Source organism: Protopterus annectens, chromosome 1.part2 (genome assembly GCF_019279795.1).
Source record: "Protopterus annectens isolate FY-2018-M chromosome 1.part2, PAN1.0, whole genome shotgun sequence".
Lineage (NCBI taxonomy): Eukaryota > Metazoa > Chordata > Ceratodontiformes > Protopteridae > Protopterus > Protopterus annectens.
In genome coordinates, this window is record NC_056727.1 from 847,526,203 (window position 1) to 847,598,291 (window position 72,089).

Below are 72,089 nucleotides of genomic sequence, written 5' to 3' on the forward strand. Positions count from 1 at the left end.
ATGGTGGCATTCAGCATGTCAAGGTGTACATAGTTTTACATGGGTGTCAAGTGTTTTATGGGGAAAGAGGTTAGCTGCAGTTTTAAGCTCATGTACAGATTGAGACCCACATACGTGTTAATTTAGCAACTACTATAAATATGAGATATTTGGACATATTACTTCTGTTACATGCACTGCTGTTTACATTATCTCTCCCCATAAACTTTTACACGACCGTCAGAATAAGAAGAGGCCATACTCCTGCTGCTGGTAAGCACAAAACTGTTTTGTCAGAGATGCAGATTTAGTTCGATGTATTCCCTAAAGTGTCATCCCAGGACAGTTGGCTGGATTGATTTACTGTCTGCATGACTGCCAACTTTACAGATATTCCCTGACTGCACACAATTTAGACTCATGCCTATGCCTTGTAAGTGTGACCACATTGAGTGATTTGACAGTATTGTCAGGACATCACAGATTTCCATAATTGTCAACTGTGCAGAGTTTTGCAGAATGTCAATAGTGTACATCATTTACCTTTTGCTCACGAGATTCTTGTTTAAAGAACTTTTATAACTTTTATTTCCAAACAATTACAGATGCGGGCTAGAAAATAATGTCCTACTATATGAACTTGTGGGTTATACAGCTGTGTAATAGGGATAGCAGTGTACACAGCTTAACATATATTGCAGTACTATGTTGCAATGGATCTAGGACGATTGAATGAAAGTTCAGTAGTCCAAATCCACAATCACCGAACACACTTTAACAAAAGCGCTTTCACCAAAAAAGTGCTCTTGTTAAAGTGTGTTTAAAAAAAAAGAATAAAACATTACTTTTACATTTTTGCAGGGGGGAAGCCCCCCTGCACCCCCCACACCTCCCTACTTAAATATTCTCACTCCGAGGTCGCACTACAGTGGGGAAAAGGGAACTTTCCATTATCCCCACTGTAGGAAAAGGGAACGTTCCCTTATCCCCAGTGTAGTGTGATCTCCGCAACAGGCATACTTCCGCAAAAGTGCCTTTTGGTGAAAAGCACTTTCACGCAAGTATGCCCGGCCGAATCTGTTTCGGTCATGTTGCCGTTTAGTGATCCATTGCAATATATGTTAAGCTGTGTAATTGTGACAGCAGTGTACAAAGCTTAACATACATTGCAACATAGTACTGCAGAACATACTAGTGCAGGTATTAATGTAATGCTTTCCCCTTATTGTTACAGGTGACCAGGGAGGTTGGTCTTTGTTCCCTTCACAACCTGATGTCAGTGTCTCTTCAGATTAATGATGATGGTGGCCAAAGTAAGGCATAGCTGGGGGCTGCAGGGGCTGAATTTGACATAGAGGTTGACATCCCTCATCCGTCCTCATTATCAATGTACACATTCAGTATGCCTATGCATACCCAGCCCCCTGTGGCCACAGATATTGGACAGTCAGAGGGTGGGGACATTGAACAGGGAAGTGTGGCTACTGTGGCGGCAGTGACTGTCGACACTGGCTATAGCCAAACATTTGGTAAGGTCCCACACAGGCGGATTGATAGGGGTGCTTGTAGGAGGCCTGCTGCCCCTCCACAACCTGTTGCAGGTGTCTCATCATGTGTTATTCAGTGTATGTTTAGGGCAATCATGGAGGCACAGGCACATTCAGAAAGGAACTACGATAAATTCTCAAGTTTATGGATGCATCACAGTCTGACATCTGTGACTGTCTCCACCATGTTGCTGATATCCTGGAATGGTTGATGGATGCAGCAGAAAGACATTGCCTGAAACAGATCACACACACTATCTGCCTTGGAATGCACTTTGTCTATGATGGAACATCTGGTTGGAGCTAAGTGTTGGCCTCATGGACATATATCAGCAAATAAATTTGCTGTGAATAACGTGGCTTTGCACAATCACGGTCCCGTAGTGGCAATACATCCAGCACTGCAGATGGGAGTACATCACCCACACTAAGATGTAGCAGACCATGGGCTCATTGTCTTGGGTGTTCCAGTGGAGGACACATTCCTAGAGACAGCAGTCACCCTCAGATAGTAGCACAGCATCTGACCTTGGGAGAGGAGGTGCTAGTGCAACTCTTGGGAGAGCCAATTCACATGTTTGGAGGTGGAGACAATGAACTGTCAGCTCTACCATGCATGGCTCACAGCTGTTCAACATGCAGACACATAGGTCGAGCACTGAGCTTGGTTCTCACACAGCTCTGTCACATTTAGGTCGCCTCCAGATACCCATGCCACATTTCCATAGTCCATCTTGCCTGCTTCCCTTACTGACTCACATACCTGTGCCACATCCCTATCATCTTTCTCATGGATCCAGGGGAAATAAATCTATGTGTGTGATGCACAGGGTGACTATCTATATTAATATGAATTTGTTTTATCTATTCCTGCTTTTGACATGCTACTTTTACTGGTCATTTACAGATATTGTACATTACCACTTATAATGAGTATACCATAATAACGTGGTTAGGTTATGCTGGATGCTATTGTAATGGCTGTGTAGTCGCACAATGACAGGTGTCTCATGGAAATGTTTATGTCTCATTTTCAGGACGGTGTAGGACACATCTATGGGTAAGCATCAACAATCAACCATCAATGTCAGTCCACAGGACTGAATGCCAGCAGAGAAGAAAAATGTCATCAGAAAGGTAAAACAGTATAGGTTCATGGGTTCATAGGTTCATACGTGTTTAAAAGGCTAATGAACACAAGGGCTTATTTAAGCCTAACCATGCATCCCTAAAGTCTGTCAAAATCTGATACCCTTGATAAGTGTAAGCAGGGTTCTGAGAGATGAAACATTTACAAGCCGAGGCATGGGAGATGAACCATCAACAGTTTCCCTGTGTCCATTAGAGACACTGGTCCTAAACTACGTATGGTTGTCCTGTTACCCATCCAATTGTGTAACTTGCACATGATTTGCATTGGGGTGGAACTCTGCTTCACATGGATGGGGAGCCTGTTCCATATAGGGTGTAGTCTCCGTTTACATACCTGTCTGTCCAGCATGTACTATTTACACCACATGCAAGATGTAGGCCTGTAGAACAGGTAATTCTGGTGTTAGTTGTTTTGTAGATATGTGGGAGGTCCACAGTGGGATCTGATACTGCCCTGTATGGCATGCATGCACCTCCCCTCCAAAGCATGTAGGAGACAGAATACATGGATAGGGCCTTGACACAGTCTGCATAGGACATGTTGTGTACACCATGCAGTGGCTTAGGGAGGAACCTCTGTGGATGTTACAGCTGTCAGATAGGTCTGGTTAGTTACATACCAAAAGTGCCATTGCACTCAATAATAGGTCTGATGAATGCCGAATACAGTGGAAGAATGGCTTCCTTGGATTTACATGCCATGCTTTTGTTTATAGGTTGCACAAAAATGAATGATTTCTCCAATATTACAGACATGTGACAGTCAAAGACTAGATCACTATCTATGTATCCATAAGTCCCTGACTACTGGGTCAACTGTTGGAAGTATGCAGTCAATACAATAGTTACCATGGGTGGATGACTTCACAAAGGATAGTATTGTACATTTCTTGGCAATTACTGTTAGTCCATAGTTCTTACAGCAACTGCACACGTGTGTCATCCCCTCCAGGATAACATTTATGTCAGTCTGGGATGCAATGGCAGCTCCTAATTTGTAATAATCAACAAATTTAGTCAGCCAGAGACCAGTGACAGTGGCCATGACTACAGAGAAGTAAATGCATAAAAGAAGTAGTCTGAAGAATGATTTGTGAGGGAGTCCACTGGGAACTGGCCTCATTGTACAGGTAGACTCCCCACTGATAGCTTCATGGATCTTGTCTGTCAGCCACTTGGCTATCCCCCAACTGACATACTAGTTTGTTTCTAACCTCTTGAATTTGCCAGTAATGCCTGATGGGGTTATAGTGTCAAATGCCTGACCATGGTAGGTGGAGTGAATCATTTTCCATCTTTCATTGCTTTGGTTACCTTTTAAATAGGTCCATTAAGTAGGGTAGGCATGATCTACCCTTAACAAAACCAAACTGTGTTTGGTCCCATGTCTGTAGGTGTACTTCATATCTATTGATCATTACCAAGATAATTTTGTTAATGCTTTACATATCAGACTGCTGAGACATCTGTATCTGTTGTCTCCAGGGTCTGTAGACGGTCCACCTTTGCGTAGAGGCATGACTGTTACTCTTCCTAATTCATGAAGCACAATGTCTGTTATGATGATACAGTGAAATACTAATTGCAGAGGTCATGAAAGGTTATGTTTCATGCTATATAGAAGGCATGCTGGGATATTCTGTGGGCTCATTGATACAGTGTACTTGGACTTAGAGCATTAAGGACCTGATCCCAAGTGATAGTAGGGGGTAATTATATTTGATGGTCTTTATTGAGGGAAGATGGAGGGGGAGAGAGGGGCAATGCTGGGGCCCAATTTAAGAGCTAGGTGGTTTGCTATATCATGTCCCTCATTATAGGTGGTTCCAATTACAATGAGATATGCACACAATTGTGTTTTACCTTTGTGGTTGTGGACACAGCTAAAGTATGCTTTGTGGTTGTCCTTGGCCTTGGATCCTGAACTGTGGTAGCCTTCATTTTTCCTCTGATTTATTTATTTACTTTGAGAATGTTTTTATCCAGCTGTGTGCTGCACCCCTATGTTTTGACATGAAATTCTTCCTTCTGTATACAGCCTATTGAATCTGTGATCCAATTAGGGAGGCTTAATTTTGAGTTAGGTCTGTACTTCTCCCTGGTGGGAATGGCTGCCTCTATGCAGCTAGTAACATGCTTGTACAGGGTTTCTTTGAACATGTATGCATAAGCCACAGTGTTCTCAGTGTTTATGGGGGTTTGAGATTTGGACAATGTATCACCTATTAGCAGTAGGTCAGCCCTACAGTACTTCCTGAATATTCCATGTGTAGATGGGAGTCCATGTTTTATTTCTACTTCAAAGGAGACCATTTGTGGTTGGACCTTACCTGAGAAGACATTACAGTATGGGGTCTGCATACTCTGCCATACTGCCGAGGTTCACACCCAGTAAGGTTGCTCCCCTGGTTGATGTACTGGCTGTCTGGTCCAGGGAGTTACTGTAGTTACTGTTTACAAAATCAAGTAATTTATGCACCTGTATGTTTGTGTTATATAGGATTCCCATTTAATAGTGGGGTACTGCAAGTCACCCATGCATAAGGTATTGAGTGGGAGAACTAGTGTTTCCAATAAGTTTAAATATATGATATGGGTTCCCTCAATCATTGGGGGGAGGGGGGGGGGGCTACAGCCTGCATGGATGTAGAAATAAAAACATGGACTCCCATCTACACATTTTAGGATTTTGCCTATTGTGCATTGAACCAGGCACAGATGAAGTGCATTGTCCTCTTTGACCAGCCACGAGATATCTTTAGTTTTGATGTACATAGAGACACCTCCATCTTTAGTCCTTGCCTGTGAAGTAGCTGGCCTAACTGTGTGGAAGGCATAATAAACTTGCACTGTTGTTGTGCTCTCTGTGGCTTTAAGTCATGTGTCAGTGACTGCAAAGATGTCTTCTGAGAGTTCAAATAGTATCTGTAATTATAGTCTAGGGAGGTATGTCATAGGTCATGTACTCCCACATGGACTATGGGTCATATCATGGGATCACAGGAACTTAGTAAGCTAATGCCCCTAGGCCCCTTACAAGCCTAGACAAGTTCTGCCTTCACTTTCCCGATCAGCAGCAATTGCCCCTCTCCAAGAGGGACACAGGTGAAACCCTCCAGGGTGAATTTATAGTTGCACAATCAGTCATCCAGGTTGCGTTTAAAGAGGACCAATATGGTGTTCTGTTTGACATGAAGTGTGAGTGAATTCCAAAGTTGTGGTAACCTCTGAGAGTCAAATCTGATCCTCCAGCATGTTTTGTTAGTACCACATACCAGGTTAACATGTATAGAGTGAGTAACCCGTGTACCATTTGATTTATGGATATGCAGCATTTCCAATAAAGCTTGTTCACATATTGCCTTATATGAAAGGCATAGATCTCCTCTGGGTAATATGCATGAAACAGAATACAGTGACAGTAATTTCAAATGATCCACATAGGACAGATGCTGAACACCTTGAATTATCCTTGTGAGGAAACTTTGTGATTTCTCCAATTGCTGCAGATGCTTGCAAAGGTACATACCAAAAGGGACATTCAATTCCACTATTGGCCTGATGATGGGAGAGTACAGAGAGGTTATAACTACTTTTACTCTTCAGGGTACAGTTGCCTTATTTATGAGATGAGCAATATAGAATACTCTTTTTACCACTGTGCATACATGGTGATAAAAGGTAAGGTTACTGTCTACCTGTGTGATCAGGTGTCTCACCAGTGAGTTCATACATAGGGTTGTTTTATAGATAAGTGAGTTAGCAGGAACATCACACTTACTGAGAGGGATGTTAATAGAGTTTTGTTGCACTGAGGTTAAGGCCATGGGTTTGGCATCAATCATTTGTTTGTGTAAGACCATCTTGTAGGATGTTGTCATCATCTGGAGCTTCAATGACCACTCCCAGTTTGCAGTCTTCAGCAAACTTTGTCAGCCACAGACCTTTAATTTTAGCTTGTAGTTTAGAAAACTACATTCCAAACAGCAGAGATGCCAGGAGAGATCCCTGTGGAACAACACTGGTTGCAGGTCTGTTGTTGGAGGTGGTTTCCACTACTGTCACTCTATGGGTTCTATCAGTGAGCCAGTTAGCGACGCATCTAATAATATAATGGTTGATACCTAGCTGGGGGAGTTTGTCTTTGATGCCTCAGTGGGAGATAGTGTCAAACACTTTGACTACATCTAGGTAGGCTGTATGCACAGATTTCCCTTTGTCCAGGTCCTTGATGTCTGTCTCGAAGAAGTCGACAATGTTTCACAGGCATTATTTCCCTTTGATAAATCAAAATTGACTGGGGGCAGCTGTTTTGAGCTTACCTATAACTTTGTTGATAAGGTCTCTCCCTTTTCTAATTTCTCCATATTTTTTGGGTTTCTAATACCATAGGTTCATAGGTATATACTAGGCTATTGACCCTAGGGCCTATATAAGCCTAGCCAAATGAGGCTCCCTGGCCTTCACCACCCAAGAAAATTATTCTCCTGTGCCTCAGTCAAGCAGTGCCACAGCAGTGATACCCAGGGTGAATTTCCTGTTTCCCATCCAATTGTCATGATTTCTCTTAAAGAGTGCTAATGAGGAGCTCTGCTTGACATGATTGAGTAGCCTCTTCCAGAACATGGGAAGTCTCTGGGATAGGAATCTATCCCTCCAGCATGTTCTGTTTATTGTGGTAACAAGGTTCAGGTCCCTGGAGCATGTGGCTCGTTGAGATTGGGATTTCTTTATGTGTAGCATGTCCATCAGATCTGGATTACACATGGCTTTGTATGTCAGACAGAGGTCACCTCTAAGTAGGCAATATGTGACAGAGTAGAGCTGGAGTTTTTTGAGACGGTCTGCGTATGGCATCTGTTTGAGGCCAGTAATCTTCCTAGTGAGGTATTTCGGTGGCCTTTCTAGTTGTTGCAGATGTCTTGCCAGGTACATGCCAAACAGAGCGTTGTACTCTGTAATGGGTCTGATGAGGGATGAGTAGGGAGGAACGATGACCTCTCTTTTTCTGGAAGAGAACCCCTCTGTTTTGAGGTGTGCCACTAGAAGGATTTCCTGACCACTGTGGCGACATGATTATCAAAAGAGAGACTACTGTCCACCTGAGTCCAAAGGTCTCTTATCACACTTTCAGTATTTAGTAGGCTGCTGCATATGTGGTAGTTCATGGGTATGGTGTTTTTCACAAAGGGGGTGACAATGCACTTCTTGGCATTGAGCTTTAGGCCATGACTTTGACACCAACCATCAGTCTCAATGAGGCCTCTTTGTAGAATGTCCACAACCTTAGGTGAATCTATTATGGCTCATAGCTTGCAGTTGTCTGTGAATTTCATTAGCCAGAGATCAACTGTATTAGCATGGACTTCAGAGAAGTAGATACTGAACAGGAGAGGACCCAGGACCGAACCCTGTGGTAGTCCGCTTGTCACTGGTCTGAAGTCAGATTTGGAGTCGCCTACTTTCACTGTGTGGGTTCTGTCAGTGAGTCAGTTGGCCACCCATCTTGTGAAATATGGATTTATGCCTAGTCCAGTGAGTTTATCAATAATACCAGAGTGGGGGATGATGTTGAAAGCCTTGGCGAGGTCAAGATGGGCTGTGTGCACCACCTTATCCTCATCTATGGCTCTCGTGACTGCTTTGAAGAAGTCAATCAGGTTTAGGAGGCATAATCTACCTTTTACAAACCCAAACTGAGTGGGGTCCAGAGTTTGGAGGTTACCTATGTCTTTGTTTATAAGCTCCAGGATGATGTTTTCCATGGCCTTGCAGACCAGGCTTATCAGAGTAATGGGACGGTAGTTCCCGGGGTCAGTGGTGGCACCCCCTTTGTGGAGTGGGATAACTGTCACTGTGCACCATTCCATAGACACAAAGCCTGAAGTGAGGCTATGATTGAACATGGTACTTAGGTGGGGTGCCAGTTCATTCTGTAGTTCATGCAGAATGCAGCTTGAGATGTTGTCCGGTCCCATGGATGCTGTGTTCTTGGCTTTGCAGAGTGCATTCTTTACCTGTGCATCCGTGATTACAGAGGCTTTGCAATCCCCCGGTATGGAGATGGGCCATTTGGGTGGGACAGGATGAAAAGTTTGCACTGAACCTATCTGCCAAGATGTTGGCAATATCAGTTGGTTCAGTAAATGTAGTGCCATTGTGCTGCAGTTCCAAGCAGTTCTGAGTGTTGCCATTGAGATTCTTGACATAGCTGTAGAAAGCTTTGTGGTTGTCTTTAGAATCCATGGTGATTTTATTTTTGTAACTAGCTTTGGAGGATTTTATGAGGGATCTCAGCTTCTTGCTGAGGCTGACCAGGGAGTTCCTGCAATCATGGGATTTTACTTTTTTGCAATAGTTTCTTCCTTCTGCTGTAGAGTTTGTTTATGGCAGGAGACCACAAGATTGGCTTCCTTTTTTTGGAGGATAGCATCTTGGTTCTGTTGGGGATGGCACGGTCCATGCACTCATGTATGTGCTTATACAGTGCTTTTGTATATGATTCAGCAGTTGTGCCTCTATCTTCCTTCTGTGTGGGTGATGTGAAGTTGGCCACTTCTGACTTAAGAAGCATGAAGTTGGATTTGGAGAAATTGTTTTACAGTGGTTTCCTTAATGGGGGGTGGGGGCAGGATATGGATGTCTAGGGTGATTATCTTGTGGTCAGACCTGACCAGCAAGGAGTTGACCTCTGGCATGGAGCATCTGTTACCTATATTGGTAATGACCAGGTCCAGGATGTTGCTGCCCCTGGTAGGGGTATGGACAAGCTGATCCAGGGCGTTGGAATTGATGAATTCCAGAAAATGTTGGGCAGACGAGTTAGTACATGAGTAATTTTCCCATTTGATGGTGGGGTAGTTGAAATCTCCCAATATTAGGGTATTGGGCTGTACCTTAATATTATCCAGTATATTGAGTAACATAGAGTGGGTGCCCTGGGGCTTGGTGGGGTATCTGTAACAAAATGAAACCTGAATTGCAGTCTTGCCCAGTGTTAATTGTACTTAGATAATTTCAGATGCATTATGTTGGGCAACTAGCCTGGAGGTGTGGATATCCTTTATGAATATGGACACACCTCCTCATTTAGTGTTTCTGTCAAGGTTAGGTGGCATAAAGGTGTGGTAAGAATCATAGCCTGGTAATGTAGGTGTGCATTCTGGAGCTTTAAACCAGGTCTCTGTCACTGTACAGATGTCAATGTCCTCCATCTTAAAGTGTGCCTCTAGTGAGTGCATTTTGAGGTTTAGACTTCTAGCATTGAGTAGCATTACCCTTAGATTTCACTTGTTTGTATCTACTACGGTGGTGCATTTGATGTTTGAGCCTTGCCTAAAAAAGGCACTATAGGGGTGGCAAGAGCCTTAGCCAGTATCCAGAATCCCAAAGGCGACAGGTGCAGGCCAAATCTGGCAATGCATTGTGGTCTGTCGATCATGTTGTCCCAGTCAGACAGATACTGGATCCCCTGGGAATAACACCAGAAGCTTAGCCAATTGTTGAAGTCAATCATTTTGTCCTTGTACTGTGGTATCATTCTGGGTGATAGCAGGATGTTACTCAAGGCTAGTGTCATACCTGCCTGGGCCACATAGTCAGAGATCTCCTCCATGTCTCTTTTCATGTAGTCTAGGGAGGTACAACTCAGGTCATTCACTTCAACATGGACAATGACAAAGTCATATTTGTACTTGTGGAGTGACCTGAGTGTGTGTATTATATGGTGGATCCAGGGACCTGACAGGCAGCTGATAGCAACATTCTCCTTGTTTAACCTGCTGAGAGGGACGTCAGTGCGCCTGACTATAGAGTCGCCAATGACTAGTGTGTTGGGTTCATTATTTTGCTTTATGGGCTGAGGTTGAGAGGCACACTGATTTTGTGGGCTATGTGTCATTCAGGTAGTATTGGAGGGTGGTGGTTGCTTTCATTTCAGCTTTGGAGGTCTCTGTTCTTTGTCCAGATTTTATTGAGAGCTTCCACAAATGTAGGTGTGTGTTTTGTGTTACTACGTGTGTGTTTGGGTGATGCAGGTTTTGATGGACTATGTATAGAGTGTGGTGTGATGTTTACCTTCTCCTCTTGACTGTATGGTTCAGTCTTGGCTGGAGAGAGCTTGGCTTCCGGTTTGGCTATATAAGTGCATCTCTCGCAGGTTGTAGTGTTGGGTGGTAGGAGGAGAGGGTTGTCAGTGTACATGAGGCAATTGCTACATTGTCCCAAGATGCCCAGATTCATCAGGTGGACAGGAAAAAACAGTGGGAGCTGACCTTTAGACATGTCTGGTTAGTGCTTATTAATTTAAGTACTAAGAACTGATTTCCTCTTGATAAGTGAAGAAAGTTGAGTACTGCAATACATTTTAGAATATTTAGTACTTGCAACAAGATCTGGACACAGTTTTCAGTGCTAAAACTAGAAAAACTGGGTAGTTCTAAGGGAACATAAACAGTTTTGAATGCTAAAACTAGAAAACTGGCTAGTTTTAAGGGAAAATCTGAAGAGTAGACTTTCTGGCACCAGGAATAGTTTGACAGTAGTTAAACACAGATGTGTGATGCACAAAACCGCACAAACACGAGTTTCTAAACAGAAAGATGAAAGGGAAAGAAATAGCCCAAAATAGCCAATAAAACTACAGATTCTGAGCTAAAACCACTCCTCCACTGACAGATAGGCTGTTCAAAGCTCACCACTCTCACTGATGAACAGAGAAGCTTGCCTCTATCTTAGAAAGGTCTGTCAACACAGAAACTTACAAACAGCCCAGAATTCAGCAAAATCTGAAAACTGAACTCTACTTGTTCTAGAAAGGTGGGAAACCAATACAGAGATAGGATTTTTTTGTATTTTTTTTTTTTTTTTTTTTTTTTTTAAGTTAAAGCAGATACAGGAATACAAGCACTTTTAAAGCAGAAAAATGGCTATCACACTTGAGTGTGTAGCCCTTAACAGTTAAACAGTTAAAAAACACTTAAAAACAATCAATTAAAGTGCAAACAGTATAAGAATTCAAAAAACAGTTGAAATAAGTAGCAAAGTTAATAAAAAATGGTCAGAATAATGTGGCTAGCAACAATAAGCAATAAAATGCAAAACAGAGTTACTTATTCCACTCAAAGTCTCCCTTTTCCCTCTCTCTGCTGCTGTAGGACTCTGAAGGAGATCCAGGCAGGCTGTTGGTGAGGTAATACAAGCGCAAACAATGTGCAAATGTGTTTTTAAACAGCAAGATGAAAAGGATAGAAATAGCCCAAAATAGCCAATAAAACTACAGATTCTAAGCTGAAACCACTCCTCCAGTGACAGGCTGTTCAAAGCTCACCACTCTCACTGATGAACAGAGAAGCTTTCCTCTATCTTAGAAAGGTATGGACAACAGAGAAACTTACAAACAGCCCAGAATTCAGCAAAATCTGAAAACCAGATTCTACTGATTCTAGAAAGGTGGGAAACGAATACATAGAATTAGGATTTTTTTTTTGTTTTTCCAAAGTTAAAGCAGATACAGAAATACAAATACTTTTAAAGCAGAAAATGGCTATCACACTAGAGTGTGTAGCCCTTAGCAGTTAAACAGTTGAAAAGCACTTAAAACGATCAATTAAAGTGCAAACGGTATAAGAATTCAAACAACAGTTCAAATAAGCAGCAAAGTTAATAAAAACACTCAGAATAATGTGGCTAGCAACTTCTTCTTTTGGCTTTTCCTGGTTAGAGGTCACCACAGTGGATTACCTGTCTGTTCATGATTGGCAGTGAAGATTTTACAGTGTCAAGTTACCAGCCTGGTGCCCAACCTCCCATGGAAGGCACACACACACACACACACACACACACACACACACACACACACACACACACACACACACACACACCTAGAGCCAATTTAGAGTATCCAATCCACCTACAGCATGTCTTTGGGATGTGGGAGGAAACCAGAGCACCCAGAGAAAACCCATGTGACCACAGGGAGGACATACAGACTCAGTACAGAAGGCACCCCAACCGAGGATCAAACCGGAGAACCTCTTGCTTTGAGGTGGCAACGCTAACCATTGCACCACCACAGCTGCCCAATAATACAGCTAGCAACAATAAGCAATAAAAAGCAAAATAGAGGTATTTGAGGTATTTAATCCACTCAAAGTCTCCCTTTTCCCTCTCTCTCTGCTGCTGTAGGACTCTGCAGGACACCCAGGCAGGCTCTTGCTGAGGTAATATAATCAGAAATAAAAAACAATTCCAGCAAATATATAAAATAATTCAGTCTGGAAATATATAAAATAATTCAGTCAGGCAAAAATTAAGACAATGCAGAACTCTGAAAAGTTAAAGTGCCAAGAATTATGCTTATCAGTGATATATTTCCAGATTGTTTGAGAGCACTCTTCATTCAGAACACAAGGAGTTTCTAACAGTGTGTGCAGGAATTTACAAACAGGGGCTATTTTAAATCAGCAAACCTTGAAATAAACAGATAACAAAAAATCTGTTAGACCAGTTTTATAAACTTTAACACCACCACAGGAATTGGGGGGAACCAGTTTCAGAAGAGATCAGAAACAAAAAACAATGCCAACAAATATATAAAATCATTCAGTCAGCAAATATATAAAATAATGCAGTCAGGCAAAAATTAAGACACTGCAGAACTCTGAAAAGTTAAAGTGCCAAGAATTATACTTATCAGCAATATATTTCCAGATTGTTTGAGAACACTGTTCAGTCAGAACACAAGGAGTTTCTAACAGTGTATGCAGGAATTTACAAATGGGGCAATTTTAAATCAGCAAACTTTAAAGCAATCAGATAACAAAAAAGCTGTTAGACCAGTTTTATAAACTTTAACACCACCACAGGATTGGGGAGGAACCAGTTTCAGAAGAGATCAGAAACAAAAAGCAATGCCAGCAAATATATAAAATAATTCAGTCAGCAAATATATAAAATAATTCAGTCAGGCAAAAATTAAGACAATGCAGAACTCTGAAAAGTTAAAGTTCAAGAATTATACTTATTTCCAATATATTTCCAGATTGTTTGAGAACACTCTTCAGTCAGAACACAAGGAGTTTCAACAGTGTATGCCCATGACAGGAATGGACCCCATTCCTAAGTCAAAGTATGATTAAAGTTCATAAAATTAATATTGTTTCAATCTTTGATGCCAGGCAAAAGTGTTCTTTGCAGCACCTGCAATGTGCTCAGTAATGTCTCCTTTTGGAATTTGTTTGGAACTGTCTGGGCATCTTTCTTCCACATTGTTCTGGTTTCTGCCTGTAAATCCTGGTATTTTATGACTTTGTTTCTCTCTGTATGCAAGACACTCTAGTCACTGGGTGTGGTGATTTCAATGATCAGTACTTTGTGTCTTTCTGTATGCAAGACACTCTAGTTACTGGGTGTGGTGATTTCAATGATCAATGCTACTTTTGTCTTCTTTTCTTGGACCACTATATCCGGTTTTCTAGCATCTATCTTTTGAACTGTTGGTAATGGGCAATCCCATGTGATAAAAACTTCATCCATTTCTGTGATGCTTTGTGGCTCATGTTTGCAGTGTTTTTTAGCCACTTTGATGCCATAATGTTTGCACAATCCCCAGTGCAACAGTCTCACTGCATTATTATGCCTTTCAGTATACAGTTCTTCTGCAATTAGTGTGTCGCAACCAGCAACAAGGTGTGTGACTGTTTCCAGATTGGTTTTACAAAACCTACATTTGTCTGTGTTTCCCACATGTTCAATGGACTTTGTAAACCAGCGTGTACATAGCCCACTAGCTTGGGCTGCCAATATTAACCTTTCATTTCTTGGTTTGAATTCACCTCTCCTTAACCATTCCTACGTTCATTCCTAATCAAGATGAGGTTCTTCCAAAAGTTTTCTGTACTTGCAACTATATTTATGTTTTTTTCACATTCACATTTCTTGCTTTCTCATCTGGTCCTTCAACTTATATTCTTTTTTGTTGTTTTTTGGCACATGCAGTGGCTACCTGGCTCTTATGTACTTCTGGTGTGAGTTCCATTACTGTCTGACGTCGATATGCTTCTGGTAAATTAAGCAGAGAAGTCATCTTAGATTTATTCTCCTCATGTTTCAAAACTTTCACTACATTTGCATCTTGTGAGGTCAGTAGATATGTGTGGAGTTCCACAGTTGCACATCTATACATGTAATCAATTTCAAGGAGGTCCATCCCTACTTTGGAATGAGGATATATAATCTTGATGTACACTGATTTTTTATAAATTATTTAGTGAGCATGACGCATCCTTCTTGTTTTAAAATCTAATCTATCCAACACTTCTTGAGGCCAGTCAATCACTCCAAAACTATAAGGACAGGAAGAGCAAATTGATTTATAGCTTGAATCTTGTTCATAGATTCATAGGTTCATTGGTGTTTACTAGGCTAATGGCCCTTGAGCCTTTACAAGGCTAGCCCACAGGATTACCCTGGCATCGTGGCACCCAACCTTAGTTCCTAGTGCCTCTGTCGAGTAGAATCACTGGAATGATCCCCGGCATGAATTTTCTATTTCCCATCCACTCATCAAGATTTCTCTTGAAGAGGGCCAGTGAGGTGCTCAGCTTGATATGTATGGGAAGTCTATTCCATAGCATGGGTAGTCTCTGGGTCATGAACCTGTCCCTCCAGCATGTTCTGTTGATTGTGGTAATGAACTTGAGGTCTCTGGAGCATGTGATGGGGAGCGATTGGGATTTTTTTAGATGCAGCATTTCTAACAGAGCTGGGTCAGACATGGCTTTGTAAGTCAAGCTGAGATCGCCTCTAAGTAGGTGATATGAGACAGGATAGTTAGAGTTTTTTGAGTCTGTCCATATAGGACAAGTGTTTAAGGCCTAGGATCCTCAGTGTAAGGTACTTCTGTGGCCTCTCCAGTTGTTGCAGGTGTCTAGTGAGTTACATGCCAAATGGGGCATTGTACTCGATGATTGGCCTAATGAGAGAAGAGTAGAGGGAGGCCATGACTTCTTTTTTCCTGGATGCAAAACCCTTTGTAATGAGATGTGCCACATAGAAGGACTTTCTGACCACAGTGTCAACATGGTGGTCAAAAGAGAGGCTGCTGTCAGCCTGTTTTCCCAGATCTCCTATAATGCCTTCTGTGTTCAGTGGACTACCATCAATGTGGTAATTCAAGGGAACCAGGTTTTTCCCAAAGGGGATGAAGACACATTTTTTGGCACTGAGCTTAAGGCCATGTTTCTGACACCAGTCATTGGTCTCATTGAGGCCTTTCTGCAGGATGTCAACATCACTTGGGGAGTTAATAATAGCTCCCAACTTGCAATCATCTACGAACTTTGTCAGCCAGAGTCCCTTCATGTTGGCCTGAACTTCAGAGAAGTAGATATCAAACAGGAGAGGACCCAGGACCAAACCCTGTGGGACTCCACTCATGATAGGTCAGCAGTCTGATTTGGAGTCAGCTACTTTCACACTGTGGGTTCTCTCTGTGAGCCGGTTTGCAACCCACCTAGTGATATAGGGATTGATGCCTAGCTTAGTAAGTTTTTCTATGATTCCTGAGTGGGGAATGGTATCAAAGGCCTTGGCCAGATCAAGGTAGTCTGTATGAACTACCTTACCTTCGTCCACAGCTCTGGTGACTGACTCAAAGAAGTCAACCAAGTTGAGCAGGCATGATCTACCCTTCACAAAATCAAACTGTGTAGGATCCAGAGTTTAGAAATTCCCTATATCCTTGTTTATTAGGTCCATGATGATGCGTTCCATAGCTTTGCATATCAGACTCATCAGGCTAATGCGGTGATAGTTCCCGGGGTCTGTAGTTGCTCCTCTTTTGTGGAGAGGGATGACTGTAACAGTGTGCCATTTGGTAGGGACAAAGCCTGAGGTGAGGCTGTGATTGAACAGGGCACACAGGTGAGGTCCCAGTTCACTCTGTAGTTCATGTAGAACACAGCCAGGGCTACTGTCAGGTTCCACAGAAGCTGTATTCTTGGCCTTGGACAGTGCTGTTTTAACCTGTGCAGCAGTAATACTGGGTGACTGGAAATCTACTGGTATTGTGATTGGTCCTGGGGGGGGGTAAAGTTAGCACTGAATATGTCTGCCAGTATATTTGCAATATCTGTTGGCTCGGTATAGGAGGTACTATTGTGCAGTAGCTCAGAGCAAATCTGGGTATTGCCAAGGAGAATCTTTACATAACTATAGAAGGCCTTGTGGTTGTCTTTACTATCTGCTACAATTCTGTTTTCATAGCTAGCTTTAGAGGATTTGATGAGGGATCTCAACCTTTTGGTGAGGCTGATAAGGGAGTTTTTCCAGTCTTGGGACTTCACCTTATTATGCATCAGTTTCCTCTTTCTGTTATAGAGTATGTTTGTGGCAGGGGACCACTAGATTGGCTTACATTTTTTTTTTTGAGGAGAGCGTCTTAGTTCTGTTGGGTATGGTGAGATCCATGCATTTGTGTACGTGTTCGTACAGTGCATTGGTGTATGATTTGGTGGTCATGCAACTATTCTCCATTTGCATGTATGCCATGGAGTTAGTCACCTCTGTTTTTAGGAGCCCAAAGTTAGCTTTGGAGAAGTTTTTCATGGTGGTTACCTTTGTTGTGGGGGTGGGAAGGATGTCGATTTCCAAGGTGATTAGCTTGTGATTGGATCTAACCAGGGAGGAGTTGACTATTGGTGTAGAGCAATGGTCGCCCATGTTAGTAATGACCAGGTCAAGCATGTTGCTACCTCTAGTGGGGGTAAAAATGAGCTGGTTCAGGGCATTGTAATTAATGAATTCCAGAAAGCGTTGGGCAAGTGTACTGGTACATGAATAGTCTTCCCAGTTAATGGAGGAGTAGTTGAAGTTGCCCAGTATGGGAGTGTTAGGTTGGACCCTAATATTCTCCAGGGTGCTTTGGAATGTGGAGGGTGAATCTTGGGACATGGTTGGGGACCTATAGCAGGCTACAACCTGAATTGCTGTCTTACCCAATGTTTGTTGCACCTGAAGTATCTCAGATGCATTATGTTGGGCTGCCAATCTGGAGGTGTGCGCATCCTTTATGAATATGGAAACACCACTGCCTTTGGAGCTTCGGTCCAAGTTCTTGGGCCAAAAGGTGTTGAATGAGTTGTAGCCTGGCAGTGCAGGGGTGCCTTCTGCTGCCTTGAACCAGGTCTCTGTTACAGAACAAATGTCGATGTTCTTCATTTTAAGGAGTACTTTGAGAGAGTGCATTTTGAGATTTAGACTTCTAGCATTGAGCAGCATGACCCTCAAATTGCATTTGTTTGTAGTTGTTATGGTGGCAATTTGGTCTTTGGAACACCACTTAAAAAGGCACTATAGGGGTGGCAAGAGCCTTGGCCAGTATCCGGAAGCCCAGGGGTGACAGATGCAGGCCATCTCTGGCAAAGCATCGAGGTCTGTCAATCATGTCATCCTAGGCAGACAGATACTGGATCCCCTTAGAATGACACCAGAAACTTAGCCAATTGTTAAAATCATTCATTTTCTGCTTGTACTGTGGTATCATTCTGGGTGATGGTAGGATGCTGTTCAGGGCTAGTGTCATACCCGCCTGGGCTACATAATCCGAGAGCTCCTCCATGTATCTTTTCATGTAGTCCACGGAGGTACGTCTCAGGTCATTTACACCCATATATACAATTTTAGAGTCATATTTGTACCTGTTGTTGAGGGAACTGAATGCGTGCATTAGGTGGCAGATCCTGGTGGCTGACAGGCAGATGAGTGTTACTTTCTTCTTATTCAACCTAGTGAGTGGGACATCAGTGTGCCTCACTATTGAGTCACCTATGACTAGTGTGTTGGGCATGCTGTTTTTACTCAGGGGCTTTGGTTGAGTGGCACACATTTTAGGAGAGTTATGTGTCTTGTGATTAGTGTTGTGCTGTGGTGGTCAAGTGCGTTTCTGCCTTGGAGGTCTCTGCTGTTTGGTTAGATTTTTATTGAGAGCTTCCGTGAAGGTTGGTGTGTGGTTTGTGTTTTTATGTGAAGGTAATGCTGATGTGTGTTCTGGAGGGCTATGTGTTCCATGTGGTGTGGTGCAAGTGTTGACTTTCTCCTCTTGACCAGCTTTTCTGGTCTTGGCTGGAGAGTGTGTGGCTTCCAGTTTGGATATATAAGTGCATCTCTCACAAGTCTGAGTGTTGGGGGGGGAGAGGAGAGGGTTGTCAGTGTACATGAGGCAGTTGCTACATTGCCTCAGGATGCCCACGTTCACCAGGTTAATAGAAGAAAGCACAGGGAAATTACCTTTAGACATGCCTGGAGGGGTGGGCATTAATAAGTACTGGAGCTGTTTCCTTGTAGAACGTTTAGTGCTGGCAGCACTTTTGTGTACTACAGTAATTGCTTCAAGAAGTCTGGTAAAGTGCTAAACTAACAAGCTAGTAAAAGTACAAGAGAGGAGAGAACTAGCAGATCTAAGGGAAAAATTGAAGAGCAGACTTGCACTGCTCAGAAGCTGACAAACAGCTCCTGGGTACAGCAAATCTGTATATGGACTAGATTAGTTACACAAAAGGTGGGAAACGCAGATGTGGGCTTTCAAACCAGAAAGTTGAAAGCAATTGAAAAAAACTGTTCAAATGGTCAATAAACTACAATCTCTGGGCCAAAAAACACTCCTTTTGTAGATAGGCTACCTAGTACTTACCACTCCCACTGATAAGCTAGAAGGCTTCCCTCCAACATAGACAGGCTAGGGGCGGGGGGGGGCTCAGAAGCTTGCAAACAGTACTGGATACAGCAAATCTGTACCTGGACTAGACTAGTTACAGGAAAGGTGGGAAACAAATGCAAATGCAGTCTTTTGAACCAGAAAGTTGAAAGAGATGTACCCAAATGGCCAATAAACTACAATTTCTCGGCCAGAAACCACTCCTCTTGTGGTAAATAGGCTACCTATTGCTCACCCCTCCCACTGATAAGCTAGCAGGCTTCCCTCTAACATACAAAGACTTGGGGGACTCAGAAGCTTACCAACAGTCCTGGATACAGCAAATCTGTATTTGGGTAGACTAGTTACAGGAAAGGCAGGAAACAAGTGCAAACGTGGGCTTTTAAACCAGAAAGTTGAAAGAGGTGGAAAAACTGCCCAGATGGTCAATAAACTACAATTTCTGGGCCAAAAACCACTCCTGTTGTGGTAGATAGGCTACCTATTACTTACCATGCCCACTGATAAGCTAGAAGGCTTCTCTCCAACACAGAAAGGCTTCAGGGTTTCAGATGCTTACAAAGAGTCCTGGATACAGCAAATCTGTACCTGGACTAGACTAGTTACAGGAAAGGCAGGGAACACATGCAAATGCTAGCTTTTAAACCAGAAAGTTGAAAGAGATGGAAAAATTGCCCAAACAGCCAATAAACTACAATTGCTGGGCCAAAACCCACTCCTCTTGTGGCAGATAGGCTACCTGGTGCTTACTACTTCCACTAATAAGCTAGAAGGCTTCCCTCCAACACAGAAAGGCTTGGGGGCTCAGAAGCTTACCAACAGTCCTGGATACAGCAAGTCTGTATCTGGACTAGACTAGTTACAGGAAAGGCAGGAAACAAGGTTAGAACATTTGTTTATGGAAAAGGAGCTAAAACAGCAGTAAATACAGTTCAAATGCAGTGCAGGCTAGCACACTTGAGTGTGTAGCAATATTACGGCAAATACAGTTTAAATAAATTCAATTAAATTAACAAATGACTAAAAACGTGCAGAAGGCAGTAAATTAGAAGGTGACTAAAAGGCAGTAATAAGTGCAGAGTAAGAGCAACTGAATGGATAACAGCACAGAGAACCACAACCTAAGACAGTTACAGTAAGAACAGCTGAATAAAGTATATATATATATATATATATATATATATATATATATATATATTTTTTTTTTTTTGAGGGAGGGAACAGCAGGATTGAGGCTACAGGGGTTGTCCTTCCCAAATACTCTCTTTGTATACAATGGATACAGCTGAAGAGATGGGACTAGTAGGAGTGCCTGGAATCAGAATATGATCTCACTTCACTCAGCTGAGTGAGCAAATGAGATGGGTGCAGAAGGAGTATCCAAATACAAATTTGCAAGAGGGGCAGGCAGTTACAAAGCCACCAAGATTAACATCAAAACAAGAATAGGAAGGGAGGGTGAGGAACTAACTGTAGAGACACAAAGCCCACAATATTCAATTCAATTAATATTCAGTGAAAAAAATAAATAAAATGCAGTACTATATGAAAAAGTGCAGATAAAAGTGTACTTAAATACACTTATACGCCCAGTTGACTGCAGGTAGATTTTAGCCAGCCAAAGCTCAGATATTTTAGCAAAAATAACACAAGATGTAACGCTTATATGGCAAGACCAACCCCTAGGCTAGGAGGTAGACAGAATATCATTGAAATGAAACTACTCCCCACTGCTACCAATGGCTACACTTCTAACAAGCTCTCTGTAGAGACACAGAGCCCACAATATTAAATTCAACTAATATTTAGTAAAAAAAAAATAAAATGCAGTACTATATGAAAAAGTGCAGATAAAAGTGTACTTAAATTAATTTATACATCAAATTGATTACATGTAGATCTTAACCAGCCAAAGCTCAGATATTTTAGCAAAATAATACAAGATGCAACACTTATATGGCAAGACCAACCCCCTAGGTTAGGAGTTAAAGACAGAATATCAATGAAATGAAACTACACCCCACTGCTACCAATGGCTACACTTCTAACAAGCTCTCTGTAGAGACAGAGAGCCCAGAATATTCAATTCAATTAATGTTTGTTTGTGTCTTTCGGGTTTTCCTGGTTAGGGGTCACCACAGCGGAACTCCAGTCCACTAATGACTGGCAGTAGATTTTTACGTACTGGCTTGCCGGGCCTAATGCACAACCTTCAGCGAAGGAACTCCAATTCAGTGAAAAAATAAAATGCAGTACTATATTAAAAAGTGCAGATAAAAGTGTACTTACATTTGCTTATACATCCAGCTGATTGCAGGGAGATCTTAGCCAGCCAAAGCTCAGATATTTTAGCAAAAATAACACAAGATGCAACACTTATATGGCAAGACCAACCCCCTAGGCTAGGAGTTAAAGACAGAATATCAATGAAATGAAACCACCCCCCCACTGCTACCAATGGCTACACTTCTAACAAGCTCTCTGAAGAGACAAAGAGCCCACAATATTCAATTCAATTAATATTCAGTGAAAACAATAAATAAAATGCAGTACTATATGAAAAAGTGCAAATAAAAGTGTCCTTAAATTCACTTATACATCCAGTTGATTGCGGGTAGATCTTAGCCAGCCAAAGCTCAGATATTTTAGCAAAAATAACACAAGATGCAACACTTATATGGCAAGACCAACCCCCTAGGCTAGGAGTTAAAGACAGAATATCAGTGAAATGAAACTACACCCCACTGCTACAAATGGCTACACTTCTAACAAGCTCTTTGTAGAGACAGAGAGCCCACAATATTCAATTCAATTAATACTCAGTGAAAAAAATAAAATGCAGTACTATATGAAAAACTGCAGATAACATTGTACTTAAATTTGCTTATATGTTTAGTTGATTGCAGGTAGATCTTAGCCAGCCCCAGCTCAGATATTAGATGTCAATGGCTTTCTCAGGATTAATTTAAGTCCTCTAAAGTATTCCTTACTGAGTTTTATTTGCATTTGTTCATGTTTTATTGCTGATCCTTCATCAATTCCCAAGTATTTATACATTCCCTCTTGTTCAAGTTCTTTTATATCACATTCTTGTCCCAAACTGATGTTTTCCTGGTGCTGCAGTTTTCCTACTTTAAAGGTTGCTTTTGCACATTTATCAAGACCAAATAACTTTCTAATATCATCTGAAAAAGTTTTGACAACCTGCAGCTGTGCTTTCAATTCCTCATCTGATGAGCTATACAGTTTTAAATAATCAACAATGATAAGATGGGAAGTCATTAGACTTTGTTGTTTTCTAGGAGCCAAATTGTAACCATGGCTTAAGCTGTTAAGAAAACAGCTTAATGGGTTAATGGCAAGGCAGAATAGCAATGGTGACAGGGCGTCACCTTGGAATATCCCCCTTTAAATTTTTATCCCTGGGATAATAATCTGTCCTTTATCATGGCTTACTTGCAAAGTGGTCTGCCATTGTTTCATGGTTACTGTAATGTAGTCAATCCATGTAGGGTGTATCTTAATCATTTTAAGCACTCTTTTATCAATGAATGTGGGATACTATCAAATGCTTTTTTGTAGTCCATCCATGGCATACTTAGATTCTTCCCCTTTTTACAGTTCTCCACTATAACTTTAATTAACAACACATGATCCTCTATTCCATATGACTTTGTTTTATTACCCTTTTGTTCTACTGCCATAATTGAGTTTTCTTCTGAATGACTATAAACTCAGTCGTTGTCAATTTCAGTGTATAGTTTATACGTTGTCAGAAGGCAAGTTATTGCTCTAAAATTTTTAGGGTTCACTCTTAAATAAGAGCATTGTTTTGCCTGTTGTTAGCCAGTGTGGTGTCTGTACCTGGCAATTACTTGAATAAGTGTCCAACCAACAGTTAATTGCACCTGAAGTATTCCCAGGGAATCCTACTGTGGAACCAGTCTGGAAGTGTATTCATCTGTGATGATTAAGGAAACACCTCCTCCTTAAATTTTTATGCCTTCTGTTTGTCGTCTGAATGTGTGGAAGGAGGTGTTGTCCAATATGGTTGGGGTGCTCCCCACAGCTGTGAACCAGGTCACTGTGACTGCACAAATGTGTAAGTCTTCCAAGTTGAGTACTGCTTCCAGTGAGTGCAGTGTCATGTTAAGACACCTAGCAATAACAGGGTTTACAATTAGAGGAAGAAATTGCTTTGTATGAGTAGGAGGGAGGGAGCTACCCTAAACTGGAAGCACTCCCCCCTCAGCTTAAATAAGCAAATAAGAGTTGTTTTGAAGTCCTCCAAAACAAAGTATGGGTCCAAAATAGCTTCCTTCATAAAGGGCAAACTCAAGGCATTCTATAGTTACATCTGTAACCTAAAAGGGAAGGCCCAGATTTGTGCCGAACTTATAGTTAATGATAACAGATGTACTGAGCCTGTGAACATAACTAACCTGTTGACTGACAGGTGCTGTGAAAACTCCCCTGTCCTCACCACAAGTACCCATTGAAAACCCTATCACCTGTCCCCTACCTTGTATTTCTAAAGAACAGGTGAAAATTGTCCACACTAAGGACAAAGACACAGCATCTATGGGACCTGATAACATCCCAGGCTGTATCCTACATGGGTTCCAACATGGATTAGTAACACCAGTGGGAACTCTTTGCAATCATAGTGTAACAACTGGCTTCATCCCAGCTGATTGGAAAACAGCCAACATTATTCGTTTTCACAGAGGTGGTACATTCCCTGGAATTATAGACCTATTAACCTGACTAGACATATCTGCAATGCCATGGGACAAATCATCATGGGCCTTATCAACACAGATATTGGTAATCTCCAAACAGTGTGGATTTGTCAAAGGGAAATGATGCCTGTTAAACCTGGTGGACTTCTTTAAGACAGTCACAAAGGCTCTGTATGATGGGAAATCCATGCAGAAAGCCTACCTGGACTTAGCCAAGGCATTTGACACTATCCCCTACTTAGGCATCATTGACAAACTCACCCAACTAGGCATCAACTCTCATATCATAAGAGGGACGTTTCACTGGCTAACTGATAGAAGTCATATAGTCCAAATAGGGGAATCCACCTCCAATAGCTGATCTGTAACCAGTGGTGTTCCACAGGGTTTAGTCTTAGGTACTCTACTGTTTGGAATTCATTTCTCTGAAGTACAAGCACAAAGTAAATGTATGTGACTGACAAGGTTTGCTGATGGCTGCAAACTGCGAGCTGGCATAGAATCTCCAAATTATGTCAACATCCTACAACAGGGTGTTACATTAACAAATGATTGTTGTCAACGTCATGGCCTTAAACTCAATGCAGATATATGGATTACCATTCATTTCATTAACACTGTAGTTAATGCACTCATATTAGAGCCCAGTAGAGTGCCCTTGGTAATCCGTGTCCCCTGGGGTACACATAAGAACTTAGACAAATGTTTGAAACCTAGAGCTAAAATCCCAATAGTGTTGAATATCAGGTCGTAACTTTGTCTGTCTCGATGATCAATTAGTCAGATAACTAGACTCTATACTAACAAATAATAATAGAATAAATCAACTGATTAAAATAAAATAAATTAAATTAAAAATAAAATAAAAATGGAAATAAAATCAGGCAAAAATCCAATGACTGGAGGATGTGGAAGTCGTTAGGCAGATGAGCGTTTTATTGAAAATAAAAAGAGAAACAATTACACTTTATATGACGCTGTTGCTTGAAAACTGGAATGAGCTGGTGCATGACTATTTATGTGACATCATTACTTTCACCAGTTTATTAGATATCTTTCGTGTGGGAAACATCCCTTTATACATTTTTGTAATTTTGTTTTATACCCTGATTTCAACATCAAAAATTTTTTGAATACTAGCCAGTAGAAATATTGTCAGAACGTGAAGAAATCAATCTTTTTATGATTTCATCTGATAAACATAGTATAAAGTAGTATAAAACATTTAAAAATAAAATATAACAAATTATACAATGACCTAAGGTGAGACAAAAGCATAATACACATGACACAGCCAGCCAATAGAATCATGTGTATTATGCTTTTGAAAGTATAAAATGTGGTGTATTTTAAAGTTGTTACTGATAAGTGAGGAAGGGTGTAAAGCTTTTATCTTATTAATAAATTAAGCATTTCTACTGTTGTGGACTTTGTTTCTCAAGTACGTTTTTCTGTGTTCCTGGTGGTTCACTGCAGTCAACTCATTTATCTGGCTCATTGTACACAAATTGGCAGTTGATGTAGTGGCACTCCTTGTGGTTGATAGAGATTCTACCCTCCTCACCAGGTGGTGCCTTGATGTGTATATGAGTGCAATCTATAGCACCCAGTACCTCAGGGCAGTGTGCTACATGGTAGAAGTGTTACAGATTGCTGGCCTTCACCTCAGGGGAAAAGGGAAAAGATATGTACTCACAGGCATGTAGAAGCATAGCATCCAGAAATTGGTGAAGTTTCCTGGATGCAGATGTCTGTGACACCCCCATCATGTCCCTAGTTGGCCTTTGCAAAGTACCTGTAGCTAGTATCCTAAGGGCTACACATACCTTTCTTTCCTCTCGGATGGGTTCCCCCCATTAGCTCTGGCTCTGAGTTGAGGGCAGCAGAGCTCACCGAGCTGTTGTAATATGTCCCTGCAACCTTGTAGTTTTCTACAATCTCCAGATCATGTAGCTCCCGGAAGGATACCCTGGGCCTGTACACTCTTCTCCTTTTTGGACCAGGCTTATTGTCAGTAGCAGCAGTAGCATTGCCTTCAGCCTCTAGCACATACAGATGTAGAATAGCTGCAGCAGCCCCTAGCATTATCTCCATACCTCTCAACCTCTTAGAGCAAGAAATCTGGACAAAGCCATTAATAAAAGTGGGACAAAGGCCCAAGAATAGTGACAGTTTTTAAATATTGCTCTTACAAACTTAGAAAGTTGACAGAATAACAGGTTTTGTATTAGCATGAAATTTCTGAAGGATATGAAGTCTGAAACTCAAATGTCTGTCATTATATTCAAACTTCAGTTTTTAATGATGTCCCACTAATTTGCCAGAAAACCACAATTTTATGAAAAACAGATAAAAAATATGAGGTGAAAATATGGGCATTCTATGAAAATCTGTGCAGTTGACAGGTATGATACATCAGTTAAAATTTCCAGGTTTCTACTGCAATGGTTCAAAGTATAGAGGGAAAATCGGAAGGTAGGGTATTTATATATACTTTATACAGTTCTGCTGTAGGTCCACCATGTGGGGTTGGCTAATTATGATGCAGTTCACCTGCCTAGGATGTAAAGGCCCTATTTTATTTCATGACATGGCACTCTGCACCTCATCGCACAGCATAACCTATACAAAAGTATATATTATTAACTGAATATATCTGGATTTAATTGACAGATACCTACGTCATCACTGTCCCATGAGTAGTCTATCCGCGCGAACATGCTAAGCTATGGGGCATGCCATGCAAACATGCAAGCTGAGTACTAAAAAATCCTAAAAGCAACAGGACACAACCGCTGATGTCATCCACATCCAGTGGAATATCAAAAACATGTGGGAACCTATATGAACTAGATATGTGGACACGGTTGTTCCTTTGAGTGATTTAACAAAATAACCTCATTTGCATACATATTCGTGCTGACAGACTGGAAACTACACAGTTCTTAGCTTTGTAAGCTGGGTAACACCATAAATGCACCATTGTACAGACCTGATGCAAGGGCCTACAGTACATTTGTGAAAACTACATTATAGATGTTATTTTACAATTTATTTTCTCTTAAGCATGTGTGTGCAATATCACAAAAGTGAAAATTATTAAAAAAATTATTATTAATTTTACAGATTCTGTTTTTTTTTCAGACATCCACAATGTCTGTTTAGCACATGTATGTGTGTGATCTAACATTTTATGGGGGGTTATGTCCATATTTGTGGAGTTTTGCATCCCCTTCTGTCTGTGTAGACTCCTATGCATGGAAATTTTCCATGTACACTACAAATACGGGCATGGAATCTACATGGATGCCTTTCAGCTTGTTGGATCACTCCACCTGGCTAATTTCCATAAGATTCACATGCTTATGCAGAAATTTGCATTGTATGGAAAATTCCCTGTTTGTACATGCTTGAGCACCACTAAGCGATATTTACTGAATCTAAAAATGTTCGCGCTAATCGTTAGGCTTTACTGAATTCCCCCGATAGTCTCTGTTGGCAAATTTATGTGTAGTCTTGCAAATTTTCAATCAGCCCCTCACCCATCATGCTTCCTTGATCTCTTACAGAGATGTTATCAAAAGTGTGAGAAATTTAATAATTTTCATAATAGCAAATATTAACTTTTATAGCACTCGGTTTGTGTTATATATATTTGAACTCCTGTGATCAGGTTGTATTTTTTGCTAGCTTCATATTTACACTTATCCATTATCTTGCCATACATCCTCATGGAGCTGCTATGGAAAATATTAAAATATCTTAGTTGTTATCCTCTACTTGGTAAAGGAACTGTTACACCTTTGCAGCTATGCTACATACACATACCTTCATCTGGTTTTGTATCTGTAGCAATGTATGCTTTCAAATGTTACCTTACCTAGCATGTTTCTATGCTCCATTACAGAGATGATGAAGGAAATATGACATTGTTATTGATTTGCTAATTTGAGAGATAAAGGACATGTTGTTTCTTCCTCTGTGTGTATACTACCGACACTGCCCATTGTGGGATTAATTTGCAAGTATTGATGTATGCTTCATAATGAGGCCTTAGGCATCATCTTGCCAAACTGTCTTACACAAATGCCCACAAAAATAAGAAACATTTTATCATTCCCATAATGTCAATAATAAACGAATCTGGAACTTATAGAAAAAAAAATTCATTGCTGTCTTACTGTGATAAACAGACAAAATGCTCAGTAATGAAAATGTACTGTTTATTGCCACCCCAGCTGTGCTCAAAATGACATGCAGATCTACCAGTGTTTCATGTCACTGGGTATCAGGTGCACTTTGTCAGGATATCTTGTCTTATTACGCTCACACAATTACAAATTCACTCAAGAAGATCTAAATTTTGTTGTCACTGAACTGAACCACATCCCTTGCAAACAGGTGCAGATGTTCTGCAGTGATGCAGTCCTGTGTCATCACTGATACTCCATACATGTGCATCAATCCTTGTATAATTATTTGGCCTAGGGAACTGCCTACTGATTATTCCTCTGTCTCCAGTGCTCACGGAATATAATGTCTGGTAACATAAAATGGTATTTACCCCAACATGACTGCACTGTGTCCAAAATTGCCTCTGTGCAGAACCTCAGTTCTCCAAGTGGATCTCTGAAGATGTCATTCCATCCAATGTGCAGCACAAGGACACTTGAGTGCATGCCATACTTGTCATACAAACACAGCAGTTGCCTAATCCATCACAGACCTATCCTGATTATCCATTGCACCTGTATGTTGAATCTTGAGAAGCTGAGGTTGTGGAGGCTGGCAACCCAGTGTATGTAAGAATGACCACAAACCAACACTCTCACTCTATCTCAGCGAGCCCTGTTCTGTATGCCATGTTGATCTCACAATCTTATTTGAAGTACCTGCACAGCTAACAAAATGCAAACAGATCAGTGCTAGTACTAAAGTTCAGTAGCTGTGTAGATATAGCACAGAGGCAGTTGCATTTACACTGTACTTCCGTCTTTGTGAGTGCTTCATTTTTGCAGCTCGGCTGGATCACCTTCTGTGTGGAGTCTGTATGTCCTACCCACGGTTGAGTGACACTAAAGACATGCAGGTAGGTGCGAGCATGAATGGGCGTGCCTTTCTTGAAGGTTGGGCATCAGGCTGGCAACTCGGCACCGTAAAAATCCACTGCCAATCATGAGCGGAATGGAGTTCCACTGTAGCGATCCCTAACCGGGAAAAGCTGAAAGACTTTTAGACCACAATGTCATTTTTACTCAGAATGGGATGTTAGTTTGCAGTTCTTAGTGGTGGAGTTGCACATGTGCCTAACTAACTAACGACCTATGTACTGTACACACACACACACACACACACACACACACACACACACACACACACACACACACACACACACACACACACACACACACAGTCAATGATAGGCATAGTAAGTTGAATGCAGCTTGTATAGTAAACAGCATGGTTCATGGGCAGACAAGAGCACAGCCCATATGGTACACCTGGATATCTGCAATGTGAAGGCAAAGCTGCATCAAGACATCTTTGATGGTGGTCACACATAAAGAGAAAAAGTTAGCCAATACAGGCATGGGACTTTCATGACAATCATGGTCATCAAGAAGTGTCCCATACCTATGTTGTCTGCCCACTCACACTGCTCAGAGTTGTATTGACGGAAACCCTCCACCACTGCTCATGGTTTCTCTCTGTACATACTGGTTGTCAGAAAAGGAAGTAGCAACATGCTAATCATGTCTGTCTGCTGCCACTGGGCAAGCAAGACAAGTACTGAATAACATAAGTATATGTTATAACATACACATCCAGGCAGTATACTCAGACTGTTGAGACTGGTCTCCAGCCTTCAGCTACCATCTTCAATCTGCTCTGTCTCTTCTTTCTCCATTTATATGTTCCTTTTCAGAACAGCAAACGGAACTAGGGAAAACATGTTTCACAATGGCAGATGAACATACCCATTGTTGCCCTGCAGTACACAGTCTTTATCTGTAGTGTGCCATTGAGAAGTCAAAAGTGCAGCATGTGTAATAAAGATAAGTAGCTACACTGTGAAGGCAAAGTGACAACAATACCTTTCCAACTATGTTCACATGTAAGGAGATAAAGAGAGCCACTACACTATGTTGTTTAGGACAGGTAGGAGAATTGCGTGTCAGTTATTGGCATAAATAAATGCTCTATACGTGTGCTGACTGCCACTTAGACTGCTCAGAGTGATAAAGACTGAAGCCATCCTCCATTGTAAGCAATCTACCTAACTTTTGATTTTCCATATACATGTGGCCTAATACAAAGGGAAGTGGCACTTTGTTCTCTGCTGGTACTGGGCAAGCAAGACAAACAGTAGATAATGTAGGGGTGCCTTATGGCATACAGAGCAATAGTACTAACTGAATGAGCTGAAAAGTTTCCAAGTAATCAATAACAATCTGGACACACATTTCTTTGAAATGCAAATTTTCTTGGCCAAGTTTTCTCTGCACACAAAAATAAGACACGTACATATATTTTCAGATGACAAGACTTCTGTGCTTATGGTACACAACAAACCACTCAACACAGTGGGTGATCTAGTACATTCACATTCAACACCCCCAGGTAGTTTCAAAATGCTTTCTTTACAGGAAACAGTTTCCGCATGTAGATTTTCTCCATTTCAATAGGAAATGGGAGGTAGGCTCAAAGCCACTCACAAAAGATGCTCACTCACTCCTGGTCAGTAGCCAAAGTGCATTTATTCCTCTTCTTATAACTGGCAAGAACGTACATTCCTATCACTATGTAAAGGTGCAAATGTGTAGGAAAAACAATGTGCCTAGTATGGGAAAACACTGTTTTGTATTCTAACACAAAGGAATGTAGGCATTCACTAGGGCCATGTGTCACAAGAACTAGAACACATACTGCTACAGTCTGTGGCCTTTTAGCATGGTAGGCTGCTGCATCATAAACTGAATGGATTTGCCATCATATGTTTGGCCTCTGACCTTTTCTTTGAGGACAGCCAGTGGAAGGTCATCATCTTTGTTGTAATTCTCACCATTATTCATATATAGGTCAGGTCTCTTGAGATCCAGTTTCTGTATCCAGCATGCTTTATATGTTTATTCCACAAACATCTTGCATACCACTTGCTTGATCTAAACAACTGGATGCATTTCAGTCACATGCTCAACTGCAAAAAGACAATTGAAGGGGAAGAAAAGTACTTTTACAGTCTACACTATTTGTAGATATTATGCCTATGTAGTTGCATGCCAAAGCGGGAAGATACAGCTCATTCAAACTGCTATACAATGATTCAGCTGAAATCAATATACCTGTTCTTAGAGATGATCTAAACACAGGCTGCAACCTATTTCTTTCAGACACTTCTACAAGTAAAAAGTTTACGATATCAAATGTCTTCTACATATCCTGTCATACAGACACCCATTACAACTCACCTATCACAGTCAACAGACCTATTTCCCAGTAACACAGCTGCAATTTTACATACAATGACATGTGTGTACTACTAGATCAACATGAACACTTGACAAATCAAAATCCAGCAGTGCAAATGAATTGCAGCCTTGGTTTCTTTGTATGTGTGCTCAGAAATCCAGCATTGCAACAATGCATAATATATATGTATGCATACAAAGACACACACTTTGCAAAGATATATATCACACATACACACACACACACACACACACACATACACACACACACATATATATATATATATATATATATATATATATGTATATATATGGATCTACATTGTTACAGCGAAAGTATGGTTCAGCGAACTGTACTTAATAAAAATAAAAACTAAATAAAAAAATAAAACACACTAAACATGATTATGCAGGGGGGCAAGCCCCCCTGCACCCTCCCCATGTGGGGGGCTGCACCCCCCACACCCGCCACTTTTTATCCTCACTCAGAGATCACACTACAGTGGACAAAACAGAATATTCCCTTATCCCCACTGTACCATGATCTCAACAAGAGTTTGCTTAGTTGTACAGCAACACTATACGTTGATGTACAATTAACGTTACATTCAAACTGCATGGTTTTTTTTTTTGGTTTCCTTTAGCAAAGGTGCATTTTTGATAAAATGCACTTTCGCTAAAGTGAGTCCGAGAAAGTACGGTTCGATGAACCGTACTTTTGATATAACAACTAGAACCCATATATGGTTTACCATTAAAATGTTACTGTGAAATTGCACAGCTATGAAGTATTAGAGCAGATGTTAGAATACTGCATATGTATAGGTTACATGAGCGAACATCATATTTGCAAATGGACTGTGCATTCGCAAATATAATGTTCACTCATGTAAAGGAATTTTAGTACAGTGCAGTTAGGGAAATACATCCCTTTCCTCACTGTAGTGCAATCTCGGAGTTGGAATATTAAGTTATGGGGGTGTGGGGGGCACAAAACCCCCAGGGGGGTGCAGGGGGGCTTCCCCCTGCATAAACGGGATGTTAGGTGTAGGGATTAGGGAGTTACGGTAAGGATGGCATTGTTGTTAATGCCATAAAATGTCATTGTCGACATTTTCTGCATTAATGGCTGTTTTTCAACAATAGGGCCATTCAGTTAGTTGCGGTTTTGGTCCAATACTTCACTGTTTTGTACCATTTTTTTTTCAACTTTCGACATATTGATAGTAAACCTACACACACACACATACACACACACACACACACACACACACACACACACACACACACACACACACACACACATATATATATATATATATATATATATATATATATATATATATATATAGGCATGCATGCATTTGGTCAGCCGGTAGATGGCCGATCGGAAAATGTTTGAATGCATGTCTGTGAGTTCGCATACATGCGAACACAAAGTAAGCGAAACGCAAAATGTCCCCCCCCTTTGTGACCCATGGTAGCACTTGTTTAAGGGGTAGAGCGGTTGGAATTATCGAATTCGATGTTTTGTTTGACATTCCAACTTTCTGCCACAGGGAGATTCGACGTTGCAGGTCGGTGTTATACCTGATCGACAGAAGGTTGTTCAATGAAATGATGTATTCTATATATATATATATATATATATATATATATATATATATATATATATATATATTATATGATTTTGTTGGTTTACTATTGGTATTTCGAATCAGCTTCAGTTGACCATATAAAATGTCAACCTGAAATGCTGAATTCACAATTCCCAGAAGTAAACCAAAGCAAAAATAGATACATAGACCACTGTGGTTCGATGTATTCGACATAGCAGGAGGTGACATCACTCACCTCCTGCTATGCACATTAACATACCTTTGAACTCTACAGTCAATAGTACGTTAATGCTACTATTTTGCAGGGGGGGACTAGGCCCCCTGTACCCCCATGAACGGGGTTTCACTGCCCCACACACCTGCTACACATTAAATATACCAGCTCCAAGATCGCACTACAGTGAGGAAATGTGCTAATTCCCTGTTGCTCATTGAATCGCGACCTCCCTGCACAATGTTGAACCCAAATTATCAACCTACACTACCTGCTCACTGTAGTGTAGTTGAGCGATTTTGTGACAACATTCTGTCGACTTGGAAACTAAAAGTAGAATACATGCCGGTTGACTGATGCAGTTTCCAAGTTTTGATTGTAAACCGATTTTGTTACATATGATTTAACTTACTTAATGTTGAACAAAGCTTTCAGACAAAGTAAAATTGAACATACATAACATACATAACACTGAATGACTTAAACACTGAATGAGTGAAAGTTCCTTTTCTGATGTGTATACTAAAATGCATTCCTAACTAGCCTCCAATTTGTCTGATGAGCAGCACTGTTACATGATGGGTTTTTATAAGGTGTACAGTGCGGGGTTAGTTTTGGTAATTTAGGGAATAAATGGCTCAAAATAGTTCTCTCTGTGGTATGGCGAGAAAGGTGTGACAGGAGAATAAGCATTCTTGGTTAATTGTATGAGAACAATGGGCAATGTCGAAATCCTGTCACACTGCATGAAAATTCCGGATGAGGTTATTAATACAGAAAGTAAGATGAGAGATGAGCAGTTCAGATTCAGATTGAGATCTGAATACAACACAATCGACCTGATGTTTGCAGTGAGATGGAGATCAGGAAGGAGTTGAACTGAGAATTTCTACACTCCAAGAAAGCATTTGACAAGGTCCTAACAAAGAAAGCTGATTAGAGTAGTCCTGCAATTGTTTGTAGTCCCAAAAACACTTGTAGAATTATTGCATGCTTTGTGCATGGACGCAGTGACACAACTATGAACAGTGGTCAGAATTACAGAGGGATTTTCAGTGGGAGTGGGTGTTCATCAGAGTTCAGATCTGAGGCCACTGCTGCTCATACTGATAATGAACTACAAAGGCAAACAAGTGAGAGGGGGCAGATCAGCAAATCTGCTCTGTGCGGATAATGTAGAATCACAAGATACTTTGAAAAGGAACTTCAGAAAACTGGAATGCAAAAATGAAGGCACACAGGATGAAACAAAGTACAAACAACACAGCTGACATGGCAGCAAATGAAGCAAACAGAAGAAGCCAAAAACTGAGAAAGAATGGAAAATGGTGGAACAGGTTAATATATTCAAGTATCTGGGAGGGGTGGTTGAGGAAATAAAATGTTTGAATGAGGAGGTCAAAGCCAAAAAAAGAGGTGCTGCAGCCAACTGGTACAGAGTTTTAGGGATAGTGTGTTGGAAGAATGTCAAAGAAGCTGGAATGTATCATGTGGAAAACTGTGGTAAGCCCAGTGCTTCTGTGTGACAAAAAAAAAATTATATATATACACATATATATATATATATATATATATATATATATATATATATATATATATATATATATATATATATATTTATACGCAATAAAGAAAGAGCAGTAGAAAACATGAGCTGGTGGAGATGAAGTGCCTAAGATGGATGGCAGGAGGTACTCTATAGGTAAGATGAACAATAAGGGTATCAAAACAGTAGCCAAAGTTGCCCCTTTGCAGAAAATGTCAAGCAGAATACATTATGGTGATTTAGTCACACCTAGGGGAAAGCAGAAGGTTTGGGAGAGACAGGAAGAATGCAAGAGGAAATAAGGATGCCCAGCCAGCAGATGGATGGGTTACTTTGGGAAGAACTTGCAACAGGCAGGCTTAACTGTCAAAGAAGGTAAAAGAATGGCACTGAACTTTTAGAGATGGTGCAACTGCCAACACAATACCCTTACCCAATGAAGAAAATATGGAAAAAGGGGTTGATGATGATGAATAATCACAGCAATATTAATGATTTATTTTTACCAAACAATTTCCAATACCTCAGTACCCATTCAATCTACATGCATAATATTAATAACATTTTGCTTTATCAGTCCATGACACCCAAATGAGCATAACTTGGTTAACTTAAGATACCATAACACTGCTGAAACATAGAGACAGGGCATGGTCCACTTACCACACCACCAAAAATGTAACTAACGACACAACATATCAACAGCTCTGTAACCATGCTAAGCAACAGATAAAAACAAGCAAGCAAAACCACTTCCTCTCATGTCAACTAAATCACCAATAGAAGCACAAAACATTCTGGCAAAACATTAATAATCTTTTCAACCCAGGCTATACCCCAACTCCCCCACCTGAGACCCTGAAGGTCACTGACCCTATATCAATGCAATTTAAATCCCACTTTATTAACTCAATCACATCACTTCTTGGTAATCAGACTAATCAACCTCTCACCATACCATATCCTTCTTCTGAATTCCCCACCCCCTTCTCCTTCTCCCCAATCCAAACTAACTATATAAAATCACTCATTTCCAAGCTCAAACCTGCTGTTGAGCTGCTGATGAATTCCTTAAATTTGTTGTCCCCTTAATTGCCTATCCGATATCAATCTTGATCAACTGCTCATTCTCTGAACAATATGTCCCCTATCTATGGAAAATATCTCACATCATTCCACTTTTGCATGATGATGTCACTGAATGGCTTTGATATTTTGAATAATAGATGCAACTACAGGAACCTGACTGGTTGCTGCCCGTGAGTTCACATCCATAAGTGCTCAGGGCAGACAATGGGTGAATCAAACTGTACACATTAAAAATGTGTCAAGTAATTTTAATTTCATCTTTTATGACTAAAGACTCCTTAGAATGAGCTCCCATGTTTTAGACACTGCTCACTCAATTACATGCACACAATTACAGTGGCTGAAGTAAGATTAGATGATGGTAACTGAGCCAGCTTACTGTGGACTGCACCATCACCGACTAGGTGCAAAACAAGCTCATTTTCTTCTTTTTTCTCTATGGCACCTGTATTGGAATACAGTGTAAATTAAAGTATAAATAATAAGGGGAATACTGTAGCTGGCTTTTACTATTTGGTTTTATGACTGGCTTTCAAATATAAAAGTATTGTACCTGTAGAAAGCAACCTGTGGAAGGTTTCACTATGTATGCCATCTTGGGAAGCAGTTGAGTGAATATAGGCATGCACCCTGAGATGGTACTCAGTGGGAATGAGATAATATGTCTTAATAATGGCTTTTCTGCTAGCATTGTAAGAAAATAAAACTAGTAATAGAAAAACATTGCTGGCATTCTATGTTCTCATGTCAATGAATTGTGAAGTCCGACTTTATTTTTTCAGTAAAGGTAAGAGTCTTCACCAAGTCTGGTCATATGTTTTTTGATTATTTGGCCTATTTAAAGCAATCCTTGCATGCAGTACTTAACCTAAAGACAGTATTATATTCTATGAAGAATCAATGAAATGGCAGTCAACAAAGACAGAAAGACTTTATGTTTCTGTATTAGAGCAATGCAACACATCACAAAGAAGAGAAAAAAGAACTAGCTGAAAAATATATTCTTGCATTTATGCATTGTTGACAAAGTTAGTCCCTCTTGGCTAGTAGCGTCTTTTCAGGGGGATACCTGAAGTGGAATTTATACCACTACGGGATGTTTGACCAGGGCATTGGAGAACTTCATCTTTTTTATAGGTGCAGTGGGATCTTTTACATCCACCTGAGCTACCATCATCTCAAGCATATGGGACCTTGGTTTAATGTTTCATCCTTTAGTCCTAAATATCCACTTTAATGTAATCCCTATGATGAAGAATAAATGTAGTGATGGAATATATGGTATAAGAGGAAAAAAGGTGAGTGAAATGTGAAATGATAGCTAAATAAGTAGTGTATTCTTTACAAGAGAAAGCAAATGAAGTTAGGTTAGTTGGAAGAGTTGTAAACAACTTGTATGATAATTTAAATAGATGGCAGTTATGGAAATTCTTGGACAATTACAAGTTGGAAAAAGAAATGTTTAAATAATTTAAGGAAATTTATGATGAGGTATACCTCAAGTAATTGTGAATGGAAGAGTAGTAGAGAGATAAAGATACAAAATGGAGTTAGGCACAGTTGAGCAATGGGCAGTTTACTGTTTTTACTAAGTATGAATGTTATTTTTCATCTAGTGCATAAAAAGGTAAATGAAGCTAGATATTGGCATAGAGATAATATTGAAATTCCATTAATAATGGTATACACAGATGGCGTGATTTTAATTGCAAAACATAATAAGATGGATGGTAGAAGTTGTTAAAGTAGTAGAAACATTATTAGATTTTTTTAGGTTTGAAAATGAATAAAGAAACAAGTAGAAGTTTTGCAGAAATAATTAAAATGGGGGTACTTATTTTAATAATACTGAACCATTAATATTGGAAATATGTTTTGGTACTTATGAGGAATAACAATGGATAGAGTTTGTTGAAGGGATGAAAGAGACTATTAATTTATGTAAGTGTTTAAAAAGGAAAGTATATTTATTAAATGTGGATGTTCTAGGAAAGCTGGGATATATAGGGTCTGTCATGATACATCCAAAAGTATTAGACATATTTTAAAATGACATCTCTGTTTTATTTGGGGCTCATGTTTGAATCCAATAAAAATGGGTGTAATATATAACAAGGTAGAATATGAGGATTAGGTATATTGAATCCAAATATTTTTAGCATTGGTTGTTTTATATAATGTTTTGAAAGAAATAAGTGAAAAGGGGAAATCATTGTGGATATCGTGCAGAAAAAATATAAGGGGCTATGGATAGAATTATGAGAAAATAGAAAGAAAATAAGAAATATATAAGGAGAATAAAAGGAGCTGAAAAAAATGATATGTTGAAAAGTAGATATTAAAATATAGAGATATAAAAATAGTGTGGTAAGAGAATATTTTTTGAAGAAACTGCCAATGGAAAAATTTAGACAAAGACATAAAGAAGCTATTAAAGAAAGAAGAAAAAGGTTTAAAGAGTAGAAAGAAGGGGGAGATTTTTTTATGGTGACTAATGATTAAAAAATTGCCAGTTAAAGGAGCAATTAAATATAAGGAAATTGAATATTAAAATAATAATGTTTAGAATCAAAGGAATTAGAATCTATTGATAACTTTTTTAGAATGTAAAATGATTAAAAGCTTATGAGACATGATCAAAATATGATGGATGAGAATGGATGAAAAATCTAAAGATGAAATTAGTTATGAGTGGTTTATAAGGAAATCATTAACAAGAGAGATGAAATAGTTATTGCAACTATTTATCGAATATGGCAAGCTAAAATGACAGAAATTTTATTTAACAAACTTTGGAATAAGCAAGAAATTAAGGGAAATATAAAAGTCTTTTTTAATTTATAAGAAATAGAATATTTAAAAAAGATTACATATTTTAACAAGTTATTTATTTATATAATGTTATTGTAAACAGTTTTCTTACTGCTGGCATATGAAGAAAGATTTATATCAAAGTTTATTGCATATAAAATGAAATAGTTAAAATAAATCACCCATAATCTTTTTGGTAGTTACTATGGGAGCTTTTACCCCAACCTGAGCTACCACCATCTCAAGTATATGGGACTTTAGTTGGATGTCTCATCTTTTACCCCATGTCCACTTTGAAGTAATTTCTATGATGAACTACTTTATTGTGGAGAGAATAGTTGTATTTTTTTAAGTTGGCATGCAATTATTTAATATTAAAATGTCTAAATGTTTAATTTCTAACTTTTCAAAACAGCAAACATGATCTTTTTTGTCCAGTTGGCAAACATCCAGCTATTGACCTAATTTTGGTGATAGGATACTCCATTGTGAAATACACACATATCCCAATCAGCAGGATGAGTAGGGGCAGTTGCAATCAGTTGCATATCAGTGTCAGGATCTGCTACATCATGCATGCACTCAGGTCATTGGACCACAAGTACAATTATAACTCAAATATTGACTAACATATTGTTTTCCCCCATAATGGCAAACCTTCTGACATAACAAAACAAGTTCATGAAAATCTAAAGGTGTTACTGCTCAAGTGCCAGGGGTCTAAATAAGAAGCTTCATTCCTTCTGAGCTCTCCTTATCCTCAAAAAGATACACATTTTTGCAATTACCAAGACATTGTTTAAAGCTGTGGAGAGCACGCCTGCTGTGCAGGGCTACAATGCCTTCCACACATTTAGACCAGCTACTGCACAGGCAGGGACTAAAGATGGAGGTGTCTCAATTTACATCATTTCAAGAATCAATATCAGATTATAGATAAAGAGAAAGAAATAGGGGGATTCTAAATGAAAGACCAGCGCTGGTAGAGTTTTTGGTAGAAATAGTAGAGCATACAAATATTGCATAATAAGTAAAAGGATCAAAGAGAGGATGTTAGAAAGAATTGGGAAGAGAGACTGGATAAGCAATTCACAAAGAAACAATGGGGGGATATGTATGTCTCCCAAATATGCAACAAACTCTCAAAGATTTAGGCTTTTTGCTTGGAAGTGTTTATATAGATATTTTTATACCCCAAGTATACTCCAAAGAATTTTCCTCAGGTAGACAGCAAATGTTGGAGGTGTAATGAGGAAGAAAGAGGTAATTGGGAATGTATTTTCTGGGAGTGTAATGAGCTGACAGACTCGATTCCTTGCAGACTACTCTGACAGAGATACTGGGTGAGCATATTGGTGTAACCAAAGGAATTATTTTTTAGCTATGATACAAAATCAGAATTGCCTAGACATAATAAGGCCTTGCTGAGTCTAATTATTCTGGCTGCTAAAAAGGCAATTACTAGAATATGGAAATCAAAGTCTAAACCAACTGTACTGGAAGTAGTGAAATTAGTAACAGAGATTAAACAACTGGAATTGGGATCTTTAGAAAAGGGTAGTAGCAAATTACATAGGAAAATGGGAATTGTGGGAACAATACATGCAGAGGGGGAATGAGGTTTAAAAGGAGGCAGGACTTCAATAAGATACTTAATGTTTGACTGAAAATGACTGGATAGACTATAAGTGATGTATAATGTTTGCATCTAAATTATGACAATATGGTTTGTGATGTAAAATGCTTGTAACTGAAATTATTTCAATATGGTTTGGTTTCATTTATATAACTGTATGATTGCCTATGTCATACGTGATAATTTAATAAACATGTTTCTTGTTAAAAAAAGATGACTCAAGACAGTTGAAACAGGATGATGAGTTTGAGCTTCTCCATGTCTAAATAACCAAATGCAAACCCCATGCCATAACATTACAAGTCCTCCTCTATGACCAAGAAATCTATATCACATAGTTAAACTTACTCAAGGCACTCACCATTCAACTCAATACCATATTTGTGGGTGACTTTAACTACTACACTACAAAATGGTAATCATACATGACCCCAGACTTGCAGGCATACAGATTCCTGGACTTTGTAAACACAAACAATCTGGACCACATAGTTCATATAACCAGAAGGGATGCAAACATACTGGATCTGATCCTGTATGTGAGAAATTGCAGTATCCTGCAATTCTCAGTGTAATGTCCTCTCTATTATGGCCAGACCATAAAAAATGTCTCCTTTGATGAACAGCAAACCCCAGGACCACAAGATAACCCTCAGACATTTAAAAAATGTTCTAAGGCAAACTTTCAATTATTAAGTGATAACCTTGCAAAATTTCAAGCCCCACAGATCTTGACAATACTGCTGCCTATGTGGAATTGTTTACAGAAACCCTGTAAAATCATGTTAAGGAAGGCATAGAGAATGATGTGCTTACAAAGAAGAAGTACAGAACAAACTCAAAAAAAAAAACAAGCCACCCTAGTGGAATACCCACATTAATATGTTGTATATCAAAAGGATGAAGGTAATGGCAAAAATTAGGAAATGCAATGTCCAGTGGGATAAAATCTCTCGCAAGCAACTTGGAGGGCAAATCAAGTCTAACAATGCCAGACATAAGGCAAAAATGGGCCTTCAGCCCAAGGACAGCCATAGGACTTTCTTAAGCTAAATCTACAACCTCAAGGGCAGTACACAAGGATGTGCAGAACTAATTGTAAATGGAATCATCCACACTGAGTTGGTAGATATAGCAAATATACTGGGCAGCAAGTTCAGCTCCAGTTTTACCCTTTTCTGCTCCCAGCCATCCAAAAGGAAATACAATCAAACATAACCTTCACCCAGCTATCAGGGAATAGACCTCAATGCACTGTCCAAAGCCAAAAACACTGCATCGATGGGCCACTGTAATATCTCAGGATGCCTCCTAAATATCATGAAACATGGCCTGTCAGGACCATTAGAGTCAGTATGTAACCATAGCCTCCAGCAGGCATTGTGCCACATGAGTGAAAAACTGCACCATTCATCCCTCTGCACAAGACTGGGATATCTATGGATCCCAGTAGCTACAGACCCAAAAGTCTGATTAATCTCAAATGCAAAGATATGGAAACAGTTATTGTGGAAATGATTAACAATTATACAGGAAACTTTCACAAACAGTAACCAACCCAGTTTGGTTTCAACAATGACAAATCATGCCTACTTAACATGGTGGACTTCTTTGAAGAGGTCACCCAAGCAATGGATGAAAACAAAATGGTGCATACTGCCTACCTTGTCCTGGCCAGGGTATTGTAGACAAACTCAATTAATTAGGTATAAACCCCTTTGTGACCTTTTGGATAGTTAGCTGCCTGTCAGATAGGAACCAGAAAGTTAGGATTGACGAGGCCACCTCCACAAAGAGTCAAGTCATTAGTCAAATCTTTTGGGGCTCTGAGCTGGGTCCACCTCTTTTGGCTTCTACTTCTGTGAAGTCAAGACCAATGTCAAGGGCTTCTGACTGAACAAGTTTAAGTTTACAGATGACTGCAAACTAGGTGCAGTCATAGAATACCCCTAGGCACTGATATTCTCCAAGAAGGGCTGACATAGACAAATAACTGGTGCCAAAACCATAGTCTAAAACTCAGTACCAAGAAATGCATAATATCATCCATTGGAAAGTTTGGCTAACCCTCAAAACTGCCTCTTTGATAACATACCCCTAAGAGTAGACTCAGTAGTCAGGTATTTGGAGATGCATGTAGACAGTAACCTGGCCTTCTACCATCATTTATCTTTGGAAATCATTCTATGCTGCACAACTTATATGAAGTCTATGCATCTAGGTCCAAAGAAGTCATCTTTCCACTGCATCTGGCCATCATCAGACCTATCATTGAGTACAATACCCCTGTCAGTTGGTACCTGACCAGGCACATGCAGCAAATGGAACAAAAGTTTGCCACAAAAGGAATCTTTCAATATGTAGTAAATATATGCATTTCTCCTGACAATCACATTATCATGTTTTGTAATATATCTGTTTTTCTTGCATTATACAGTGTTTTGTGGAGCTTTTCTCCCTGGACCTTTACTGAAAATGGGGCACTTGGCCCAGTGGACTTTTCCAGTTAACAAATGTCAATAAATAAATAAATACAGGTGTAAAAAACATGTTATACATGGATTACCACAAAGTGTTATCCTTTTGGTCTGTCTCCTATAGAATATTGAGGAATGATCTATGCCTGACATACACGGCATCTACAGATCTCACTCAGATGGGTCATCTGCATATCTGCAAAACAAATGGCATCAGAATTACTCAGTCTGCGGACTTTAAGCCTTGCTTGTGGCATAAATAGAATGTGTTGGAGGGAAGGTGTACATTTCAGAGACTACCCCTTTCCTGGAACAGGCTTTCCATTCATGTGAGTTCTTCCCTAACCCAATTCAAGAGTCACATGAACCAGTGCATAGGGAACTGGATATTTACCCATGGTCTGTTACCCATGTCTAAATTGAACAGATACAGCCTATAAACACCTGACTACCCAAGTCCTACATTACCTATAGCCCTTACAATAATCTTCAGGTAGCAAAACTTGTTAAATATATTTGAGAATCATGGCTAGTCTTAAATGGCCTCTGTTATCATTATCCTAGTATACATCTATGAATCTTCTTCTTCTTCTTTTGGCTTTTCCCAGTTAGGGATTGCCACAGAGGAACTCCGGCCTGCTAATGATTGGCAGTAGATTTTTACAGTACCGAGGTGCTAGCCCGACACCCAGTCTTCAGTGAAGGCACACCCATTCACACATGTCTTTTGAACACCACTTGACTGTGGGGAGGACATGCAGTCTCCACACAGAAGGCACTCCAGCCAAGAATCGAATGGGAGAACCTCTTGTTGTAAGGCGACAATGCTACCGCTGCACCACCGTGGCTGCTGTATGCAGCTATGAAACTATGGACCTAAAAGAATGCTTTTGCTACTGTTTCCCACATTGTCCTATATTCCAATCTGTCCTCATTGCCTATTACCTTATTATCCATAGGTATAAAGGATGGGTGGCAGATTATAGAGTTGTCACATGGCATGCTTAGGTTTATTTAGTTATCCCTGGAACCCTGTTTCCTCTGCCCAGTGTACAATAGCATAAGTATCTGAAGTGCATGTATGATTTGCTGCATATCTTGCACACTGGAAATCTGTGTACACAAATAAATCTGATGCATGCCTGCTGAAAACCTCAATGACCTCTTCTTAGGGGCTATCAGGTAAAACAAAAACTCATGTATCCCAGCAAGAATGGCAGCTGCATACAATTTCCCCCACTGACTTTTTTACCAGTGGAGTTGTCCTTTACTGACTAATCAAATCAATGTCTCAGGCAACTCATATGGAAGCCTAGCCTTCTTGGCTCCATTTGATTGCCTAGTGTGAGATGGTAGTGACTTATTTTTGTCTCGCTTAGACTTTAGATCTATGAATACTAAATGCTGTGCTTGGTAGCAAAGGTTCGGTGCTGCATATACCCACCATTTTGCATCACTGACATTTCCCCCTCAGTTTAATTTATTCAAATGTTTAGGGTTTTTACATACCTTGATGAAAATGGACCCCATTCCGAGGTCAGGGTATTATTACAGATCATGAAATCAATATGACTTCACCTGGGGATTCAATAAACTCCATGTGGACTTAGCAAGAAGCCTAAATGGAGATTACATGTTTGTGTGATGAGCAGCAGTGCTAATTGCATATGCATGCTGCACAGCGCATTTAAATGTAAACAAGTATGGTTTCATGGTCAGCAGCAGTGTTGCCATCCAGGAAAGCATGTATAGTAACACAGACAGCAGCAGTCATGTAAACCTGTTTACATATGGGCAAACTAGGTCTGGAGGATTGCGGGAAATGCCAAAATGATTACTAGGTTTATTTATAAAGCAATGTATATAGTTCCAACACATTACATGACAATGTGTACAGTGCAGAGTATTGTGGAATCCTGTGTCAGGCAGAGTGAATAAAAGTTGTGTAAATGATCTGTAAGAGTACACAGACTGCATTATAAATAAATAGTCAGGGAAAGTGTGTATATTGAAAAGGGACACACAGATGAATTGTAGGAATGAACATAGTAGAAGAGGACAGATGAAACTTGGTAATGTACAGCAGATGAGGGATGTTAATGAAAACATTTATAGCATAGCATGAACAGTAATTACTTATTGACATGAAACAGTATAGACTGCCCAGTTATAGTATATTATGTGACTGTCACACAAGGTGGCATATCAATTGAGTGGATACTTTGTGATTTAAACATCCTGACATGAACAATAGACAGGACATATATCAGGGATGGAATATACTATAGGGATTAGGTGCATATTGTGAAGTTGTGCAAAATGAGTTGCCTGAATATGAATGTAATGTCAGCACAGGTCTCAACCAAGCAAGACACATAGTTACAGGCCCATGGACGACAGTAGACAGAAGGATGCACACGCAGGGACAATATCAGAATAATACCACCAGTAATCCCATGACTTCCATATAACTTGTGCCATTGTGACTGATCATAGATGGTTCTGCAAGAACATACTTGTACATCTATCATGATTTGTTAGCAATCTCTGAAGGGAATCAAGCACACCTCCCTCAAAATGTAACCCTTGTTTTAAAAATAATGAGCAATCCTGGCTCATTGACACATGTGCATATCACTTGGTCTACTCATAGGGATGTGTCATCCATATTGAAATTATCTTGTGTATTTGCGTTCATAATGGAACTAATCCCCCCATGAGTTTCCATCATTTACTGTGTCCCCATCGCTATGACATCAATCCTTTTTTTGTGTTGATACCATATTCATTATACCAATACTACACTTAGGTTCAATGATTGTTCACAATTTGCAGTTCTCCACAAAGTTGGTTGGAGAAAGGATATGTAAGTTGGTTTTGGTGTTTGACACCTAAATAATGGACTGGAAAAGGTCTACCACAAAGCCCTGAGGTACAGAACTGGCACTGGAGTCTAGATAGAGGTGGCATGACACACTACAACATACTGCTCTGTCATGTATGTGTTCAAGTTGTCTACCCTCATGGTGATGTAGGTTATTATGGCCACTTGTGATAGTTTCTCTGTAATAACTGACTGTTGATTTGTGCCAAATACCTTAGCCAGGTCAAGTTACATAGTATGATAGTGTTGTCATCATGCATGCCCTTGGTAACCTTCTTAAAGACAGATGTAACAGACATAATGTAGCCTGAACAAATCAGACATCTGTTTAGTACACAGTCAGGATATTACCTGTGTTTTTTTAGAGAAGGCCCATGATGACTCCTTGGCATACCTCACAGATGAGGAAAGCCAGGATGGGTCTATAACTCCATGCATGAAGTGATCGTCCCATAAGTCAGAAGGATGCATGTTGCCATAGACCCTTCTATGGGAACATAGGCTATTTGTATTTTAAGTCATGCTATAGGCAACCTGTAATGTTGTCAGGGCACATTGTTTCTGTTTAATTAGCCATAGAAAGTGCACAGATGTGCTGCCTTGCTGAGAATAAAAACTGAGTAATGTTTGCATGTATACTTTGGCTGATAGCCAGTGCCGACAGGGTGGTGACATGTGAGACAAACTGTCAGCTGGCAGATTGTTTATGTCCTCTGGGTGGCTATGTCTGCTGACATCCACACATACATCTGTGCTTAGTTGTGTATTCCACTTAACATTTCATATGTATTGAAATAAATGATTTGTGATAAGACCTCCATACAGCCTAGGTCATTCATCACATTCCAAATGCTGCTGCTATATACACAGTTGTACAACTGTACTTACATCACTTGCACAACATATGCCTATATGTGTTTCACAGGCAGGCTGTGTTTGTGTGGCCTGATGTCATATCAGGACACATTAGAGATCAGTTGTTTGTGGCTCATGCAGAACACTTCTTGACTCAAATATTAATAGTCATACAATGGAGCTGCTGACCACTTCAATAATCCTTGGTTGCAGCAACACAACTGCAGATACAATTAATTCCAATAGGTTTCAAATTGCTTCAAAACATGTTACATTGCTTGTGTATGTCACAGCATAATAACCATATGTATGAGATAAAACTCATTTGACCATGTATTCAGTATGAATTGATATTGATGTTAGTCCAGAACATTTAATAATGGTATCTAGACACAAGCACACCTGCGCTATACTGCAGGTGTCACTGTGATGGTAGGATGTGAACTGCAGAATACAGAAGGTTAATCTGCACCACTACAAAAACACATGTCCTAATATGCCACCAATATGCATAACACTTTGCCATATCATGTCAACAGTTCTCAGGAAGCATATTACTACAGCTGTTATAGAAGGATCATGTACTGCAATGGCATCAGTGGTCATAAATAAATTAGCTCACATTGCAGATTGTAAGATACTTTTGTAGCCATGCTGTATATTCACACCTCAATATAGCACATGCAAATGACAGCAACATTGACATGTCAACCATTCCTAGAATCAAAGGACATTATTAAGCTAATGGCCAACATCACATGAAATCCTAGCCATTATTATACTCTGTAAAAAAATCCCTATGTCTATAATATGGAAGATAGTAAACATATTGTGCATATGTGTATCCTTTTTTGATTGTATTACATCCTGACAATGTCGATATGGGACATGTGCACCATATCATGACAGAATTAGTAATCACACATGCAATGGTCTTGAGATGTCTTGTAGAGGGTCATCGAAGGACTCTGCTTCATGATGTGTGATGCATATATGACATGAGGACTTTGTCTACTACTCTGCAGGAAGGATGTCATGTGGCCAGTGGGAAAAGGAGGATGGTGGATGCATGGGGCTGTGTGAAAGGTTTTTCAAGTGGTATTACAATAAAGAATAACTCCAAAGATCATACAATGACCATAATGTACCACCAACCGCAGACACACAGCAGTAGACTGGGCTTGATTTAAACATTAAACCTGCATAATTATAGAATATGAATGCCATGCAATGTCACAGTCGCAACACCACAGTAACACTGTCATGTAGCATTTTATGGAGCATGATAGCATCATTTTATGCTGAGTAGAACATGTTGGAGAAGTGTAGGACATGGATATGGAGTCACATCCCTGTATGAAATTGTCTCAAACATGATAGGTGTACGTACAGACACGCAAGTCACCTGTTGTTAAATTAGAACCCTTATATGGGTAGGTAAAGTAGTTTATGTTACTGCCACAGCACAGGTTTGTCTTGAATACTGCCAGAGTGCATGTTATACAGGATGACATCATCACTGTATGCTACAATGAGATGTTTGGAGTAGGGTTTTACATAGCTGTGAACTTACATATTGGTTCTAAAATTGTCACCATAATGAGTATTGACTGTAGTGCGAAAATAACCCCTATCTAACTATTTAAAAAGTTCAGTACTTAACCCAAGTGCCACAGTGCAAGTCTGGCTTTTAAAGTGACCAGCAACACTTTATAGCTGTTGACATCAACAGTGTCTGGTGAGAAGAAGATGAATATAGCAGTGTCTGACATCTGACATGCTGGTGTAAAATGGTCTCTTGAATGTCAACCAACTGAAACACACACACACACACACACACACACACACACACACACACACACACACACACACACACACACACACACACACACACACACAAGTTGACCACAGTGAGAACATAACCCCTACCTAAGTAAACCACCTAGAGGTCTCAGTATTTAATGCACGTTCCAGAGCACAATTCGGGCTTTTATAGTGTTGTACAACACTTTATAGCTGATGATATCAGCAGTGTATGGTGAGAAGATGATAAAAGCAGTGTCGAACATGTTGGTGTAAAATGATCTCGAGTGTTAACCAATTGAATAAACTCACAGAAGGGGAAGGCAGTGAGAACAGAACTACTACTTAACTAAGTACACTGATTAGAGAAATCAGTATTTAACGCAAGCACCACAGCACAAATCTGCCATTGTTTGTGTCAAGCAACACTTTATAGATGATGACATCAACAGTGTCTGGTGATAAGAAGATGAAATTAGCAGTGTCTCTTGAATGTCAAGCAACTGAACAAACACACACATTTCTGCAATGAGAAAAGAACCCCTAACTTACTAAATACACCAACTAGAGAACTCAGTATTTAACAGAAATGGCATAGCAAGAGTTTATTTTTTATAGTGCTGGATAATACTTTATAGCTGATGACATCAGCAGTGTCTGGTGAGAAGAAGATGATAATAACAGTGTCTGACATGCTGATGTAAAATCATCTCTTGAATGTCAACCAACTGATCAAACACACACACATACCAATTGACAGCAGTGAAAATAGAACCACTACCTACCTATTTACACAGCACAGTACTTAATGCAAGTGTCATTTAACAAGTCTGGTTTTTAAAGTGTCCGACAACAAATTTTAGCTGATGACTTCAGCAGTGCCTGGTGAGAAGAAGATGGTAACAGCAGTGCCTGGCATGCTAGTGTAAAATGCTCTGTCAAACATCAACCAAGTGAACACAGACATACCAAATGACCACAGTGAGAAGAGAACTCTTACCTACCTACTTACAAAGCACAGTTCTTAACACAAGCACCACAAAACAAGTCTAACTTTTACAGTGTTGCAGGACAATTCATAGTGGATGACATCATCATTGGGTGTTTGAGATTAGATGCTGTGAGGCCTGCATTAATAGCTATGTAGGCATGTACAACTGTCACAATATTGATCCTCCACTGGAATTGTACTGATGACTGTAGGATACACAGTTATGCTTTTTTGACTAGACAGACATACACACATACACTAATTGACTGTACTGAGATTAGAAACCCTATCTAAGTACACAGACTAGAGCACTTAGCACTTAATGCAAGCACCAAGGCACAACTTTGACTTTTACGATGCTACAGGACAATTTATAGTTGATGGCATCATCACTGTATGTTTACGAGAAGATGTTGAGAGGCCCATCTGAAATGTAGGGCTAGCCAAGTACAATTGTCAAGATATCAAATAACTGCATGTTACCAGATTGATGAGTGTGCAAAGTGTAACATTTGCTATTGCATTTCCAATGTGCAGGTATACCTTAAAAAGACAGCATTGCAAACCATATGCAAACAGCTGTCCACATTACTGCAGGTATTGAAAAATCTGAATGTGTATTGTCAGTATAAAGATGTCCATGGTATATCAGAAAGCTTTTTTTATTTGTTTCTGTATTGTAGTTGATGTATTTGGGGAGAAATACTGAGAAACCAAGTTTCAAGTGATGGGTGCAGGTAACACATTGATACAGTATAATGTGTTCTTTCCTTAAAAAAGTGCCTTCCTTTTGTTTTTATTTTTACAAGTACTTTGCTAATGAGCACTTTCTGTAGTGCACCACCGAGCAGCTGGTTTGCATGACTGATAGCAGTGTTTGCGTATGTGGAATACGCATTTATCATGCTTTCCTCATTTGCACATACTTAAGTTATGAGCAAATGCAAGTCTCTGCTTCATTGATAAAATTATGACAATTCTATTGGTTTGCTTACCTCTGTGCAATCACTTTAAGTGAAGCGGCTGGGCAGTCAAATAAGAGTGAAGTCAGCAGTGTGGATAGTTCTGAGTGTTAGCAACATACCAGCTGCTTAGTTGAATCTATGGCAGCAGGTGTAAATGCATTGCAGATTTCTGTTTGAGCCAAGATGATACAGGGTTTAAATCCAGGTGCATTTAATAGTTTTAAATATGTAATTATAATGCAATGATATAATTATTTATACTGCATTCATGGTGTGTTTAGGCAGCATTGTGCGGAAGTAAACAAACAATTGAAGAGCCGTTCACCATTGGCTAGCATTACTGCACAATGCCAAACCCCATGCAAACAGAGAGGACAAGATGTGAAGGGCCTCACTGAGTTTTTTTTCACTTATGTGTATGGTTTGTGATTCTGATTTTGACCAGATTAAAGGTGGTAAAATTGGGTAGATAGGAAAGTGGTAAAATGAGGAGCAAGCACGGGGAAGAACAAGGCAAAGCAATAGAGGAATGTGCCAGGAGGGAGGGAAGAAAGAATCATAGCTATCCACTTCTTCAACACTGTAAAATGAAAATATGTACAGAATGTTAGCTGGATTTGGACTGTCACCTCAGCAAAGAGGGGTGACAACATGCAATCATATTATAGCTGAGTGGACTTAATCAAGTGTGTCAAGAAGAAATGTGTGCAAAGTGGAGGCCTATACACGGAACAATTTTTTTTTTTTGTGGGACATGTGCCCATTTTTGTTCTTTTACTTCAATAAGAGAGAAATGTTGGGTAAGGAAGCAAGTATTTCTGGGTCAGGTAAGTAGGGTAGGTGAGGAAACAGATGCAAGCAAACAGGACAAACAAGACAAGACACAGGGATGCTGAGGGATACAACAGGTTGGGGGTCACCATGACTGCAATTAGAAAGGGGACAATGGATGGCCATGCTTGTCAAACATGGCAACAGTAAGAATCTAGCCCTCACCCACAGGACTGTCATCATTGTCCCCTTACTCTGCTGGCTGCTGGACTGCTTGGTATCTTTTCCTATGGACCATAAAAGAGAGCATCTTCTCCATCCAGCATAGGCATACACCAGTAGTGCTGGGCAACAAGTTCAGCAACTTCTGTTGGTGATAAATTCACCACCTCCATCAGTACTCCTGGAGAGTACCACAGCACCAGGTGCTACCTGATGTGGAGGGCTCAGGTAGTGCAGGGGTAGCAGAGGTAGTACTGCCAGGTTGGGTCCAAGATGTGCTGGACATTGGTGCAGGAGTTAGTGGAGTGTGGGCAGACTGACCCATGGGGTTGGCCTACCTCCTTGTGCTGTAAAGCATTTTATGATTTGTCAGAGATGGATGACATAGAAAAGTTTTGATGACACATAGCAGAATACAAAAAGAGAGATAAGGGTTGGGGTAAGAGAAACAAAAGTGATAATTACTGCCATCATATTTATCTAAACTTTTACATTTGAATATAATTCTTAACAAGTACAATTCTAAATAATGATTCTTCAAAGTAATCCTTGTAATGTGCATATATTGCACATCTGCTTGGTCAAATTAAGTTAACAGCAGGGCATTTGTAGAATTTCTGTTTAAATTAAATTATGTAATATTTTAAAAAGATTTTACCATATATTTTTAACTTGTGGTATTTGAACCCACAACATCTCTCTACAGTATTAGACTTGTTTCCTACAGTTAGCTCATGCTACAAAAATGAAACATGCATGCTTACTTTTGCAGTTAAGATAATCATGCTTAATTTGCTACTTCAGTATAGCAGAGCAATATTTTAGCTAAAATAATAGTTATCTTGTGCTGCTCACATACACCTTGCTTCCCTCCGTCTCTCCAGATGCTCAGTATGGGCCTCTCTATTTGCCATGGTCTCTTGATTGGCTGTGGAATAAAAAGAAGAGAACAAGAGAAAATCATTAAGCATACCAGTCTTGCATATATGCAGCTGCCTATCTAGTTGAAATTCTCTGTATCTGTATACTTACACAACTGTGGGTTGTCAGCAGTCATAAGATCATCCAATTACAGGTTGAGTGTATCTTGCTTGTGTCTTTTGAGATCATTATAGCAATGGCTACACTGTTCTCCAGTGAGTGGAATGCCAGTTGCATTGGAGACAGCCTTGGCCAGACCATTCCATGCCTCAGTTTTGTACTGGCAGCCAGTATAATCCACCTGCAAGAGCCTTCAGCTGTGGTGCTTTACAAGGAGTCAGATGAAGCTTCTGGACTGCTTAACATCCCACATCTGTACCCTAACTTGGACACCTTCCCTTCTACTACAAGATGTATCTAACCAAGGAAGACAGCAATAGTTGAGCATAATTTCCCACCAATTATTGTTATCGCATTTACTACTAGTGCACAAACCCAAACAACCATGCCAACTGAGTATGCACAATGTTAAGTAGAGACCAGCAGTGCCATACATAGAAGAAAGCAGTTTATGAACTAAGAAGGGTAAAATGACACTTGGCATTACTTTCTGATTCGGATGCTGCTGTATCTGTTACTTGATTTAACTTTGCAGACATGTATTGTGGGTATAAATTATATAACCTGGCACATTTTTGGTGTGGCTTTACACACTGATAGAATTAATTTGTACAATGTGGGATTCAAATCTATGTATTAGAGACAAAACATATTCTTCCAGGTCATTTGTCATCATAGCAACAGAACCCAGTTACAGGGAGAACTTTCAGGTTCAACTCTACAGCTACCTATACAACTGAGCATGTAGTATACCTTGCCCGGTGTACAGCTTGCCCTGCATTTTATGTAGGGAAAGCAAATAGAAGGCTCAGAGACAGGATTAGGGAACATCTATATCATATCCACATTAAATCTACTAAGAATGCACTTTCGAAGCATGTTCAGGGAACTGACTCACAACATTCTTTTAGTCTCGAAGTGCTGCAAGTTAACACCACTAGTATTGGGGGGGGGGGTACAAGGAATTACACTGAGGGAACAGAAGTTAAGTGGATCATTAGGTTACGGGTGAAGCAGGAGCCTGGTTTGAATGATAAAATCTCTGTTAAACCAGCCCTGAAAAGCAGGAAGCTAGTAGTAAAGTTTTAAATGTTTTTCTGATGCTTTTTGTGGATTGCACTTTTTGACTCAACATATTGCTGATTTTATACATGCTTCTATATATATATATATATGTGTATATATATATATTTATATATATATATATATATATATATATATATATATATATATACATTTTTTTTTGTAATAAGGTTTTGATTGTCCATTATACATGCCAAGTGATTTTTTAACAATGTTAGAAGGGAATGTTTTTAGTAGAGTTTTTTATTTGCCTTATTAGTTTTATCAGTACTAGTTTTATAAATAGATTTTATAAACATGATTTTTTTATGGTGCACATGTCGATATAGATGTCAGGTAAGAGGGTGTGTTTTTCAACACCGAGATGTGTTGATACTTTAAGAATAACAATGTAGCAGGATATGATGCAATAACTGTTGTGATTAATGTGTGTATAAATTAGCTCTGTTTTATGAGTGCTTTTAGGCTTGAAGAAACCCACATGGGTGAAAGCACTTGCCACCATCTGCAATAAACATTTGGATTTTAGTCTTTATGTGGACTTTTTTTTTGGCGTCCTGCTTTATTGAAACTCATTTATTCATGCATTTCATCAGATGTTGATGTACTTTATCTTATACTGATACAGCTGAACAGTCCTGGTCTTCTCCTCAGTGTTTTGACTTTGTGCTTAACATTACAAACTAAATGTTAGTACACATGAAATGTTTTAAACAAGAGTGGATTTGAACTCTCACACCAATGAGCCTAGAAAACACAGTAATGGTATCTTATCCATCTTTGCCACAGAAGCAGCTTTGCAGCAGGAATGAAAATTATTGTGCATACAAGCAAGTTCCAAATCATCCACAACATTAACCAGACGTATGGCAATTGTACACATCTGAGTTGATCATACATGTGTTCATTTCAGATGTAGTGCAATGAGTGATCACACAACCATTTATGACTATTGTTTGCAGCAATGCAGCCCTGTCTTATCTTTGTATGGTGTTCATTCTTTTCTTATCTGAGCTGTAATCTTTAACGTGCAGTCTGTAAGGCAATATGTATCATTGTCCTTAGAATGTATGAGAATATTTAATGGCAATAATATACAGTTTTCAACAAAGGCAGGGGAGTTTGATATTACTGCACAGAACCTGAGAAATCTGTGCACTTACTTACATTTAAAACCTTGATACAATTATTTCTACACTTTGTAAGTGTAACCTGGATGACACACCCACTGGAGGTAAGGGAGTCTGAATTGCAGTTGTGCTTTCTTTCTACTTACCAGTAATCATTCACAGCTGCAATGCATTAGCAACAAACAATGAGGGTGTACCTGCACTATGTTTACACACACCCACTGTAGGTAAGGGAGTCTGAATTGTGGTTGTGCTTCTTTCTACTTACCAGTAATCATTCACAGCTGCAATGCATTAGCAACAAACAATGAGGGTGTACCTGCACTACATTTACACCTACTACATGGATCCAATAATTTATGATTCAGCAATTCTAATGAGTTCTCACTTCATTTGCATCATCACAGTGCTCACAGGCCTGGATCTACACTATAAAAAGGTAACTGTAAAGCTAGGGAACCTAAAGGTGAGGAGAGTTGTCTATGCATAAACATAAAAGAAAACTGCTATTATTTTGGATTTATATGCAGAGAAGACTACTGATCTTGATAAGGTATGACTGAATTTTTCAATTATATACTGGAGTTGCTCACATGTAACTAGGAAAATATGTTTTATATATATATATATATATATATATATATATATATATATATATATATATATATATATGTGTGTGTGTGTGTGTGTGTGTGTGTGTGTGTGTGTGTGTGTGTGTGTGTGCGTGTGTGTGTATGCATTAGCAAATGCAACTTTTATCTGTATGCACTTCTTAGATGTTTACTAATGGCACAGGCATTTTTGTCAGGGAATTTTACTTTCTCAGATACTTAGCCTTGTTAACTTTCATCACAAGTGTTAGTGTTACAACTATTTCTCTTTACACTCTTCTGTGTTATTTCAGTGAACAATAAATACCCTATATTGTCAATGACACAGGGGTGTTAACCTTCTAAGATGGCCTATAGACACCTCTAGGGGAGTGATGGGTACAGGTAGGCGTGACTAGCAATTGCATAAAAAAATACTGTTTTATGGTAAATGTGTACACATATTTTTGGGACAGTATGTTTGAAAGCATTTATAACAATTGACTGATGTTTCATTGTTTCATTCTTTGTTTGGTACAAAATGTCATTTGCCTGTATTTTTGGAGGGAGGGCAAGTTCCATTTCTGTGTTGCTACAATCAAAAAATATCTTTACTGAGGTTTTCTTTGCTACTGTCAGTCTTTGTTTTGGATCAAACCTTGGCTTCTGTGTGATTGTGATATGTTACAACCACATAACTCTTTTTTTTATATTTGAATAACTATAGTTTTTTGTTTCTCAAGTGGGTAATATTGAAAAAACTAATAATATGTGTTTAAGCAAGACTTATTTATGTGATAGTTACGTGTAGTATCCTTTTGTGTTTTATGTTACCTAGGACTATGTCACCTAAGCATCCCAATCCCACAAACATCCCTTCAGTGACTCAGAGGCCGACATGATTGTCCAAGCCTTTTGGCAACATGGTGCCGTTCTGCTTGAGAGAGGACATGGGGATATGTCTGGAAGAATGCAAGCTGGGAAACAGATAGTAAATGATGTCAGTGCTGTTGGGGGATACAGCAGAACATATGACCAGGTACGTCATTGGGCCACAGTCATGATTTCATCAGCCTGGAGGAGAGCAGCTAATGTGGCCTGTGGACATCTGGCTATCAGGAGGGCCTGCTAAAGAGCCACTACTGACAGCAAATGAAGAGTTCCAGTCCACTGTCAGGGATCCAGAGAGCTCAGTGGAAAGTGCACAGTGGCATGTGATTGATGTTGGTGATGCTGTTTCAGGGAGGACAAGAATGTCCTAAGAGGAGTTTCTAGGTAGGCTTACATATGTCAATTTTTAAACATTTCTTGTATAGTAAAATATTGAAAGCAATATTTAAATTGGATTACTATTTTTTGGGGGGGTCTATGTATATATCGATACAGTTAACAACACATTCTGGTTCATTACACATGGGTTTGGGGTGGGTATGTCATCTTAATTTCAGTTAAATGTAGTGCTAATGGACTATAAAGGCCAAAAATGTTTCCCCCTTTGTTATTGTGATGATGGTGTCCTTACATTTTTCTTAACTTCTTCCAGGACTTACCATTTAACTGTAGCCTCTGAACAGGCTTTGTGCCTCACGAATGGAGAACAGCAGTAGTCATTCCTCTGCACAAAGGTGGGCCATCTACAAATCCTGGAAACTACAGTCCCATAAGTCTCACTATTCTTATATGTAAAGCCATGGAAAGAATTATCATGGAAATGATCAACAGAGATATAGTAAACCTCCAGACACTAGACCCAGCCCAGTTTGGTTTTGTAAAGCGCAGATCATGCCTGCTCAATCTGGTGGACTTCTTTGAGAAGGTAACAAAAGCAACGGATGAGGGAAAATGGTTGACACGGCTTACCTTGACCTGGCCAAGCCATTTGACACAATACCCCACTCAAGCATTGTTGACAAACTCAAGAGATTATGTATAAACTCATATGTCACCCAGTGGTTAGCCAACTGGCTCACAGACAGGACCCAGGAAGTTAGAATTTGGGAGTCCATCTTTACAAAGAGGCCAGTCACAAGTAGAGTCCCTCAGGGATCTGTTCTTGGACCACTTCTTTTTGGCATTTAATTTCTGAAGTCAAGGCCAATGTGGCAGACTAATTTGCAGATGGTTGCACATTAGGGGCTGTCACTGAATCCCACACTGGCACAAATGTTTTCCAGGAGGGGCTGACACAAACAACTGGTGTCAGAGCCATGGACTAAAATTAAATGCCAAAAAATGCATAATAGTATCCTTTGGGAAGTCATCCATCCCTGGTAACTATCATATTGACAACACACCCCTTAGAGTTGACCCAGTAGTCACAGACGTAGAGACACACATAGCAATCTAGCCTTTGACCATCATGTGTCTATAGTAGTGAAGAAATCATTCTCTGTTGCACAACTTATAACCAAAGGTATGGCATCTAAGTGGAAGAGAGTTATTGTTCCACTGTATTCGATATTCATCAGAGCTATCATGGAGTACAATGCCCCCTCTGGTATGTTCCTAACCAGGCAAAGCCAACAACTGGAACATCCACAGAGGTTCTTCACTAAAAGAATAAAGGGCTTGAGCAAAATTTCCTATGCAGACTGCCTCAAAGCTCCATCCCTGTATTCTGTTTCCTACAGCCTTTTGAGGGGAAATCTATACATGGTATGCCGGGCATTGTCAGACCCCACTCTGATGGATCTCCTGCATATTCACAAGACAAGCAGCACCAGAATTACCCATTCTAAAGACTTAAACCTTGATTGTGATATCAATAGGACCTGTTGGAGAGGCAGGTATGTATCCCAGAGACTACCCCGTCTATGGAATAGGCTCCCCATCCATGTAAATCAGAGCTCCACCCTAACCCAATTCAAGTGCAACTTGGACAATTTGATGGGGAACAGGAAATTCATCCCTGATTTGGAACCTATGTCTTTAATGGACACAGGCAACATGTAAACGTTTCATCTGCCAGGCCTCTGCTTGTAAATGTTTCATCTCCCAAAACCCTGATTACACTTATCAAGGGTATCAGAACTTGTCAGAGATGTGGAATGTATGGCTAGGCTTAAAAAGGCCCATGTGGTCGTTAACCTAGTAAACACCTATGAACCTATGAACCATCCTCCTTAGCAAGTATGGGTCATCTGCACATAGTAATCCAAACATTTTTATTTCAATACTGATGAGCATTTGACAGAAATATGCATTTATCTGTATGTAGGTGTCAGGACTGTGTGTATACTGCTGTACCATCTATGATAGTGGCATCAGTGTTAGTTTTGTTAGTATATCTTAAGCTGTGGTAGTGTAGCTATTAATTTCTTTCTTGTGTTTTTGCTTATTATCAGAGGTGATACTGACAGTGGAAGTGTAAGACTCTTACCACCTGATGTCAGAGTATCAGCAGGCTCTGATGATGATGGTAGACAAGCACAGACACATTTGGGGGTGCAGAGGTTGAATCTGATATGGAAGTTGGCATTCTGCCACCCTCTGTAATTCCATTGGACACAGACAGTAGGCTTACATAAACCCATTCCAGTAAGCCCTCATATATTGGACAGGTGGAGGGTGAAACACTAGATCATGGTAGTGTGGTTGCTGTGGCTTCAGTGCTTATTGACTCTGGCTGCACCCAAAGTGTGGGTGAGGTGCCATGCAGTAGGGTTGTTAGGGGTGCTCGGAGGAGGCCTGCAGTCCATCCACCACCTGATCCTAGTGTGCCTTTCAGTACCACTCAATGTATGTTTAGGGCCATCATGGAGGCACAGACATGTTCCAATAGGGTCTCCGATGAAATACGTAGAGTTGTAGATGCGGCACAGGCTGACATGTAACTGCCTCCATCTTGTTGCAGATTCAAAGAATCAGATGAATGACTCATTGCAATGGGCGGTGTCTGTGATGGAATGTCTGCTGTGTGGGCAGATGTCAGCCACATGGATGTAGGTCAGCTACATCATCTGATGTTAGCCAGTGTGGCTGTGCCTGATCCTGCTCCCTTAGTGGCACTACTCCACTGCTCCATCAGTGGTTGAGGTGTCTACACTCAGACATGATAGACCATAGGGTCATTGTCCTGGACATACTAGTGAGGAGATTTCATCCAGAAGACATCAGTCATAGTCAGGTAGCAGCAGTGTATATGACCTTGGGAATGGATGTGCTAGTGCAAATCCTGCAAGAGCCAGTCCTTGGGGATGGGAATCATGATAATGAATTGTCACCTCTACAATGCACTGCTCACACCTGTCCAACATACCAGGATGTAGAGCTAGCACAGAGCTTGGCTGTGTTCTTGTAGACACTCACATACCAGTTTCACTTGGAGTGCCCATACAGACACACACACATAACGGGTACATGGGTCAGTCATGAGGTTTACAGCTTATTCTCTGTCAGTGGCCATTTGATACTTTATCCAAATGTCTGCCTGCTTCTCTTTCTTACTCACAAGCACTCACTACCTTTTGTGTCAGCTAGCCCCCCCCCCCCCCCACACACACACGCACAAAACACCCTGTGGAAATGATGATAACTGTGCCATATCAAAAAAAACAAATGCAGTACCAAATCACACAACTGTTTTTATTAGTAAAACAAATAAGCACTTTATGATTTATGAAATTTATTGTTGAATGTATACTTATAAGGTTGAAACAAGCTAGTACATAAGATTTACATTAGATACACTGTTGCACTTTAAGAGCAGTAGGATGTGATGTCATGGATTTGAAGTGATTTAAATTACTGTAACAGGAAACACTGTAAATCTGATATAGTTCCGACTACATTAAGCTCGGGACAAAAGCACTTATTTGTTTTACTAATAAAAACAGTTGTGCGATCTGGTACTGCATTCGCTTTTTTATTTTTTTGAGTTTGGAACCATTTTATCGTTTCTTGGGGGATTTCTTTACTTTTGCAAATGGAAACAGAGCAGCACATCAGTATTCAACTGAATTCCACACAGTCGAGCATGAATGGACACCCTGATTCATCTGTAGGGGAATTGACAATATTAATACAACAACTAATGGAATTCATGGAGCATTTGGAGCAGTCGGCTCTACTACAATTGACTTTGCATCCTACGCCAGGCACTTCTACACAAAATTCGGAACTTGGAGCTAGTAGGAATGAAATTATGAACAAGGCATGTATTTGGGTGCTGTTCTTTCTTCTCCTGCTGTAAGACTGATGACAGGACAATCAACAAGACAAAGTGAGGTAACCATAATAATTTTGGACATAATAGCTTGAATATGGCTACCTTAAATGTACCTTTACTTATTGACTGGCTCAAAAATTAGTCTTATTTTAGACAGAATGTAGAAACAAATAACACTACTTTGAATGACCACCTTAATGATTTAGATCTCTATTTACTTAAAATTAAAAAACTACAAATGGACAATCTTTATTTTGAGGAATGCCTGAAACAGAAGGTAGTCCCTAAAGGACTACGAATGTGAAGATATCCTACAGGGCTGGTCACAGGCTCGGGTTTCCATAAAAAACTACTATAACTCTTTGACAAGCTCAGATTTGAATATATGCATATGGTTATAAGGTACAATAGAGACTTAATAGAAAATCTAAACAAAGAAGTCATGACTCTTAATAGACATATAGTACAAGACCTTGCATTTAACAGCAATAGGTTTGACTATTGTCAAATTTTTCATACTATAGATGAGCAAATGGAGGTTATTAAAAACAGAAAAATAAAAAAGCTGGCTAGAGATGAAAAGGATTATAGAAATAACACGGCATAACCCCCACCCCCAACTTCTCAAGAATGGCAATATAATAGATCAAGTAATAGCATTAATACCAACTTTAACAACCAACAGGAGACAGACAATAATGCCGATGGAGTATCAGAGGATGATTTTTCAGATGAGGAGGAATATCCTCCTCTGAGATGGTCAGAGCGCATAATGAACCAGCGAGGTACTGGCAATCAGCAGGGGAGACCATAAGCCAATTCTTACCAGTGGGACAGAGACCATATAAATGGGGGGTCAACAGGAATGTATGGAGGGGGAGACAATGGAGAACATGAACTTTGGAAGAGATATTATTAAACCTGAAACCATTACTGTTGGAAGTGGGTTTCAACTTCCAGCATTGAATATTGAACTAAATAGCTCAAAGGACTTCAAAGTTTATCATTTTTCTGATTTGAATATAAATGTAACTATACGTGATTTACTGTCTAGAGGTTTTACATTTGTACCAAACAAACCTGCCAACTTTGTGCATACTTTAATAGACCTTAAACAATATGTGAAAAAACTAAACTTGAATATTATGTTTGAAAATGTTGAACAGATTCGAGACCCACTTGGAATTTCTAGAACATACATCCTTTCTATCCATCCATTGCTGGCTATGGTTGAAAAGGTTTGTGAACTAGATTTGTGTGAATTAAGTTATGTAAATAGGAGGAAAAAATCTTGATGACAATTTGAATTGTGATGAAAGATTCAAACTTGAGTTTTTGATGTATAATAAAGGCATAAGAATCATGAAGCTGGACAAAGGGGGAGGGGTTGTTATAATGAATACGATTGACTATAATCATAAAATGCAAGACATTCTATATACTGAAACCTATGTTAAAAGTTCCCTGAATGAACTGAATGGTTCTTAAAGAAGAATTAGAGGTTTCTTACAAGATATGTTTATTGACGGGTTGATGACAATAGACGAACTTAACTATTTATCAGTGGAATTTCCAACAATACCAGTCATTTTCAGGGTGCCTAAGATACACAAAAGCTTGTATCAACCTCCACTGAGGCCCATTGTGGATGCAAGGGGTTCAATTACTTACCTCTTAGCAAAATTCTTGGACAAGGAACTTAATAAATAAATTAATGGAGAACCTTTCATCTGTATAGACTCATGGGATTTCCTAAGTAAGATTGATGCACTAGAATACAGTAATCAATTTGTATTCATAACAATAGATGTAGTGAATCTATATAGCGTTATACCCCACAATCTTGGAATAGAGTGGTTTTGCGATTATTTACTGTCAAAAGAGATCCGCCAGAACAAAATTAATATGTATGAACAAATACTGGAATTAGTATTGAGAAATAACTTTATTATATCTGAGGTGGAATATTATCTGCAAAAAGAAATGGCAGCTATGGGCTCCTGTTGTGGAGGCCTATATGCAAATATAATAATGGTCAAATGGGAGAAAAGATTTTTAGAAACATTCCCATTCTTCATTTATTGTAATATATATATATATATATGTTACCTGGATGACATCTTTATTTTATAGAAAGGGCCAAAGGAGTTAACAGCTTCTTTTGTGGAATATATTAATGGTGCAACAGATTTTTTTAAAATTCACTTGTAGTATTGATGAAGATAAAATCCCCTATCTGGACATTTTATTAAAAAATGACTGTGTGAATGAAAGATATCTAGCTGAAATTTTCCATAAGAAGACCTATTCTAACAGTTTTTTTTCATTTTAACAGTTGTCATCCCATGTCACAAAAAAGAGCTGTCCTAAAAGGGCAGTTTGTGTGAGCAGCATGGATGATAACATTGTGGGCAAATATTATTAAGGAATGTGACCTGTTAAAATGAATGTTCAATAAAAGAGGTTACCCTATGGAACTAAAAGATAAAATAATAGACAAGGTTATGACAAAAAGGAAAAATGGGCATTTTATTCCCATTTTGAATGTAAAAACTAGACCAGGACAAGGAAATGTAAATATAGAAGAATTGGTGGAAATAGGAAGACAAAATAACATAGAACATATCGCACATCCAAGTGCAGGGTGACAAACTGTTACTGCTAACACTGAACAAATAATGACACCTTACCAGTCCAGTTTTTTAACAACTTTTTCTAGGGATGCAGCTGTAATTAAAAATATTTTAATGAAAAACTGGAACTGGTTAAGTAATGGAAAACATATGAGGGAATTGTTAGCTGAGAAACCTCTCTGTGTATACAGGAAGAGAGCTACAATAAAAAATCTTCTAGAACAAAATGAAAATAACAAGAGAGAAAGGTGAATGTTTAAATGTGGTTCATGTAAGTTTTGCCCTTACATTCTGCAGACTAGTAGGTTAGAAATAAATGGGGTCCGAATAAACATCAAGGAGGGATCTAACTGTAGTACTAGTGAAAGGGTGGTTTATTGGGATATATGTGAAAACTGCCCGTGTTTTTACATGGGCAAAATGGAATGGAAATTGAAGAACAGGATAGGTGAACATCTAAGAAATATAAGGGATGGGTGTGAATTTAACACTCTAGCAAAACATAATTTTGGAAATCCTGGACACGGGTTCAAATTGATAGTCCTTGAATCCTCAAAAATATCTGACAGAGGGAGCGCTTGGCCATACTTGTTGGAAAAACTAGACCTTACATGGCAGTTACGTTTAAATGCCCTAAATTGGCCAGGACTAAATCGCAGTGTGTCCATTAGAAGCCTTCTTAAACTAAAGGTATTAAGAAGATGATGCCATTTACTAAAAAAGGAACTTTTATGTTGTCAGAACTTTTAATATTTTAACTTGTTTAAGAGGAGAAATATGATTTCAAAAGTGTATTATGGAAATGCTTATATAGGAGTATGTTAGAAGAGCTTGATTTGAAGGTTTTATAAGCATAGGTACTTTGGCTAGTTTTAATGTTGTAAATAACTTGAACTTCGGGTTATATATATGTATTTAACTGTATGTTAATTTTGTATTTTTCAATTTTTAATTTTATGATTTATGAAAATTATTGTTGAATGTATACTTATAAGGTTGAAACAAGCTAGTACATAAGATTTACATTAGATACACTGTTGCACTTTAAGAGCTGTATGATATGATGTCATGGCATTGAAGTGATTTAAACTACTGTGACAGGAAACACTGTAAAGCTGATGAAGTTCCTAATACATTAAGCTCAGGACAAAAACGCCTATTTGTTTTACTAATAAAAACAGTTGTGCGATCTGATACTGCATTCGCTTTTTTATTTTTTGAGTTTGGAACTGTTTTATTGCAACTGTGCCATATCCTTGTTTTCTATCTTTTGGATTCAGGGATACAAAAGTCTTTTTTTCTGATGCCCAGGGTGCATAGCTGACTTAGTGGTTAGTATATCTGTGTCTATGATGCTGGTTTGCAAATTGCACTGCTTCCTTAAAGGTTTTGTAAATTGTACATCCATCTCAACCTCTTAGACCAACAGAGCTAGACCAAGCCATAAATACAAGTGTGACAAAGGCCCGACAATGGGGAGAGTTTTTAAAATTGTGGCCTTGCAAACTTAAGACAGTTGACAGAATAACAGGTTTTACATTACTTTTTTACATTTTTTTTCTGAGGGATATGAAGTCTGAAACTGAAATGTGTGTCATTATTTTCTAATTTCATTCTAATGATTTATCAGTACAAAAGTATGAGGCAAAACTGTGGACAATCAGTCAAAATCTTTACATTTTAGATGTATGAATATGTGAATCTTTGATACAAGACATATTAGTTGATAGAGGACATATGTATTCACAAGTCACTGCTGTCACATCTTGAAGTAACTGCTGTAAAAATCCCCCACCTTTTACTTTTGTACATTACCAAGTAACAGTAAGCAAGGGTATGTATTCCTTTGTATTGTTAAACATTTATTTTTCTATTCCAGGTTCTGCACTTACCTTGTAAATCTGGCAACTGCTAGAGTTTTAAGTTGAGGTTGACTCTGTCTGATGTTAGCAATACACAGCCATTACATAGGTAAGTAAAGGGTGTGAGCATTGCTGGTATCAATTTTACTGTATGTATGTGCTTAGGATGAAAGTGTTAGCCCCTTAGGTGGTGAGCATGTGCATTATCTGTTGCCTCTTGGCCAGTGTGAGGGCATATTGTGCACACCTACATCTGCCTACACCCACCAGGGCTGTTGGCTCCTTCTGTAACTCTTCATTTGCATATGGCTGTGTTGGCTTTGTTAGTGGTGGTGGGATGTGTGGCCTTTCCACATGCTGTTCCTGCTGAAGCTGTTTTCTCAAGATAATGTTGTGAAACATGGCATGGATGGTGACTAATTCAGTACATGTATGGGGATTGTACTGTAGGCCTCCCCAGATGTATCTAGGCACCAGGGCCAGGACCTCAGCAGGTCAAATGCATGCTCTATGATATTTCTTATTTGAGTGTATGCCTCATTATAGTATTCATCAGTTGGCATGTGTGCATTTCAGATGGGCATCATCAGCCACAGTTCCATTGCATGATCTGCATCCCCCAGCAAATTAACCTGTGGGATATCCCCACAGTAAAGTTTCATACAGTTGACAGTTCTGCTAGATATGTAAGTCATGGTAACTGCCTGGGTTGCCTGCACACATATTCAGGATGATTATCTTAGTGTAACACACAACCTGACAGTTAATAGAGTAGTAGTCCTTTCTATTTATGTACACCCTTCCCTGTTTCCCAGTGGTGCTTTGATTTCTACATGTATACAGTCTAGTGTACCCAGGACTTCAGGGTACTGTGCAGAGGGTAGAACTCTTGCATAGTTCTGGGTCTATCATCAGGTATACGGGGAACATATATGTAGTCACTGGTATTTTGTAGCATAGCATTCAGAAACTGATGGAGGGTCCTGGATGTTGATATCTGTGACAATCCCAGCATGTCCCCTGTTGGTCTCTGGAAGGTTCCTTTAGCTACAATTCTAAGTGCTACACATACCTTAGTCTCCATTGGTATTGGTTCCCATCTGTTTGTCCTTGCTGACAGCTGAGGATGACAGAGGTTGCAGAGTTCCTGTAGTGTGTCTCTATCCACCCTGTAGCACTCTATAATTTTACCTCCTGCAGATTACAAAAAGTTAAACAGGGTCTAAAAACCCTTTCCTTCTTGACCATGGTATATTAACAGCAGTCGCAGCATAGACTTGGGCCTGTTGCACATACACGTGAATAAGAGCAACAGCAGCCCTTAGCATTCTTTCTGTATAAACTAGTTACTGTGGCTGTATTCCAATAGGTTTTAGAATTCGCAGGAAAAGCCATCACTGAGTCTACATGGTTGCTTTATAGCTTGTTGAATAGCTCTTCCATCTTGGATTCTTTGATTAGCATACAGTGCAGCTGCTTATGTTGTAATTATTATGCCACAATGTTTACCATTTTTGCATGACTCTACATGGTGCTGCAATGTGCACATAGTTTTAGCGGACTACATAAACTGTATTGAATTTGCAGTTAGGTGGTGAGCCCGTGTGCTATCTGTTGCCTCTTGGCCAGTGTGAGGGTAGTTTTGGGGATCTACAGTATATTAGTGAATTTACTTTTTACTGAAATGTAAATCCGCTAATATAATTATGCGAAAGTGCATTGTATTGAAAACGCACTTTCGCATAATAAAGGTTACAAAATAGAGTAGTAAGGGGGATGCTGACTGAAAACATGCTATTTGCATGTTATATTAGTTGTACACCAACATTTAGTGTTGATGTACAACTAATGGGACTTTTACTGAGATCGTAGTACAGTGGGGATGAGGGAACATTCCCTTTTCTCCACTGTAGTTCGATCTTGGAGTGAGAATATTTAAGTAGGGGTGGTGTGGAGGCACAGCCCCCCACATGGGGGGGTGCAGAGGGGCTTGCCCCCTGCATAAAAGTGTTTTCAGTATTTTTTGTTTCTTTTTTTTGGATGGATTTACATGAAAGTGCATTTTCATTAAAACGCACTTTCGTGTAAATGCATTCGCGGATTTACATTTTGCTGAAACGTAAATTTGTGCATAGACAGTAGATCCAGTCTTTGATGTTAGTCAAGAGTGCTCTTCTCAGCACTTGCAATGCACTCACAATTGCCTCCATCTGCAGCTCATATAGGAAAACATACTGGCAGCATATTTAAGTGCAACTTTAAAATCTTGTTTTATTAATCCCATTACTCCTACTACAATTGGAACTGTCTGACTGCCTTTCTTCAACATTGCTGTCATTTATGTTTGCAAACCCTAGTATTTTTTTACATTTTGCCTCTTGGTATATGAGACACTATCCAGCATTGAATATTGAACTAAATAGCTCAAAGGACTTCAAAGTTTATAATTTTTCTAATTTGTATATGAGACACTATCCAGTAATCACTGGGTGTAGCAATATCAGTTTTTAATGCTGCTTTTGTCTTTTTTTTTCTTGGACTACTATATTTGGTTTTCTTGCTTTTATTTTTTGATGTCTTGGTACTGGGTGATCTCATGTAATCCCAACTTCATCATTGTTGATAATGCTTTGCTCATGTTTCCAATGCTTCTCAGCTACTTCTGTATTGCAATGTTTGCAAAATCCCCAGTGCAAAACTATCGCTACTTTATTGTGTTTATTGTGCCTTTCAGTATCCAGACCCACAGCCATGAGTGCATCACTCCTAGCAAAGAGATGTGAGCCTGTTTCCAGGTCTGCTTTATAGAACCTACAATTGTCTGTCTCTCCCACTTTTTTTCTACAGATTTCTTTTTTTTTTTTTTTTTTTTTTTTCTCAAAAAATTTTTTATTAAATATATAAATAACAAGACAGTTAGGATTTTTATACATGAAAAGTAAGTAAAGTGAACATATTTCAATTTGTAAATGAGAGACAATCCTTCAGAAGATTAAACATATTTTTAAATAGTAAAACAAAACACAATATATACACTATATACAAGTTAGGCAACCTGGAAAGGAAAAAAAAAAAAAAAATTTTATAACATTAACTTTTTATTATATTTAAGACTTTCTCTAACACTAACTTTTTTAATGCTTTTGTTTTGGACTTCTAACTAAGTGCCTTTGAGCATCAATATATGAAAAAGCCAATTTCTGGAAAGTAACCCAATTTAGTTTGGTTCGATCCAGCCAATTTTGTATTATGTAAAGTTTTAGTAATGAGCAAATAAAAATGATAACGTGAATATCTAATTTTGGAAGATGAATTAATGGAATATGAAGAATAGCAAATTCCTAGGTCAATATAGATTTTTGGTATCCCATTTTCTGCAGTCTGACTTTCAAAGAGGTCCATAATCTGTGAGAGAAATAACAATACCATAAGATATGTAGAAGGTCTGCTTGGGGGTGAGAACAACATGAGCATGAAGGGGATTTACTTGGGTTAAATTTATTTAATTTGAATGGGGTATAGTAGGCATCATTATTAATCATTAATTGTGTGTATGATAATTTTTTAAAAGGGATAAATTCCTTTGTATATCTAATGGCTGAAAGTTTCTGAAACTCTGATAATTGGGAGTTATAAGTTAACCAAACACCCGATAGAAGACAGTTTTGGTCCTTCATTAAGCTATTAATCAACTTGTAAGAGTTTGAGAGCATTTTATCTGATGAGGAAAGTATTTTGATAATCGTGTTAAGGTTTGTCATTTGTATTTCTGTGGGGTCTATACATAAAAACTTGTTTTTAATTATTACTCTGAGTTGATGAAGAATTGGTGAATAGTTCCAATTTACTTTCAAGATTTTACGCCAATCGGGTAAAGATAGGTCAAGATATTTCAAAACATCTCCAACTTTTAAATTTTTTATTAAAGGATATTTTGTTAAGTTAAAGGGTTTATTGTCTATCATTATATTTGGGTTTAGATGAATTGGTTGTATAAGTTGAGCTATCAATTCTAGATTACATAGTTTGAGTAAGGTTTGAAAGGCTCTAATCTTTTGTTTAATTATAGATGACATATTTTTAATCAATAAACTATCCAAAGAGATAAAAGGAATAGCTTCTGGATTTATATTTTTAGAAATGATGTAATTGTACCATAATTTTATCCAAAAAGAATGATTTGTATAAGAAATATTCTTGAAATTAGATATGGTGAGAAGTTTATTAGATGAGACAATCAAATAATAAAGATATAGATTAGGCAGGCCTAAACCACCCCTATCCTTAGAAATTGACAGTCTGGAATAGGAGATTCTAACAGATTTAGGGAACCATAAAAATTTTGCCAAAGCTTTATTGACAGACTCAAAAAAGGATTTTGGAATTGTCTGATCAGATGATGTGAACTGGTAAAGGAATTTAGGCAGAATGTTCATTTTAATTATGGCTGCCTTTGATAAAAGTGAAAGGTTTAAATGTTTCCATCTGTCCATATCAGTTAATATTGAGTTCCATATTTTATTAATGTTATTTTGAAAAGAAGATTTATTGTTGTGTTCTAGATTAATGCCTAAATATTTTATACTATAAGTAAACTGGAAATGATGATCAGAAAATAAAAATGATTTATGTGCTAAGTGATTTAAGGGAAAGATATGAGTTTTAGAAGAATTTAAAAGATAATTCGAGACTGAAGAGAAGTAATCAATGGAGTTTGTTATTTTTCTATAATCAGATAATGGAGTTTGGAAGTAAATAACTATATCATCTGCAAAAGCTGAAAAATGAATTTTGGTATTAAGAATTCTAGGGACATTATGAAAGATATTTTGAATAATATACAACAACAGAGGTTCTAGATAAATGTTAAAAAGAAAGGGAGACAATGGACACCCCTGTCTTGTTCCTCTAGTAATCTTTATAGGAGAAGAAAATTGACCATTAATGTAAAGTCTAGTAAACATATCTTTATATAAAAGCTTTAAAAAATTAATAAATAACAAAGGAAAATTGAAACATGACATAGTTTGAAAGAGGAAGTTTCAGTAGACTCTGCCGAAGGCATTTGATGCATCAATGATCAGAGCATATGTAGGGTTTGGATCTTTTTTGATGAGATGAATGATAGACTCTAAGAACAAAGTATTATCCCAAGCATGTCTGTGGGACATAAAACCTGATTGATTTAAGGAAATAATTGAGGGTAAAATCCGTTTCAGTCTGTCAGCCAAAATGGATGTTAAAATCTTAATATCTACATTAATTAAAGAAATGGGTCTATAATTTGCTGGATCAGATTTTTCTTTATTATTTTTTAGAATTAAGATGGTTTTAGATGTATTCCAATGAATATCTGAGATACCATTAACTCTTATATGATTATATACTTTGAGAAGAAAGGGAAGAATTGCCAATTTAAAAGTTTTGAAAAATTCTGGAGTAAAACCATCTGGACCAGGAGATTTACCCAATTTAAGATTATCAATTGAATCCGAAATTTCTTGTAACGATATAGGAGCAGAAAGTAATTTTTGATGATTATCGTTTAGTTTAGGGAAATGTAGGGAATTTAAAAAGATTTTTAAGTGACTATCATTAACAATTTTAGAAGAACCTGAATATAAATCAGTATAGATAGAAGTGAATAGCTGAATAATCTCTTCATCTGTGTTATATAGATTATTTTTATAAGATAAAGATGTGATTTTTGGTCTTTCATAATTAACTTCAATAATTCTCGCTAATAATTTAGAGGGAACCTGGGCCCATTCTGAATATGAGGCAAGTAATTTTTGTTCAGCTAATGAAAGATTATTTTGGTGAAGCAAAATTAAATCTTTCTGACAATCGAGAATTTGTTTTTCTATAGTAGGGTCATGATTCAGTCTAAGATGATTTTCCAGGGAAAAAATTTTAGATTTTAAAAACTCCTCTTTCTTAAAGTATTGTTTTTTGAAAAAAAACACTTTACTAATAAATAAACCTCTTAATCTAACTTTACATGCAGCCCATTGTATGTCATAAGGAATGTCTGATGATCCCAGGTTAATTTCCATTTCCTGTATGATTTCTGAACATTGTTTGCAAATATCTACATTTAGTAGTAAATTGTTATTTAAAGACCACTTATCAAAGCTAATTTTATTTTTAATATTTGAGTTTATGTTTAATTTTAGTGAGATTCTAGAATGGTCCGAAAAGAATCTAGGTACAATGTTAAAATCCAAAATATATTTTGAGATATAATCAGAAATTAGAAAGAAATCCAATCTGGACCACGAACGATAACATTTAGAGTAATAAGTAAAGATATCCTTTTTATTTAAGATTTTAACAGTGTGAAGTGGATCAATTAAATTATATTCCGTCATCAAATCATTAAGGGCCATAGTAGATTGATAATTATAAGTAACAGAGGATCGAGATCGATCAATTGCTGGATTTATTACTGCATTCCAGTCACCACCCACTATAATATGGTGATCTTTATAAGATGTGAGAATATTGTAAATTTTTAAAATGAACAGATGTTGCGAATTACATGGGCCATATAAGTTTAATACTAAAAGAGGTTTGTCCAGACCTACAATAGAAGTGGTAAATAAACACCATCTCCCCTCATCATCAAATTTCTCGTCAATAATGTTTCCCATGAATTTTTGTTTAATGATTATAGCTACTCCTCTGGAATTAGATGAGTCACCTGAAGCTACTATCTTTTTGATCCATTTTTTATTTCTCTCTTTATTCCAATCAAGACGTGGAATATGGGTCTCTTGAATAAAACAAATATTTGCTTGAGACTTAAAAATCAAATGAAATAATAATGACTTTTTCGTTTTGCCTTGAATGCCTCTAACATTCCAAGAATCCAATATTATGTCAACTGGCATATTCAAGGTATACAGACGTTATTGATGCTATAAAAGTGAACTTAAAGTAAAAATCCAATAATACTTTGAAAAAGGAAAAAAAAAAACAAAAAAGCAGCATTTAAATCTGCAATCAGGTCAATAATTATCATTTGCTGAAAAAAACAGAAAATAATTTTTTCAAGAGCAATAAAATGTATATTAATATCCTTTATCCTAACCCTA